Consider the following 72,089-nt stretch of genomic DNA (forward strand, 5'->3'; position numbering starts at 1 on the left):
CTTTAATAGTGGCAACTACTTATTTACAGCTCGTACAAAATAGATACATGTTTCAAAGTTTTACTGACCTACAAAGTAGTCACCAGCATTGTGTATAAACCGTTGCCAGCTATGTGCAAGTCGTAGGATACTCTTAGCAGTGCCATTGTGTTGACAGTTCGAGCGGCGCGGTCTATTGCCCGACGAATTTGCAGCAGTTTTGAAGCGAATGCCATGGAGTGTTTCTTTCAGTTTAAATCGAGTTGAACTCACGAGGGCTTAAGTCAGGGCAGTGCAGTAGGTGGTATAGCACATAACAGCCCCATCAGTCAAAGAAATCAGTAACAGCTTGCACTGTACGTGCTAGAGCATTGTCCTCCGAAATGATGGTCAGGTCCTGCAGAAAGTGTCAACACTTCTACGCTGGTCGTAGGTTGTGTTCCAATAGTTGCCACTATTAAAGTTCCAACCCTAGTATACAACGAAGAAATAAAACAAAATGTTGAAAATATAATGAAGAAAAAATCAAAGGAATAGAATTAGATTTTTAAGTGACCAACTTTCAGCTTAAATTACTATAGTTTTTACTGACAGCCTAATAACAGTGAGAAGTATGCAGACTAACTGTAGCAAAACCTGAATATAGACCTATTATTATTATACTACTCTACATTGCCCCCACATTCCACTCTATGCAGATGTTTGTAAGTCTGTGTCGAGAATACTGAGGTGAAAATATGATGTACATCCGCATTGCTGCGCTTCTCGTTTCCCAATCATACTGTCACTTCCATCCCCATCGCCTGTGAAGGCGTCTTTTCTTAGACATACAGGCAGATCCGTTAAACCTGGATTGCTACGCTGGGTCGTGTAAAATTGGAATGGACATAATACATATTTTTTGAGGTAATGTGAACAACTCCAAAAGGTTTTCTTAATTTTTTTTCTTATTTTCGTCTTCATAACTGCCTTGTAAGTATTATACAGATTGAATAGTTACAGTGGCGATGAACTTTTTTCGCGTATGGACGCTAACCACAAAATCATTTTTCTTATTACTCTCATTTGTCTTCTTTTGAAACGGGGGCGGAGGTTCAGAAATAAATTCTTCAGTTGAAACCTCGTGCGTCTGCTTATGCTTTTGATGGGTACTTAGTACCCCATGTTGCTGAGAACAGACATTACGTCTATTACTGGGGCGAAGGCCATACCTAACATCAATTTACAATCCTGAAATGATTCAACAGCTAATAACATCGACATTTCTCTGTTGATTTGACCCTTGTAAGCTGAACGAATGAACATTTATGTACCCGCGTATGATGTACGTTCATCTACATCTACATGGATAATCTGCAAATCACATTTAAGTGCCTGGCAGAGGGTTCATCGAACCACCTTCACAGCTCTCTATTATTCAAATCTCCTATAACGCGCGGTAAGCTTTCCGTACTAGCTCTGATTTCCCCTATTTTATCGTGGTGATCGTTTCTTCCTATGTAGGTCGGTGTCAACAAAATATTTTTAACATTCGCAGGAGAAAGTTTGTGATTCGAATTTTGGAAGAAGATACCGTCGCAACGAAAAACGCCTTAGTTCTAATGATGTCCATTCCAAATCCTGTATTATTTCTGTGACACTCTCTCCCCTACTTCGTGATAATACAAAACGTGGTGCCTTACTTTGAACTTTTTCAATGTACTCCGTCAACCCTACCTGCTGAGGATTCCAGCAGTATTCTAAAAGAGGACGGACAAGCCTAGGGTAGGCCGTCTCCTCAGTAGATCTGTTACATTTTCTAATTGTTCTACCAACAAACCGCAGTCTGGTTAGCTTTCCCCACAACATTTTCTATGTGTTCCTTCCAATTTAACTAGTTCGTAATAGTAATTCTTAGGTATTTAGTTGAATTTACTGCCTTTAGATTTGACTGATTTATCGTGTAACAGAAATTTAACGGAATCCTTTTAGCACTCACGTGGATGAGTTCACGCTTTTCGTTATTTAGGGTCAACGCCCAATTTCGCACCATTCACATTTCTTTTCTAAATCGTTTAGCCATTTGTTTTGCTCTTCTGATGAATTTATTAGTCAATAAACGACAGCGTCATCTAGAAACAACCTAAGACGGCTGCTCGGATGGTCTCCCAAACCGTTTATATAGATTAAGAACAGCAAAAGGCTTATAACACTATCTTGGGGAACGCCAGAAATCACATTTGTTTTACTCGATGACTTTCCGTTAATTACTACGAACTGTGGCATCTCTGACAGGAAATAACAAATCCAGTCCCTTAACTGAGGTGATACTCCATAAGCACGCAATTTCACTATAAGCCGCTTCTCTGGTACAGCGTCAAAAGCCTTCTGGAAATCTAGAAATACGGTATGAATTCGAAATACCTTGTCAATAGCACTCAACACCTCATGTGAGTAAAGAACTAGTGTTTCACGAGAACGATGTTTTCTACAACCTTTTGTCTGTGTGTCAATAGACCGTTCCCTTCGAGGTAATTCATAATATTGGAGCACAATATATGTTCCAAAATGCTGCTGCATATAGACATTATTGATATAGACTTGTAATTTAGTGGATTACTCCTACTACCTTTCTTGAATATTGGTGTGACCTGTGCAACTTTCCAGTCTTTGGGTACGGATCTTTCGTCGAGCGAACGGTTGTATATGATTGTTAAGTATGGAGCTAATGCATCAGCATACTCCGAAAGGAACCTAACTGGTATACAGTCTGGACCAGAATACTTGCTTTTATTAAGTGATTTGAGTTGCTTCACGACTCCGAGGATATTTACATCTACGTTACTCATGTTGGCAGCTGTTCTCGATTCGAATTCTGGAATATTTACTTCGTCTTCTTTTGTGAAGGCATTTCGGAAGGCTGTGTTTAGTAACTCTGCTTTAGCAGCACTGTCTTCGATAGTATCTCCATTGCTATCGTGCAGAGAAGGCATTGATTGTTTCTTGCCGCTAAGATACTTCACATATGACCAGAATCTCTTTGGATTTTCTGCCAGGTTTCGAGACGAAGTTTCGTTTTGGAAATTATTATAAGCATCTCGCATTGAAGTCCGCGCTAAATTTCGAGCTTCTGTAGAAGATCGCTAATCTTGGTTATTTTGCGTCTGTTTGAATTTGGCATGTTTGTTTCGTTGTTTCTGCAACATTGTTCTGACCCGTTTTGTGTACCAAGGAGGATGAGCTCCATCGTTTGTTAATCTATTTGGTATAAATCTCTTAGTTACTGCCGATACTATTTCTCTGAATTCGTCACATCTTTTCAACACTTACATTATTAATTTCGAAGGAATGGAGGTTGTCTCTCCGGAAGGCGTCAAGTTAATTTTTTAATGCTTTTTTGAGTAGGTATATTTTTCATTTATTTTTGAGGAGTTTTGGGGTTGTAATATCTATCTTGCTACGACAACCCTGTGTTCACTGATCCCTGTACCCGTTTTGATGCTCGTTATTAACTCAGAATTATTTGTTGCTAAGAGGTCAAGTGTGTTTTCACAACCGTTTACTATTCGCGTGGGCTCATGAACTAACTGCTCGAAATAATTTTCAGTGAATGCGTTTAGTACAATTTCGGATGATATTTTATGCATACCTCCGGAATTAAACATGTATTTTCGCCAACTTATCGAGGGTAAATTAGTGTCACCACCAACTATTATCGTATGAGTCGGGTACGTGTTTGAAATCAAACTCAAGTTTTCTTTAAACCTTTCAACAGCTGTATCATCTGAATTGGAAGGTTGGTAAAAGGATCCTATTATTATTTTATTCCGGTTGCCAACAATGACCTCTGCCGATACTAACTCACAGGAAGTATCTACTTCAAGTTAAACTACTTCTAACAGCAACAAACACGCCACCGTCAACCGAGTTTAGCATATCCTTTCGGAACACCGTTAGGTTCTTCGCAAAAAAAATTTGTTTAATATCCGGATTTAGCCAGCTTTCTGTGCCTATAACGATTTGAGCATCAGTGCTTTCTATTAGTGCTTGGAGCTCTGGTACTTTCCCAACACAGCTACGGCAATTTACAACTGTTATACCAATGGTTCCTGTATCTACGTTCTTCCTGTGTTCGGCCGGCACCCTTTGTGACTGAAGCCCTTCTTGTGTTTTCCCGAGACCCTCTAACCTAAAAAACCGCCCAGTTCACAACCACACAACCACACAACCACTGCTCCGCGTGTAGCCGCTCCTGCGTATAGTGAACACCTGACCTATTCAACGGAACCCGAAACCCAACCACCTTTTGGCGCAAGTCGAGGAATCTGCAGACAACACGGTCGCAGAACCATCTGAGCCTCTGATTCAGACCCTCCACTCGGCTCTCTACCAGCGGTTCGCAATCTGTCCTGTCGAGTATGCTTCAAATGTTCAGCTCTGTTTTCATCTTGCAAGCAAGACTGGCAGCCTTTACCACTTCTGTTAGCCGTTCGAAACCGAAGAGAATCTCTTCTGATCCAAAGGGACACACATAATTGGTACCGACGTGAGGCAACACCTGCATTTGGCTGCACCCTGCGCTCTTCATGGCATCCAGGAGGACCAATTCCAAGTCTGGAATGACTCAACCCGGTATGCACACACAGTGCATAATGGTTTTCTTTCCCTTCTCGATAGACATGACACTAAGCGGCCTCATAACGCGCCCAACGTTGGAACTCCCAACTATCAATGATACCACCCTCTGTGGTTTTCCGTATCTTGCAAGATGAGGGGTTTCCTCTGAAACAGGACAGGCGATGGCATCTGGCTCAGCGACAGTGTCAGCCACAGACAGCACCTGGAAACTGTGAGACAAACTGGGGTGGCCTTACATGCGGCCGCCAGGGAAATCTTTCGCCGCCTGCTGCGCCCTGGGGCGACCTCCCACTCGACCACAGGTGAGTGGTGAACCTTAGTGCAAACAGTAACTAAAATCGTTCAAATGGCTCTGAGCACTGTGGGACTTAACATCTGAGGTCATCAGTCCCCTAGAACATAGAATTAGTTAAACCTAACTAACCTGAGGACATCACGTACATCCATGCACGAGGCAGAATTCGAACCGGGGCCACCGCGGCCGGCCAAACAGTAACTGGGCTGGCCACCGGTGAGGATCGGAGGAGTCGGACGTGCTGGTCGTCTACATCTACATCTACATCTACATTTATACTCCGCAAGCCACCCAACGGTGTTTGGCGGAGGGCACTTTACGTGCCACTGTCATTACCTCCCTTTCCTGTTCCAGTCGCGTATGGTTCGCGAGAAGAACGACTGTCTGAAAGCCTCCGTGCGCGCTCTAATCTCTCTAATTTTACATTCGTGATCTCCTCGGGAGGTATAAGTAGGGGGAAGCAATATATTCGATACCTCATCCAGAAACGCACCCTCTCGAAACCTGGCGAGCAAGCTACACCGCGATGCAGAGCGCCTCTCTTGCAGAGTCTGCCACTTGAGTTTGTTAAACATCTCCGTAACGCTATCACGGTTACCAAATAACCCTGTGACGAAACGCGCCGCTCTTCTTTGGATCTTCTCTATCTCCTCCGTCAACCCGATCTGGTACGGATCCCACACTGATGAGCAATACTCAAGTATAGGTCGAACGAGTGTTTTGTAAGCCACCTCCTTTGTTGATGGACTACATTTTCTAAGGACTCTCCCAATGAATCTCAATCTGGTACCCGCCTTACAAACAATTAATTTTATATGATCATTTCACTTCAAATCGTTCCGCTCGCATACTCCCAGATATTTTACAGAAGTAACTGCTACCAGTGTTTGTTCCGCTATCATATAATCATACAATAAAGGATCCTTCTTTCTATGTATTCGCAATACATTACATTTGTCTATGTTAAGGTTCAGTTGCCACTCCCTGCACCAAGTGCCTATCCGCTGCAGATCTTCCTGCATTTCGCTACAATTTTCTAATGCTGCAACTTCTCTGTATACTACAGCATCATCCGCGAAAAGCCGCATGGGACTTCCGACACTATCTACTAGGTCACCGTTGGATATCCACAACAGAGGTGCCCGTCCACTGCAGCCTCAAGCTCTATAATGGAAGCCATCACAGCCTCGAGCTAAGAGCGAAATATCACCAACTTGGATCGTATCTGCACAAGACAACTGCGGTCCCTGCCCATACTAAAGACCATGGAAAACAACTATGCAGATCAACGGACTATCGGCACATGCTGCACACAGACCAAAAGGCAAGAGCTGTGTCTCATACATTAGATCAATACGCAGAGTTTCAAAAACCTAACTGCGCCCTGATTAGGAACTTCTAACATGTCACAAAATCGGTTTACTTTCCGATGCAAACAAAAACGCGAGAACGGTGGCTATTAGATATTAAATTAAGACGCTTAAACTCAAGAAACTAAATTAGTAAATCACACAGATGATATTACGAAATTCGCTCCTGGTTAGGAACTCGTAAAAGTAACAAAATCGGTTAGTTCCCTGTTGTTGCGTGTGTCTCGGCCGGCTGCTGCTGCCTGACGAAGGTGAATTTGTTACGAAAAGGTTATTTTGTCACCATGAGAAAAATAGGTAAAGGGTTGCTGAAGGTTATGCAGAAGGTGTATGAAATCAATAATAATTTCGAATAAACCTATATTGAGACAAATGAGGATTCAAATCAGAGTAAGATCGAATACTAAAGGCACGCAATGTACGACTGTGTGTTGCCCAAAATGCAAGTCTTATGAACTCTTACAATGGTAAAATGATCATTGAAAAACACTTTTAGAGTAGGTATACCAGAGTAAAAGAGCACGAATAGCGGAAGGAAGAACGTCCATGTAAGCCAGAACGCGTATCGAATTATCTTTTGGTCATTAGACATGGTAAAATTCGCAAAACGAAACTAATCTAAATTCTGTTACTACGATGCTGAGTCAAGTCAAAACCTTAATTTGTAATAACAAATGGAAATTTCGCGCCGTTATCCTGTAAGTTGGTAAGCGTGCTACAAACAGTGTGCAGAATTGCCTGTAGGTGGCTGCATAGTGCAGATGCACACATACCGTCGCATTATCAGTATAAAGATGGCCGCCCCACTTACGACTTGCACCAGAGAAGAACAGCGTTCTGTTATTCGGTTTTTGCGTAGTGAAGGTATGAAACCTATTGAAATTCATCGACGAATGAAGGTTCAGTACGGTGATGCAAGTTTGTCACAGTAGCAATTCTATGAATGGAGTAGGAAGTACGCAAATGGCGTGAATTCAGTGGAAGATGTTCCTCGTCCAGGTCAGGCACAACGAGTTGTGACTCCACTGAACATTGCAGCAGTTGAAGCCATAGTGAAGGAAAACCGCCGAGTGACGCTGAATGACATTGCAGCATGTTTACAGATTAGTCATGGGTCAGCACATCACATTGTGCGTGATGTGCTCCAGCTTCACAAAGTGTCTGCAAGATGGGTGCCACGGCAGCTGACTCCTGAAATGAGATAACGACGTGCTGATGCTTGTGAAGAACGTCTTCGGCGCTTTGAACGAGAAGGTGATGACTTCCTTGCTAGAATCGTTACTGGGTACTAAATCTGGGTTCACTTCCACCAACCGGAAACGAATAGAGCGAGCAAGGAATGGCATCTTTGCTCATCATCAAAACCAAAGAAGTTTCGAACAGAACCATCAGCAGGGAAGGTTATGCTGACTCTCTTTTGGGACGAAAAAGGCGTCAATTTGGAGCATTACATGCCTAGAGGGACCACTGTCACCAGTGCATCATACACATCTGCGGCACGCCATCAAATCAAAGCAACGTGGATTGCTGTCAGCAGGTGTCCTTTTGCAACATGACAATGCCAGGCCCCACACTGCCCGTACAACAGTTGCAACAATCACAGACCTGCATTTTGAGTGTCTTCCTCATCCAGCATACTCACCAGACCTTGCCTCAAGTGATTTCCATATGTTTGGACCTCTCAAACACGCAGTGGGAGGAAAGAAGTTCCGTTTTGATGAAGAGGTACGCTACGCGGTACACGAGTGGTTGCGCGGACTACGAAAAGAATTTTTTTCTAAAGGAATTTATGCGCTTTGTAAGCGCTGGAGGACTTGCATTGAGCATGGGGGATATTATGTTGAAAGATGATTCAGCTTTGTACCACTCTTGCAAAATAAATATTAAAAATAATATTTAAGGTTTTCATTTGACCCACCGTCGTATAATACGTGTAGGAAGTCTCCTCAATGTTAACGGAGAAAAAAAATAACGCAATTGACAAAAAGCCTCTTGCGAACCATGTATAAGAATAATTGGAGTTTATCACCCTCAGACTGCAGTGCAGCTGATCACGGGTAGGGTTTCCCTGTCCCGCTGTCACTCGGAAAGTAGGGATGGGCAAGAAATTATGTATCTGTTATAAATCACAGTCACTGAGAAGGCGCATTTTCTCAATAACAACGTTACTGCATTACAGTATCTTGCTGCGATTTCACCGATTATTAGGTCACAAGCATCAAGCAGCAACTAAAAGTAGCATTTCATAGTCAACGCCGTGTGTCGTCTGCTGGCTGCAGCTCGACTTTTGTGTAAGAACTTCGTGTCTTCCTGTCGAGTCTGGCTGCAATTTAGTCTGAACAGGAAGTCACAAGTAGCAATTAGCAGCTGAAAGTACCACTTAACACTCAACGCCCTATGGCATTTGTTGACCAACGTCCATACTGCGGTCTGACAACGTTGTGTCTCACGCTATGGATGAATAACCTACCTATGGTGGAAGAAATGAAACAATAATCTAATTTGCTATGAGAAGCATTCTACACTTGTTGTTGTACCTGGTAGCTGCACTGATATGGTATGTTTGGCTACAATGTGAAAGTGGAGCCACCCCTCACTCCCTGAAATCTGGGTTGTATAGCGAAGCCCGAGGTTTAGGTGAGGTTGAAACGTGATAATTTAGTTAAGAGTTTCTGGAGCCAACGAATCTGAATGCCAGATAAAGGTTGTGGTAAAAGACTGACAGGGTAGCTAGAAGTTTACAATAATATCTAAACACACTTAACGCTATTTTCATTATAAAACCTAAAACTGCAAGGTAAATTCAGAAAACGTATATTACATCGTGTGAAAAGCATCGACTAGTATGTTGATGCGTATTACACATATACAGGAAGTACACAAACACAGACAACACATGACTATGCCTAATACGGTGTAGGAAAACCGTTGGCTTTCAAAACCGCTTCCAGCCGTTTCGGAATGGATACATAATGGTCCTGTATGGTTTTCAAAGGAATCGGACGCCATTCGTCCTGCAAAACAGTGACATATTCAGAAAATCATCATGAGGTAGGTAGCTATCACACTCCCTTCTCTCCAAAGTAGACCGCAAAGGTTGAATAATATGGAGAATTTGTGAGTGTGGCGGCCAGGGGAGATGCTCGTTTTCACAGAACCCGCCCTGCACTATGCGAGCTGTGTGAACAGTGCCGGCCGGGGTGACCGAACGGTTCTAGGCGCTACACTCTCGAACCGTGCGACCGTTACGGTCGCAGGTTCGAATCCTGCCTCGGGCATGGATGTGTATGATGTCCTTAGGTCAGTTAGGTTTAACTAGTTCTAAGTTCTAGGGGACTGATGACCTTAGAAGGTAAGTCCCATAGCCCTCAGAGCCATTTTTTTGTGTGAACAGTGGTTCTGTTGTCTTGAAACGCAGCATCACAACTTAGGAACAAATATTATAGCATGGGATGGCCCTTATCCCCAAAATGGTGACATCACCTTTGGCAGGTATATCACCTTGCAAAGTAATTATGGAGCCTACGAAATACCACGATATGGTTACCCGCATCGTCTCCGAATCCCCGCCATGTATCACTCTTAGGAGCAAGCAGCGTGCGTCGTAGACTAGGGATGGTGTAAGCCAGACGTTGACTTGCCCATAAGTTGGAAACTGTGTGAAACAAGCAGACTCCCAAGGTTGCCACAATCCCTCCCACTCCCTCCACCAGTCTCACACACACACACACACACACACACACACACACACACACACACACACAAACACACACACACACACACCACACACAGAGAGAGAGAGAGAGAGAGAGAGAGAGAGAGAGAGAGAGAGAGAGGAGTTACATTTCTGCAATTTTTTCTACATGGATTATAAATTTAGGACATTTCGGGTATGACAGGAATCATACAGCTAACTAGTTGCTCGCCAAAAGTTTATTCTAACCTTCACCCAGGTTTCGACAGCTGCTAACCTGCTATGGCATAGCCATAAGGCTTAGTCAACAGTAAAATTATCCATGTTAAAACTAAGGTACATGGATCATTTTACTATTGACTAAGCCTTATGGGTTCGTTTTTCCTTTCACACAATATGAAAGACGTATTATTCATTCTTCTCAGAAAGACAGATTTATATCTGTCGAAACCTAGGTCAAGGTTTTGAATAAACTTTAGGCTTGCAGCTGGTTGACTGTATGATTTCTATTGTATTCATAATTCTACAGCCGTTGACTGCTGCCATGTTCAAGCTTTTTAGGAATTTTAATTTGTAATGTAGGTTTTATAAAATTGCAGTGGTACTGAAAAAATTATGTAAATGAGCTATTCTGTGTAACCATACCATAGGTGCAACCACGCAGGAGTATCTGAGAAGAGGTCAGATTAACCCATGGCTCCCGGAGAGAGGCAGCAGCCTTTTCAGTAGGTGCAGGGGCAACAGTCTGTAGTACTGACTCCACTTGTTGTAGAACATTAGCCGAAATGGACTTGCTGGAAATTTCATGAAGGCATGCTGCTCTACTGTGTGGCATCCTCTCGGTTAAAATATTCCTGAGGCGAAACAGTCACGCATTCGGATTTCTAGATGGGGACTGCTCAAGAGGATATCATTATCAGAAATAACTGTTATTCTACGAGTCTGAGTGTGGAATGTTTGATTCCGTAATAGCATACGTAGGTTACAGAATTTTCAAAGGTAGATATAATGGGAATTAGCAAGAAGAATAGGACTTTTGGTCAGATTAGTACAGGGATATAAACACAAAATCAGATAGATGTAATACAGAAATAGGGCTAATAATGAAAGGAACGCTGGTACCCTACTGTGAGCAGCAAACTGCACGCATTATCATAGCTAAGCCAGCTACAAAGCGAACAGGTACCACAGTAGAGCAAACTTACATCGATCAGCCATAACATTATGACCGCCGACCTACTACTGACATAAAACTGTCCAGTCGATAGCAGCGTCAGCTGGCGAGGAATGACTGCTAGTCAGGCACTGCGTGTAGTGTCAGTGAGCGTGCTGTCCGTGAGTAGAATGGGGAAGACGCGCGATGTATCTGAGTCTGACCGAGAGTAGGTTGTAATGGCCCAGAGGATTGGCAAGAGCATTTCGGAAACTGCATAACTTTTCGGGTGTTCGAGGAGTACTGTGTTGCGTGTCTTCAACAAGTGGCGAAACCAAGGTGAAACCACGTCCAGATGTCGTGGGAGTGGGCGACCATCCCTCATTACAGGTGTCGGATGTCGTAGCCTGGGTACACTGTTAAGACAGAACAGTCGGTGAACTGTGACGAAAGTGACGTCAGCCTTCAATGTTGGGTGGAGCACAGATGTGTCTGAACACGCAGTACACTGAAAACTCCGACGATGAGCCTCCGAAACCGACAGTCCGTGCCTGTGCCAATGTTAAGACCACGACGTCGGCAACTGCGACTGAAATGGGCAAGTGACCTTCGGCACTGGACGTTGGCGCAGTGGCAGAGCGTTTCATGGTCTGGTTAATTCCAGTATCTACTTCATCATCCCGATGGGATGGCTCGAATCGGTCGTCTTCCAGGGGAACACCTCCTTGACACCTGTACTGCGGGACGGAGACAAGCTAGCGGCGACTCCATTATGTTCTCGGGAACATTCATGTCCTCATCCGTGGGTCCGGTAAAGCTCGTTCAAGGTACCATGACGGCCAAGAAGTATCGTACACCAGCATCAGACCACGTACAATCCTGCATGTTGACAGCAACTGGTTTGGAACGGATTGTGGATTATATGGCCAAGCTATGATTATGTCCAAGGGGATAGGCAATGCCGCCGAGAATGCTAAGCATTTCTCATATCGTAGATTGGTATTGGTTGTTGTGTTATAGTAAAACACTTATAGTGCTTGTCGTGCTTCCAGTGAAGCGGCCTTGTGGACGACTGTGGAAATGACCACTTTTCAACATTGTCCCTGCATGATATTAACTCGAATTTGATACAGGTGGCATTTTATTGAACTGTGTTGTTCCGCATGCACTAAATCAAATGTGTATGAAAGATTGGCGTCGCATGGAAGTATTTGACTCCGCAACGACACACTGGTAGAAGGGAATACACATTGCTTTATTTCTAAATGCTATTGTGTCTTTTGAGTAGTGATGGTATCATTGAACGGACATACAGAGAGGGTGGCTCAAGCGTAGGGAAGCTGTTCCTCCGTCACGTTTTGTACTATTCTTACGTTTTATTATACAGAAGTCGCCAAGTTATTTCAGGGAGGACTTCGTGTAAATTTTCTTATTACCAGCTGGTGTTCTTTCATGAAATACCAGTTTATCCTTAATAGTTGGAATATTTTCTTTTTATTTAACATTTGCAAATGTTGAGGAGCGTTAGGGCTCCAAGTCTGTTGTTTAATAGAGATGTATTTACTGTTTTTCTAAAATTGTGGGTAATTTTTTATTAATGAATGATTTTAGACACTATTGCGAGTTGAATTTTATTAATTCCTGGAGTGACATTGTGTTTTCTTAATAAATGTATATGAAAAGAAAAGGTCCCCTAATGCTCAATCAATCGCTCCAACCCTTGACTTTCGGCGCCCCGTTACAAAGGTAAATGGTCGGTTTCTGTGTATTGCAATAATTTTAGGAAAGTGTGGTTCATCTGTAAAGAAGACCGCATATAGGAAGGTGGTGCAACTTGTTCTTGAATACTACTCGAGTGTTTGGTATCCCTACCACGTCGGATTAAACGAAGACATCAAAACAATTCAGAGTCTGGCTCCTGGATTTGTTACTGATAGGTTATAGTAACATGCAAATACTACGGTGATCTTTCGTGAACGCGAACAGGAATACCTGCGCTTAAGGCGAGGTTCTTTTCGAGGAACGTTATTGAGAAAATCTAGAGAATCGGCATTTGAAGCTGACTGCCAAAGATTCTACTGCCGTCAACATACACTGCGTGTAAGGACCACTAAAGACGCATACAGACAGTCGTTTCTCCCTCGCACTGTTTGCTAGTGGAAGGTAAATGACTAGTAATTGTGCAGGGTACCCTCCGACACGCGCCGTTCGCTGGCTTGCGGAGTGTCTGAGTAGATGCAGATTCCTGATGAGTGGCATCGTATTAAGTTTAGCATTGAATTGCGGTTCTGCGCTACGTACCCCAATGACCACTATCGGCGAATATAGCGGCGACTTTGAGAGACGTCATTCTTCGAGTGTTTTGGAGAGACACAGCGGTGTTACTGCTGGAATCATGATGAGTGGAACCATCAGGTATGGCCTCAGGTCACGGCTGGTAGTCCCTGAGAGAACTCCTGACGGGACAGCCGTACGTCAAGGATATCCTGCGTCCTCATATTACCTCACATGTGATCGCCACTTTTCAACAGTACAATGCTCGTCTACATATGTGCACGTGTCTCTTACGAACTATCTGTGTGACGTTGACCTAGTCCTGTGGCCAGTAAGGTTAGCAGTGTGATCCTTAGATCAGTTCCCGGTAGAACATGTTAGGGAGTAGCATGAATGTCAACTCTATCCAAGTGACAATATGCAGGATATACACTGATCAGCCCGACCAATATGACCACCGAAAGACAATCGATATCAACCTGCCCAGATGGTAGCAGCGTGACCTGGGGAGGAGTGATTGCTGGTCAGACACAGACACGGCGCATGTAATATCAGTGAGTGTGCTGTCCGTATGTTCAATAGAGAAGGCGCGCGATTTATCTGAGTTTGACCGAGGGCAAACTGTTATGGCCTTGAAGTTCGGTACGGTGGTGGTGCTGGTTGGGATGTTTAAGGGGGACTAAACAGCTGTCATCAGTCCCCCATTCGGTACGAGGATTTCCGATACAGCAAGACTTGTCGGGTGTTCTAAGGGTGTCTTCAACACGTGGCGAAACCATGGTGAATCCACGTCCAGGTACAATGTGATTGTGCTGCCATCTCTCATTACGGATTCGGACGTCGTAGGCTTGGCAGACTGGTAAAACAGGACAGGCTGCAAACTGTGGTGGTAATAACATCAGACTTTAGAGGTGGGCAGAGTACAAGTGAGTCTGATCACACAGTGCAGCCAACATTCCTAACGATGGGCCTCCGCAGCCAACGACCCCTTCATTTGCCAACGTTAACACCACTACATTGGCAACTTCGCCTGCTATGGGCATGTGACCATCGGCACTGGGCGTTGATGCGGTGGCAGAGCTTTGCGTGGTCGGATGACTCCCGATTCGTTCTTCATCATGCCTATGGAAGGGTGCGAATCCGTCCTCTTCCAAATGAACAACTCCGTGACACCTGTGCTGTGGGACGGAGACGTGCTGGCAGCGGCCCCATTATGCTCTAGGGAACATTCACGTGGGCATCCGTTGGTCCAGTGGAGTACGTGGAGGCACCTTGACGACCAAGAAGCATCGTACACCGATTACAGACCACGTACACCCCTGCATGACGATCATGTTTCCTGACGGCAGCGGCTTTTTTCAACAAGCTAATGCGCCATATCACAACGCCAGGAGTGCGATGGAGTGGTCCGAAGAACACAGTGGCGAGTTCCATTTGATATGATGGCTTTCAACTCTCCAGATATGAACCCGCTCGAACACATCTCCCTCCAGCGACCTACCAAGGCCTGACTGCTTCCATGCCGAGACGCGTTGCCGCTGTTGTCCGTACCAAAGGTGGACATACCGGCTATTAGTTAGGTGGTCTCAATGTTTACACCAGCTAGCTCCGCAGATGATGAAGGGATTTACATAATATAAGGTGAGACGAAGGAAATTACTTTGATAGTTCAAGGACGTGAAAGTATAATTGTGATGGGTGACTGGAATTCTATAGTAGGCAAGGGACGAAAGGGAAAAATAGTGGGAGTACACCGACTGAGGGAAAGGAACGAAAGAGGAAGTCGTGCAGTGAAATTTGCATAGAGCCCAAAGTAATCACTGCTAGCGCTTGGACTAAGAATCTTGTAAGAAGGATGTGTAAGTGGAAGAGATCTGGCCACATCTTATTGGCTATGGACTGCAGAGTCAAAATGAAGAAATTGCCAAAAGTCAGGAAATTAAAGACACGGGGCCTGGATAAATTGAAGCAACCAGGCGCTGTTGAGAGTTTATAGGTGGGTTTAGGTGACAGAAGACTGAGAAAGGGGAAAAGAATGCAATAGAAAATGAATGACTAGCTTTTATAGATGAAATAGTGAAGGCGGCGGAAGATCATTTAGGTAAAAAGGCAAGACCTAGTAGATATACTTGGGTAACTCAAAAAATACTGAATTTAACTAATGAATGGTAAGAAATATAAAAATGTAGCCACTAAAGCAGACTAAAGGGCATACAAACGTCAAATTAAATTGACAGACAGAAAGAATAAGCAGGAATAGGTAGAGGCCAAATAACCACACATAACTAGAGGAAAGATAGGTGGTGGCTATAGTAATATAAGTGAGACCTTTGTAGCCTAGAGAACCAACTGTATGAATATTAAGAGCTCAGGTAGCCAGCCAATGCTAAGCAAAAAGAGTGAAAGCCAAAAGGTGGAATACATACAGGGTATAAGGGGAACGAAAGGCAACACTATAGAATGGGAAGAGGAAGCACATGAAGTTGAGATGAGAGATATGATACTACAAGAAGAAACTGGCAGGGCACTGAAATACCTAAGCAGCAACAAGGCCCCTCGAATTTGAGATTCATGGGAATTTCAGCCATGACAAAATGAATGTGGCTGTTGTGTAAGACATACGACACAGAGGAAATAGCATTATACTTCAGGAAGAATATAATATTTCGAATTTCAAAGAAGGCAGGTACTGATATGAGTGAATTACAGCAAAATATTGGCGGGAGTTGTTTACAGAAGAATGGAAAAACTGGTAGATGCTTACCTTAGGATGATTAGTGTAGGTTTCGGAGAAATTTAGAAACGCCAAGGATAATGGCCCTACAAATTATCCTAGAAGGTAGGTTGGAGAAAGGAAACCCACATTTATTGCATTTGTAGATTTTGAGAAGTCTTTTGACAGTGTGGACTGGACCACACTCTCTGATAGTTTAGAGGTAGCAGGGGTAAAATACAGGGATCGAAAGATTACTTGTACTTTGTATAGAAACCAGACTGCAGTTTTACGTGTTGAAGGAAATGAAAAGAAGCAGTAGTTGAGAAGGGAGCGAGTGACTGTTGTCGCCTGTCCTCGGTGTTATTTTAAGTAGCCTATGGGTGTTGTTACTTGGGCTGCAAAATAACAGATACATTTATGAAAAAGAGAAATTTGTCAACATCTTTTATAAACTTAAGTGTTTGGAAGTTTTTTCTGAAGGTATTTGTCTGAAGAGTAGTCTTATGGACGTGAAACGTTGACGATAAGCAATTGAGACAAGAAGGAAGTGGAAACATTTGGAATTTTGTGCTTTAGAGGAATGCTGAAGAATCGATGGCTGTCTCGAATAACAAATGAGGAGGTACTGAATCTAATTGTGGAAAATATAAATTTCGGCACAACTTGACTAAAAGAAGGCATCAGTGATGTGGCATTTCCTGAGGCATTGGGAAATTGTCATTTTGGTAATGGGTAAGTGTGTGTATGGACGACAAAAACAACAACAACAACAACAACAACAAATGGAAAATATTGCTCACAACCAATTAAATGTATCACTGAAGCAAATAAATAATACATTGTCTAAACTTTCAAACAAAATTAAAACAAAATTTATGTCTTATTCTTTACGTCAGTCATTGCACAATGATTTTAGTGTGATGTATAACAGAGAACAGATTTTATTTGCTTCTAATGCTGCAAAAATTAGTAATTAGAAACAAGGGGAAAATTTTCTGTAAATAAGTACTGAAACACATCTCTTAACGAGAATTATTTTTTTTATTAAACTTGAGTTTGCCGGTCGGGGTGGCCGAGCGGTTCTAGGCGCTACAGTTGAATCCTGCCTCGGGCATGGATGTGTGTGATGCCCTTAAGTTAGTTAGATTTAAGTAGTTCTAAGTTCTAGGGGACTGATGACCTCAGAAGTTAAGTCCCATAGAGCTCAGAGCCATTTTTGAAACTTGAGTTTCCATTTCCTTACTTTGAGCGAAGCACCTTGATTTATGTCACTGAAGACAAATTTGACAGCTGTTGCGTATTCTGTCGACAAGGCGGCTGAGTTTAATAGTCCATTTCACCTATGGATGGCCGTAAGTAGCTTTTTATCATTTTTAATGTAGTCGAACTAAGTTGACAAAATGCTGCAGTCACTGAAATTGTCATAAATATAATCGCAGCTATTTCGACGCGTGGTTAAAAATCTCGTAAGCGATATTTTGACTTCAAAATATCCAAATAGGAAACTGTGTCAGTATTTTTCATCAGGTCTTTCTACTGGAATGTGAAAGCCGCTATTTCGTTAAATAGCTCATCTGTATCGATATTTATGCTATATTTCGTACCAAAATCTGCTGCATATTTTTCAAAATAAGATTCAGTCTTCATTTAAGGCGTTTTGTAACACCATAGCTAGACATTACATACTTTTGGTTGACTTATTTAGCTTTTTATTTTGTTCAACATCCCTTCTTTGAACTTCTGTAATTAGTGTACGATTAATTCGATACTGCAGTGAAGTATAATCTCTGTAATGATCTTTTGTCTTCCTCATACAATCTCTTTGGTTGTCTTTAAAATTAAATAATTTTATTTAAATAATTTTGTGTAGGACTACCAATATATGCAAATGTTCTGTTTTATTCAAAATGATTGTTTGCTGTTATGTAAACCGCTGGCCTTCACTTAGGATTATTAGTTATGTTGTGTGTAAGAGTAGTGTGGTTCCCCTCGGGAACGGAACTTAGTAATGCGCGCAAATTGTGGTTGGCCTAGGTAGAAAAGGTGGAACAAGAGTCAGTCGGGGACTAGCTACCAAACTGTGCACTGCCCATGTAAAAGTTGTATATTATGCTGGCTCCGAGAGAGGCTTTTCCTGCCGTTTACCAATGCCTCGGATGGATGGATAAATAGCTGGAACTATTCTGGAATTGGTATCTATCATCGCCACCAAGAAGGGACAGAGTCCAGCAATTCTGCCTGCAAATCCACCAACCAACATGCAGTTGCCACCACATTGCGCTATCACAGTAACGGAATACTATAATAATGTACAGAGAAGGATCAGCTTATTGGATGTTGTAGTGTGCACAAATATAAGGTAACTCGTAACTGAATTTATGTACCTACCATGATTTTTTCCCTATCACAGCACCCCTCAAGTTCCTCTCCATTGGAACTATGATTACCGAGTGTCCTAGTTTGTGGAAAAACTGAAAGCCTCAAGGCCAAATAGTTGATTAAATAATGTTGTTTGATCTTTGGTAAGAAGGGAATATTCAGATTTACTGTGGATCTAGTAAAATTGCGGGAGGTAGTAAATGTAGTTTTGTGATGTTTCAAAGTTACCTATTTAATCATTTACTTGAAAGTAGAAGACTGTGGTAATAAAGACAATTTGCTGTTTCTTTTAAAGATTATAAGTTCTTAAAACTGAGGCTTATAAAGTGTTGCTTAGTTAATGATCATAGTGCTGCCTGTAGTAAATTTTTAAAGGTGATTCAATTTCTTGTAAATTTGTCAACATTGTTTCACTGTAGTAAAAGTGGAAAACTGCAATAGTGGAAAGTTATATATTCATGTTTGCTAAGTGTTTGTCTCTCTTGTGTATTGGAAGTGCATATTAATAGTATAATAGGATCCACAGTTTGTCTATTGTGCTAATGCTAGGTAACAAGTAACGGGAAGACCACTGTTTATGAAAACAATAATTTCTTTATTCAAAAGACAGTGAGAAGTAACCTGTTAGTGAATTCCAATTAACTTTCATTTTAAATAGTAAAGTATTTAACTGAGAGTGACTTAATCTGTGACCAGCTCATAATTTTGCTGTGAACTACATTTATAATTTTATGTCAACTAGGAAAGTGCTTGAAAAATAATACTTAACCTATGTACAGTTTATGATTCTGTAGTGAATATTAATAGTAATGATATAAAACTTATTCGGTTTGAATAAGCCCTGAAAGTAATAGGGTGTTTCGTCATCTGTTATATTTATGCAAATAGTCTGTCCTGTTCTGTCAGCTTCCAATCTTAACCGTGAACATATGCAGGTGTCAGATTTCATTGCACTCACGTGTGGCAAAATATAGGTTGTGTTTGTCCGTTAAAGTTACTCATACTTAATTTCTTGAACAAGAATGTCAATCATTCTCTTGCCTAATTAGGCTGGAGACCATTTTCCTTGTTCTTTGAACAGTGTAGATAGGTAAAATATTGTTTGTACTGTTCAAATATTTACGTAATTCTGACTTTCATTTCTGATAAGCCACCTCTGTTAGTTACAACACGGTCAACATAACAAAATTCCTCTCAGAGGGCAACACTGCTCCGTTGCTTTATACCATAATTGCTTTAACAAGATAGTTTTATTTCACGACCTGCCTCCAACTTTAAGGTTATGGTATAGCATTAGTAGTGTTATAGTTTCTGACAGAAAAATTAAAGTGAGATGAAATGATATGTTACACGAGAGATACGTTTTCCATTTCACTTACTATTCTATAAAATAATTTGAAGCACTCTAGCTTAAACAGTTTCATTCCGGGCTTCAATTGGCAGAAATCGATAAAATTTGGAACCCACCTGCCAAATAGCCAGTCTCTGAGATCCTACAATATCCTAGCGAAGTTGTAGCAAAAAATCTATTGTTGAACATGGGCTAGCTGTGTAGGCGACAGTTGTACGAAGCAAGCCACTGCTGACTCAAAACGCACGCGACACCGGGTCGGTAGTGGCAATTTCTTTATGATGCTGCTTGGACGAAAGGAGGGCTAGGCTTCTCCTCGCGGTTAGTTCTTAAATTGTCTTCCTTGTGGTTTTTTTCTTTTTTTTATAGTTTTTATTTTTTTGGACTGTGACTTCGCCCTTGGTGGGGAGCTACTCGCCACGGTCTTGGTACGGCCCTGGACACGAGATTCATCCAAAACCATTATTTTTTTCCATTGCTCCACAGTCCAGGTTTAATGGCTTTGGCATCTCGTTTTCCTGTTACGGGCATTTGCATAACTGATGTGTGGCTTTGAAATTCCTGTTCACCCTGCAGTCCTCAGCTTCTGGAGCTCCCGTCGTGTTGTTCTTGTGCTGACAGAGCTCGTAATCACGGCGTTCAGCTCTGCAGTGACTTTTGCACCTGTTGTCCTCTTATTTTTCGTCACAGTCCTCTTCAGTGACCGTCTGACACGATCACTCAACACACACTTTCGTCCGCGTTGTGACTTAACCGAGTCTTAATCAATAACGACATGGCAGAAAATTTAGGCGTGTGGAACGCCTTTAACAGGGAGAGAATGGTATTTTCGTAATTCACGTACAGTGTGTGTTCCATTTATTTATCATCCCTTACAGACCTAATAATGACTTCAGTGACACATTGTTGAAATACTCAGTTCGCACACTGTACGTGCGTGCGCATATCACTTGGCTGCATCGTTATGGGTCATCCGACCAGAAATACCAGTTGGCAGATATACCGGGTGATCAAAAAGTCAGTATAAATTTGAAAACTTAATAAACCACGGAATAATGTAGATAAAGAGGTAAAAATTGACGCACATGCTTGGAATGACATAGGGTTATATTAGAGCCACCCCATATTGCTAGACGCGTGAAAGATATCTTGCGCACGTCGTTTGGTGACGATCGTGTGCTCAGACACCACTTTCGTCATGCTTGGCCTCCCAGGTCCCCAGACCTCAGTCCGTGCGATTATTGGCTTTGGGGTTACCTGAAGTCGCAAGTGTAACGTGATCGACCGACATCTTTAGGGATGCTGAAAGACAACATCCGATGCCAATACCTCACCATAACTACGGACATGCTTTACAGTGCATTATTCCTCGACTACAGCTATTGTTGAGGAACGATGGTGGACATATTAAGCATTTCCTGTAAAGAACATCATTTTTGCTTTGTCTCACTTTGTTATGCTTATTATTGCTATTCTGATCAGCGCCATCTGTCGGATATTTTTGAACTTTTGTAATTTTTTTGGTTCTAATAGAACCCCATGTCATTCCAAGCATGTGTGTCAATTTGTACCTCTCTATCTACATTATTCCGTGATTTGTTCAGTTTTCAAATTTATACTGACTTTTTGATCACCCAGTACTTGCCCGTGCCTGTTAACTGCTACTTCTGACTAATATTTACGATGATAAATCATATAAATAGCATTTTAACGTTGCGGGAGGATACAAGGATTCGTAAACTGCGGTTTTATACTGTCACAAATCGCAACGAAAAATCGCAGTTATCAAAATTCAGCGTTCAGAGAAATCACTGATATCGGAAATCCACAGTTTATTCCCTGTCTGTGGACAAGTGTTCCTTTACACCAAAGCCTTAACCAATTTTCAGCGCACCCGGATGTCATCGTTATATTGTTTGTCCAACCCAGCGGTGACACTTATGTTTCTGGAGTCTAATGGGTTCATGCTTCGAGAATACCTGTACTGAGACGGTATCCGCTATAGCAGGTACGTCTTCTGCTGAAGCCTGACGAATTACTTGAACTGTGCTTAAAATTAGTGTGATTAGCGTTTGCTGTCGCACAAACCGGCAATAGATCCAACTTTCAATGTAACCTCCCAATCGATAGCGAGATATATAAAGAACACAAAATGTAATCGTTACTTTATACCACTAAACTGGCTGCTGGGGAGGTGTAGTATGACGAGGTACACCGAAAGCTGATGTGCAAGCACACGGCAGCATTGTGCGAGGCCGCTGTGTCTGGAAATGACCGATTTTGCTGCAAAGACCGTAAGCTGACTGTTGCGTATTATGAAGGCATGCGTTTCTAGTATTTACATTACTATGGGGGCTATCCCAGGATGCTTATGTACGAGTTACCTTCCTCTCAGAGTCGTATCTAGACGTGTCAGGGGTCCCATATCACTCAATTTGCACACTCTCCACACAGTTACAGAGCCTCCACCAACTTGGACAGTCCCCTGCTGGTGTGCAGGCTCCTTGGAGTCATGAGGTTATCTCCATATCCGTACACGTCCATCCACTCGATACAATTTGAAACGAGACTCGTCCGAATAGGCAACATGTTTCCAGTCATCAACAGACCAATGTCGGTGTTGACGGGCCCAGACGAGACGTCAACCTTTTTGTCGTGCAGTCATCAACGGTACACGAGTGGGCCTTCGGTTCCGAAAGCCCGTATCGATGGTGTTTCGTTGAATGTTTCGCACGATGACACTTGTTGGGGGTCCGGCATTGAAATTGCAGCAATTTGCACTTCTGTGACGTTTAACAATTCTCTTTAGTCGTTCTTGCAGGTCCTTTTTCCGGCCGCAGCGATGTCGGAGATTTGATGTTTTTCCGGATTCCTGATATTCACGGTACACTCGTGAAATGGTCGTACGGGAAAATCCCCACTTCATCACTACATGGGAGATCCTGTGTTCTATCGCTCGTGCGCCGACTATAACACAACGTGCAAACCCACTTAAATCTGGATAACCTGCCATTGTAGCAGCAGTAACCGATCTAACAACTCCGCCAGACACCTGTTTTATACAGGCGTTGCTGACCGCAGCGCCTGTTTACACACCTCTGTATTCGAATACGCATACCTATACCAGTTTCTTTGGCGCTTCAGTGTATTTTTCCTGTGTTTCAGAGTGAGAAGTCTGAGTGACTTGCAACAAACTTTAAAAATAATTTGAAAGCTTTAAAAACCTTTTTCTCGCTGATGCCCCTACAAAATAATGAAAGGAAAAGAATTTTGTGCAATGATGGGATTTCCCCACCCCTATCCCTTTTCGGCATGTGGCAGTGATCAGTTTCACTGTATATAAAATGGTGGAAAACTGCACTTTTGAGTGGAAATTTAAAAAAAATGCTCGAGATTAAAGAAATAGCCCAGTTGTGCTAATGTGCTTTTCCACTTCTGCAGAAGTGGGGACGTTGTCCTAAGTATAAACTGATAGAAAATTCTAGATGGCGCATTGTCACACGTTCTGACCTGAAGTACTCCCGACAGGCTCTTTGATGTCAGAATCCAAGACTTGGAATGCCGGCATTGGTTCTATGACGTGAAAATATAAGACGGAATACTGCCGCTGGTGGCTATATGACGTGAGACTCCAAGTTCTCCACTTGCATCTTTAACGCAAGGGGACGAAAAGCCTCCTCCCCACCCCCCACCACTCCAACTTATACTTACTGTATACTGTGTAACAGGAACAATTACATCTCTATTTAAACAAATACCGGTTGAGAAGTCTGCCACCTCATCTGCAGTAGCTTGCTCAGAGCTGAGTCACCACCCAACACTGCCGGTCCGGCGCTGATATGTACTATCTTACGTTGAAAGTTTGACACAACAAGACCAGTCATTATATTGGAAACCGAGCATATGTTTTGAAGGAAGGTATCGCACAGTGCACAAATTATCCAGAGTGTGATGATCCTACAACTTTTATACATAATTTCAAATCTCGCTGAAACTGTTTCTGCCTGACATGTCGACAAAATAAGAAACGATTACCGTTATCGGTCATTACATTTTCGCTGTTCATAGAGCAAAACTTCAGCATCAGGCATGACTTTTCCAGGGTGTATCAAGATGGGCGTTAGAAGATGTCCACTATGGTTTCGTTGTATGTTGTAAATGAATTCTCCAATTGATTTTGTTGTATTGTAGCTCTGATAATTCTATAGCTCACTCAAGGATGTCTCAATTCACTGTTCTGAATGCAGGTTCTAGCAGTGGGTCAGCGTTTGTTAATCGTAAATACATTTTAGGCAGATTCTGGACATATCGTTGTGGTGCGACGCGCATTCAACAGCGCATGTGATCCAACAACAGCTTCACCAGGAATGGTCATTTCTCGGCTACAGCACAGAATTGATATCAAATTGTGATCACAAAATTTAAGCATCTGTCATACTGATTCTGTGTAATTTCTCCCCGGCTTTTTTAACACGTTAATGAAATGTTGTGGAAAGAACAGATCTAAACGTCACTGCAGGGAGGGCGAATCCTAGAGAATATGGAACGACTGCGAGCCTTATTCAGCGAGGAATCCAACTCAGGACGTCACAACGGTCTCTCCAGAGGATAATCAAAGCGAAACTTAACCTTTACCCTCACAGAATTTGATGGTGTCAACCTTTGAAGGACGAAAGTGTGGAGTGGCGATGATCTTTTAGGAAATGAAATGAGTGAGCCATTTTAAAATGGAGGTGTTGATAACGGATCAGATTTGGTCTAATGATGAGGCACGTTTCAATTTCCAAGGGTACGTCGGTAAACACAATCCACATGTTCAAGCTGCTGCTCTACCTCACCAACGTCACTGTTCGGTGCGCGTTCCGTGCTCAGTGCATTATTGAGCCCATTTTTGAAGGACCTGTCGGAGCAGACCGATACAGACAGGTACCGGAACGGATTTGTACCGGCTGCAGGACGCGACCGAATGCTCCGAAATGGACGTCTACATCGTACTGCGGACCGCAGAAGGAAAGTACTTCGAAAACATTCTGTATTAAATTTCATGTTGCCTGCTACAGCATAAATATGTTAACAAGAATCTATAGCCCCATATTATGTCGAAGTAGGCAGCAACTTAGTAACACCTATTTCGCGCCACCCTGTAATTAATTATATACTTCTTTACTATCAGTTGTATTCGCAACACTTTTTACAGACAGTATCCACGTATGAGGGTTACCCAAAGAAAAAAGTAGAATAACAGTGCCGTGGGCGGAGCTTGTGTAGTACACATCTCTGCCGCTAGGCGTGTATAGCTCAACTCATTACCAGTTCAGTGCTGCCTGTGTTGCCGACCTGGCTTGTTCTGTTCGTCTGCAGTGATTATGTTAGCGCTGTTTTGTTCTTGTTTCGTTTTTTATGACTGCAATTTTAAGTGAATGACGTGCAGCGGTGAAATTTAGTTTTCTACTCAGTAAAACGCTGCTGAGACTGTTTTAATGTTGATAACAGCTCATCAAGATGACGCTATGGGAAAACTTCAAGTGTACGGGTGGTTTGCTGTATTTAAAAACGGCGACATGTCGACTGATGACCAAACTCATTCTGGACGTCCATCAACTGCCAGAATGGGTGAAAATATTAAAAAATTCTAGAGCTTGTGCTCACAGACCGTCGATACACAATTGATCAACTGTCACAGATTAGTGGGTTACCTTGGAGCTCGGTTCAGAGAATTTTAATGGAATGTTTGGAATGAAAAGGGTTGGTGCCAAGTTTGTTCCTTGGGTTCTGACTGATAATCAAAAGGAACGTCGAGTTGAAACATGTCGTGCTTTGAGAGAACACCTTCAAACTGATCCAGATTTTCTGACAAAGGTCATTACTGGCGATGAGTCATGGTGCTGTGGCTACGACCCAGAAACAAAGCAACAGTCAAGCCAATGGAAGACGTCATCGTCACCGCCTCCAAAAATGTCGTCACTTCAAATCAAAGGATGTCAAGGACATAGTTCATTCAGAGTTTGTTCCCCCAGATCAGACGATCAATCAAACCTTTCATTTGGAAGTTTTAAGAAGATTGCACAACAGTTCGTTGAAAAAGACCCGACTGTGGCAGACAGGAGACTGGATCTTCCACCACACAACGCACCTGCACACACAGCCAGCTCTGTTAGACAGTTTTAGGCTAAAGCGGCATGGTTCCGCTGCTTAACGCACGGTACTCGCCTGATCTGGCTCCGTACGTCTTTTATTTATTTTCATGCATGAAAAGGAACAGGAAAGTACACCGAATTGTCAACACTAAAGAAGTCAAGAATGAAACGAGAGAGGAGTTGCTAGCCATAAAGACGAGTACAAAAAATCTTTAACAGTAAAAGCATCGGTGCGACAAATGTATTATTTGTAACACAAAGTTTTGTGAAGGGGTTAAGGTTGTTTTGTACACAATTTGAAAATATGTAGCTTTTAAAAAATAATTCCGGTGTTTTGGGGTACCCCCTCATATACCATCGAATGCCTTGCAGATTACGGTATTGTATGGTTTAAACTTCGTCTGTCTGCATAGCTGAGTAGTCAGCCTGCTGACTGCCATACAGACAATCTGGGTTCGGTTCCCGATATTGCCAGGGATTTTTCCTTGATGGAAGGACTAGTACTGGGTGCACCCAACCTCATGAGGCCAACCGAGAAGGTACTTGACCAAGTAGGAGCGGTTCCAAGGTAAAGGAACCCGATAACGACCGGGAGTGCGGTGTGATGATGACCGTCGCTCCACATCGCATCCATTGACGGCATTGGTATAGGACGACATGGCGGTCGGTTGGGCGCGATTGTCTTGTCTAGGGCCAGAACCGAATGTGAAGATAACTTAATGGCACACAATTCAAGACATGTCATGTCAAAACTTAGGATAAGTGAAAAATTATATACCATAAGCTATCTCCCTCTTAAAAAAAAAAAAAAAGCGCATTTACCCAGCCTGCTGCGCGTCCAGAACTGTTTTTGACTGTTTCATTAGTCTATGGATAAATAACCGGAAAGAACTAAAACCAACATAATTAGGGTTTTGCATCTTCAACCATAAAGGTGTTACAAGCTTAACGTTAAATTTTTTACACATTAATTCATTTTTAAAGTAATTAAACGTTGGAAGCCGTTTAACACTCTTTAAGAAGTCGGAGAGGTGATTACAGGATGAAAAGTAAAGGAAACATCATCACCGTATCGGCAACAAAAAGAATGGTTCAAAAATGGTTCAAATGGCTCTGAGTACTATGGGAGTTAACATCTGAGGTCATCAGTCCCCTAAAACTTAGAACTACTTAAACCTAACTATCCTAAGGACATCAGACACGTCCATGCCCGAAGCAAGATTCGAATTTGCGACCGTAGCGGTCGCGCGGTTCCAGACTGAAGCGCCTAGAACCGCTCGATAACACAGGCCTGCAAAAAGAATTTGCGCGAAGGTTCTCACAAGTTAGACTGGAATAGTGTATGTCAGCTCATACTGCGTAAAAATAACAAATTGCAGAAAGGCAATTTCAAACAAAATGGAGGATGAGATCCCTCAGTAGGACTCGACAAAGTATATGCGTACATTAATTACCTCCGCAACGGAGGTTATTGCTGAAACAACCGGTTTTCTGTCATCTCTTTTTTTTCCTGCCACTTATATCTGAATGTTAAAACCGATCAAAATAACTAGTTTCAGAAATACCGATTTTCGGTTTTTATTCCTATTATTTCCAGTAGTAAACGTAGGAATCGAAAAAACTTTGACTCTCTCAGCTTCAAGAATCACAGAATCAAAATATTAAATTAAATAGGGACATAAGATGTAACGCAGTCCTTTCACATTTCGCTACTTTTCACGAAAAGTGATGAATGGTTGAATACAACAAAAGAAACACCAGAATTATCCTAGTGATATTGGTTTTTTGAAACTCAGCTCAAAAGTAATGTTGAATTCGAGAATCATATCACTGTTTGCGCGTTACGAGTAGTCAGGGCTAAAGGGTGAACTCTATTTTCCGTGTTAACTCGTCTGTCTCAACGGCTACAACGGATGTCTGCCGACGACAGCGAGAAACTACCATGTTGTTAAGTGGGGGCAAGTCTTGCACCCTGCACATGACACATGGCAACAGGGACATTATGGCCCAAGCAATGCTGTACCAATTCTTGGTTCATTTGTTTGTTGTGCACTGATCGCTTTTCCCATTTTCCATAATAACGCAATATTTCAAGTTAATAAATTTTAGGAATAAAAATTACTCGTCTTTAAAAAAGGTTTATTTAGAAATGAAAAACTTAGGCAATGATGCTACAGCTGATTTTGGTTTTTCTTTACTCGGTTATAAGATAAAATAAAAACACCTGCTATAGCCGAAACCAAACAAGTACCGAAGAAAACGGTTATTCAGAACTAAAATACCGGTATCGGTTTTGACCGGTCTGTTTTTCCTATCCCTAACGGAGGCGGCTACGGAGAGATTACCAGGTGGCCGTGGCGGGTACGGGTGGCTGTTCTCCGGGCCTCCTTCGGTTCCTTCGCTCTCCGTGGCGCCGGCGTGATGTACTGCCTCACGACATCGCGACAGATCGGGAATTTTTCACTGCCATAAATAACCTCCCCACGTTATTAAACGCGAACCATCGGCCCGCGGACGTATAGAAAATGAAAGAGTGAGACCGAGAACGTCAGGCACCGACGGCAGCCTTTCAAGGGACGGTTCCGGAACATTTGCGCAGACCCAGACCGCGCCAGGGGCGCCCAAAGTGTGCTCACGAGAGAGGAGAGGAGAAATCGAGGTACGGTTGTACTCTGTTCTCTTCCGTCCATCAAACTAAAGTGTCTCCTAGTCATTTTTTCTGTTTTCCGTCGTTCCTTAGCTGCTCAAAATTCATGGATTTATACAACTAATTAGAGATATTTTGTTTGTTGCCATACGCGTTTCACCTCTTTTATTTATGTATCATCTTCAGGGGCCTGCATTACATGTTTCTTTTTAAACATGTAATAAATGTATTATATAGTAGTTACAATATGTTACGGTTACATTTTGTAATTTTTTTCTGTTGTTTTTCAGGTTAGTGCTACAAAAGTTGATTCTAATCTGAAAAACAAGAGAGTAACATGAAAAAATGAAACATACTGTAACTACCACATAATACGTTTATTATGTGTATTAAAAGAAACGTGTATTACAGGCGACTGAAGATGCTTCACAAATAAAAGAAACGAAACGCGCATAGAAATAGACTAACTGCCGTCAGTTAGTTGCATAGACGGAACATGCCTCCATGAAGCATAAAGTCATTAGTGTTGATGACTGTGAGGGCAGCAATTGTACGGCCTATCAAAAAAAAATCCAGATAAATGAGGGTAATACTCGCGACCGAGGGTTCGCACAAATTTAGTTATATGTACACATAGGTCTCCATCCCAGGAACCGAATATATCGACAACTTTCGCCCGTCATTTATATCGATACATGCAAGATATATGTCTACCCAGTCCTGCGAAAAAGGGTTCTTAGCATAAAGACCGACAGACAGTCGGATAACAAATGACAAAAAAGGAATATCTTTTTGTGTTATAAAATTACAAATTAAAAATTCTCGAATTTCTATCCTTTAGTTCTACTGCGAAATCTTGCTTAATGCCAAATTTAATGATTCTATGTCAATGGGAAGTATCTTATATGCTCTGATTAGTGACTTTACGAGTATCAAAGTATGTGACGTAAACGACCGTATCTTTTCATTGCATATTATACAGCCAAGGGAACGTAGATATTACTATGTGGCATAAATTTCAACTTGAGATTCTTTTTTTTCTTTTTTTCTCTTTTTTTTTTTGGGAAATCTCTGTGTATACAGTTCTGTACAGTAAATGCCAAGACACCATTGATAAATATAGACTTTGAATAGAAGTTCGTTGCTAAGGCAGAAAATTCAAAATTTCTAGGTGTGTGCATTGACGACAAATTGAATTGAAAGAAACACATTGATGATCTACTGAAATGTTGGAAGTCAGCTACTTATGCTGTTAGGGTTATTGCATATTTTGGTGAAAAATATATCAGTAAAATAGCCAACTATGCCTATTTTCATTCACTGCTTTCACGTGGCATCATATTTTGGGGTAATTCATCATTAAGAGAAAAATTGTTCATTGAAAAAAGCATCTGCAGTGATCAGAATAATATCTGGAGCCCACCCAAGATCACCTTGCAGCCATTGATTTAAGGGACAAGGGATATCCACAGTACCTTCACAATATGTCTATTCGCTTATAAAATTTGTGATTATAACATAAAGCAATTCAAAATCAATAGCAAAGCGCAGACGAAAAGATGATATTCACTATTCTGGATTAAATCTAATTTTGTCACAGAACGAAGTGATTTATGGTGGTCATTAATCAAGTAGCGTTAAAAGTCTGACAGACAGCAACCCAGCTATTAAAACCAAATTACAAGAATTTCTGAATGAGAACTCCTTCTATTCAATAGATGAATTTTTAGATACAAAGTAGTAACTGTTCAAAAAACAGAATTATGATTAATTATATCGTGTAAGAAAACCTTATGTTCCACATCATTACGAAGTGTAGTAGCCATGATCTATGGAACAAGTATTAATGTAATATTAATGTAATGCAATCGCTCCTGAGAAAAACTGTTTTTAACAGTCGACAAGAAAGGCAGACAGACAGACACACACACACACACACACACACACACACACACACACACACACACACACACCCGCGCGCGCGCCAACAACAAAGTTATTTTGTAAGTGATCCGGTTTTACCATTGAGGTACGGAACTCAAAGAATGGTATTCGTTTTATAATGAGTTCATCAAATACTTTCCAGTTTTATTCGTATTTTGCAGTTGTGGGCGTGTCTGTATTCAATGCATACAAGGTAAAAGGAATGTTTAACGAGTTATACCAATATTTATTTGAACACTGTGAGAAATCACATTACGAAATACCTGAGGAATGTATCATAAAATCGTGGAGAACTAGTGTTAATGGGAAATATGTTCCAAATGGCTACCATTTTGCCGCCGTAGAAGACAAACATTCATGTTCCGCACTACTTTGCGGCACAGACCTTCAGGATTGTGTTGCGCACTTCCATACACCGAGCTGTGAGTTTCACTTGATTTAGTGGAGGCTGAGAGAGGAATTCTTTCTTTAAATATACCCACAGAAAGTAATCGGAGGGAACGATCTTGGTGCTTTCAGGTGGCCAACTTTGACCACATTGAAGACGCTGAGGAAAGCGATGAGACAACAGTCTGTCACCAAACGTTTCATGCAGAACGTGTAGAGAAACATTGGATGTGAGTGGGTGGGCTCCAAGACCACAGTGTGTAAATTGGAAATCGAGTAGGAAAAATTGCAAGAAGGAACTGGTTGGGCAACATGCCCATGTGCTGTTCCGAATTAACCATTTCGTCGAAAAAGAAAGGTCCAGTTAATCCATGGCGTGCTACAGCAGCCCAAACAGTCACTTTTTAATCGTAGTTGTCCCCTTCGTGAGAGTTTGCTAGACTTTCAATAGCCGAAAAACCTCACACTTTGCTAATTGAACTTGCCATTAACCTCAGGTCAGAGAATCAGACGTTGTGCAGGAATCCTTGCCCTACTGTCTCCATTACCCAAGCAGCAAACATACGCCTGTCTTCTTTCTGCTGGTCGAGAAGGGTGTGGAACAATGTCAAGCGCGAAAGTAAAGAAAGTCCTGAATAAAGAGAGCGCTGAATACAGCGACGCGACATTCCACATGCAGCCGCGGCTTCTTTGATGACTTACCGGGATTGCTTTTATATGACATTTTCACACTTCCACGTTGTCAGGTGATTGAATCTGAGACACACGTGACCAATTTGGTTCTAACATACCGCTATTTTCAAACTGTCGATGCAACCTGTAGATTATGTTTTTGGTGGGACCTCACCTTGTGTTAAAATGTTGACGGAAACCTCTTTGTGGGCGGCCGAAGTGGCCGTGCGGTTCTAGGCACTACAGTCTGGAACCGAGCGACCGCTACGGTCGCAGGTTCGAATCCTGCCTTGGGCATGGATGTGTGTGATATCCTTAGGTTAGTTAGGTTTAATTAGTTCTAAGTTCTAGGTGACTGATGACCTCAGAAGTTAAGTCGCATAGTGCTCAGAGCCATTTGAACCAACCAAACCTCTTTGTGTAATAATCACAGTCCTTGTTTCTGGATGTAAGATCGCTCTGTTGGGCAGTCAGCTGCCCCTTTTCCGCCATCTGAACCCTAGGGGACTCTCCAGGAACCATTGCATGTTCTAATATGGATAACAAATTTATCACTTTAATAGAATGATCATAAAATTAATATCAAATGGTTCATCATCTCCTGTGCCGCCCTGTATCGATAATAACGACTGAAGTCACAAAAATTTCGTCTTTTATTAAATTACACGTTACGTTTCAGACCCTGTGGGTCCATCGTCATGTACAAATCGCTTAATGATTATCTGCGTCTGCTCTGGATCGAGGTGATGCGATATGCTGTTAATGAAATTACTTCACTATAAGGCCAATAATGATTGAAATAGCGAATTAGCTTCATCTTTTGCAGTTTCTCGTTAAAAAATGACCAAGTGCGATATCTACTCCAGCTCTGAGCGTTCCATACCAAGATAATTAAGGGCTTAATGGATTTCGCCATTCACTGGATCGCTATGGCGTCGTTTTTGCAGAGGCGGTTGACTGCGAAGAATTAGTTCAGCCAATTTGCCAAGCAACATTTTTAAATTAGATAAGCAAGGTCTCCTGGTAAATCAGACTTCTATTAATAAAAAGCATATCTGAACTACCACAGCAGTTCGTGAGATTATCCCAGACATACATGAGACTTCAGTTTATATCTTTAAGGATAAAAGGTTTAATAAAATGTATGTAATTTCTCCTAAAACACGGATACAACTTGCATTTTATGTTTTCACGTAGTGTTATTTTTCTATAATGCTTCTGACTGATTATGAATGCCATGTGAGCTCTAAAGGAAAAAAATATATTTTTTGTCTGGTATAATTACCCATTAACAGTTTTCGGATTTTTTCCATTACTTTTACTGAGACAACTCCTTACTGCCAGATTCCATGATTCTACATCAACGGGAAATATTCTTCAGCTTTTGAATAGAGTGTTTACGAGTATCAAAATATGCGCCATGTATGGTCGTATCTTATGATGGCATTCAGTTAGAAGCTTAAATTTTTTTACACCGCCAAGAACCATTGACCTTTGTATCTAGCGCAAAGTTCAACTTGTTCCGTCTGCACGTCCCTCAGAAGAAGAGGCCCTAACGGACGGACAAACAGACCGACAAGCAGACAGACGGAGAAAATAGTTATTATATAAGGGTACCGTTGTTACTGGTTAAGGTACAGAATCCTAAAAACTACAGAACTGTCAAAAGTTCCATTATCACGATGGAAAGCATAAAATGAGAATTTCCTAGTTCCGTCAATGTTTTTTCGACTAGAGTTACTGTGTATAATTCAGTGAGATTGTGTGTGCGATCCTTAACGAATCTGCTAGCGCTCTCAGCGATTTTTATCTCTCCGTGAAGGGTGGTTTGGTGCGGCGGCCCTTAGAGCGAGGGGGTTGCGACCCGGTTTCCATTAGGACGGGCCACTAGAAGACGGCTAATATTTACCCATTTCCAAGAAGCGGGGGCTGCCAACACCCCAAACAAACAGCAGACGTCAAGCGGCCGCGTATTTACGAGGCGTGACAGCGTCGCAGATGCACGTGGACTCCTCGCCTTGAAAGCCAGAAAGCAAAAACGGAAATCTCAAGTAACCCTGGTTCTAATTATCTGCTCCCCTAGCAACGATTTAAGCTTACCCCTTGAGGATGAAGTTGAACACCGAGGCTTTATATTAAATGAATCATATATGCCAACAACCCACATATTAAGATACCAGGACTCTGCGGAAATAATGTCTGCTACATATTGGCATAGGCTTTCGCGGCCGGAGTCCATTTCTCTAAGGCTCTTCCGCGTGTGTGACCGTGTCATGATCTGATACAACTGCCGACGTTTCAGCCACTGTCCAGACAGCCTACGTCGGAGTGACTATGTGGTTTCTGATTCATATATACTGTTGCTTCCAAACTGAAACATTCCTTCTCTTCCGATCCTCTGAGCGTCCCTAGCGTCGGGCGAAGAACCACCTATGGCCATGGCAAGAATCCAGGGACTCTACGGCCATCCATACACGGGAAGATACAGCTGATGTTGACATGGACGTGTACCGGTAACCAACCACAAATGAAATAGGGATGTGCTGCTTAATGCCATATGCAACTGTAGCGCTCTCCAGGGACTGCTGTCGGTCGTATCTCGCTGGGAAACCGCACAGCTTCTTTATGACAGTGGAAAAATGTAAGATTCCTACATTAGCCTTATTAAAACGCACGTTTTCTCCCTTGCCCGTATGCTAGTCCTGCTGTTTTGTCTTTAGTATACATAAATAAAAATTTCAATATTCAAAAAGAAAACTTCCATATCCATCCAGTAAAGATATCAGCTTATAAAATTATATAAAACCGAACAAATTCACTCCTAAGAGAGCCTGCACTTTTATCTATGTAAAATCGAATAATACAGAAAAAATATTTCTGTTAAACTAATGAAAAAGCACTAAAACCTTTTTGCAAGACGTGCGGTTGAATAAAAAATGTAAAACGCAAACCAGTTACACAGTACTTCGTCACAAGATGCCTGTACCCACTACGTTACCTTGAACTCGTGTAGCAGACCACTTTGCATAATACATTAGGGTCTCTTCAAGGCTTTAAATCAAATGGCTCTGAGCGCTATGGGACTTAACATCTGAGGTCATCAGTCCCCTGAAACTTAGAAATACTTAAACCTAACTAATTTAAGGACATCACACACATCCATGCCCGAGGCAGGATTCGAACCTGTGACCGTAGTGGTCACTCGGTTCCAGACTGAAGCGCCTAGAACCGCTCGGCCACCCCTGCCGGCGATGACTTAAATAACCGATATGTTACTGACATTTGTCACTACTTCCACCAAAAACACGCGGATTTGATGAATCTTCCGTTTGCCATTGCCTTACAATGGAGTATTTTCGTAACACCCAAGCTATAACACGAAGACGATTAAAGAATAATTTCCTTTAACCACCAATGGGACTTTTCCCACCATTTTATTACAAAAAGAACAGTACCGGTAAGAAGTGTCTCAGAAAGATTCTCAATGTCCTGGTGCTTTGAACCGGCATATAATCAGAGGACGTTAGTTATAATGTAAAACCCATAAAACATGGCGTCAACTGAAAACTACAAAATCCAGTACCATGTCAACGAAGTTCTGCTTGTGCCATAGAGGTCATTTTTGGCTCTTAAGCCGACCTGAGCCTTAAGCCGATCTGAGGTTGATGTGAAGCTGTACAAGTGGGGTTTTGTGACGTCACTTCCTGGTATTTCGCGTTGAGTAGCCACTACCTTGCGCGAAACACAAAATATTTTCTGTGATATTTCGGCAACTTTCTACGTAAGGTTGAACAAATAAGAGGTAACATCGCTCTTTACGTCTGAGGGAGAACTTTCAAGATATCAGATTGTATTTGCGTTTTCAGTTGCATTGTAACTTCCAACCTATGAATATATGCTGTTTCGAAGCACCAGCAGACCGAGGATTACTCGAAAACTCGTCGTTATTGGCACGATTTTTTATAATAAAATGACAGGAAACGTAGTATTGGCGGTTAAAAATTTTCGTATTCAGTTATTGTCACATTATAAATGCTGTTATGAATGCACACCATTTTAAGATTCGCCATTGAAGATTAATCGAAAACACTTTGTTCTTGGTTGGATTTGATATAGCCTCAGTTAACAACACGTCGGCGATTTAAGCCTTCAGAAAATCGTAACATAAAATACAAGGTTTTATGTTGGAGAAATTCAGTATAGTGTATTTGATAGAGCCCCCGAACTATGAAACTGCGTAGCGGATTCGCGTCTTGCTGTATCTTTGCTTTACCACTTCCAGGTATTCTAAAATGTTGTGGGGCTTTCTAATTAAATTAATAGAAATATTTCCTGTATGCAAACATAAATGACTGTCTCTCTCATGAGTGAATTTGAGCGAATTAGTGAAATTTTCTCAGCTTACATCCTTCCTGCCTAAATATGAAACCTCCTGTTTGTCTTACAGCGTTTCCACGGATTCTGAAGGATTTATTTATATATACATCAGGCAGAACAATAAGTCTAGTAGGGAAGAATCGTTCGTTTTAATAGAGCTATCGTAGGAATTTAATGTGCGTCCATTTTCGTAAACGAACTCTGTGGCTTACGGGCCAGATGAAACCGTTGACCGCCGCTAATAGCGTGAGCTAAAACGTCCCATGTTAAGCGGGCGCTGTATCATGTGAGGTTTCACTTCCGTCCGCGTCCACGTTAATGTTAGCTGCCTCATCTCATGTGAGGACGGGTTTAGTGCCACGCGATCCACGAGACAAATCACTTTATGTGTTGCCCCGCAGATTTGCTCTAGTTTGTTGGCAGTCCTAGATGATCTCTCTGCACCGCTACAAACATACCATCAGTCCACGAAGCCTCACTGTGACTCGTGAGACAGGGTTAAACTGGGACTACTCCTGTACCATCAGAAAATGATCTGCAGTAATCAACTGCTTTCAAATGACTCTCCGATCCAAAACTTCCTCGGGAAGAAATGGAACTTGCTATCTTCTACACGGTCCTGTCACATTAATGTGACCACTACTTCAACTTCCACTAACCACTAAATGACGACAGGTGTAAGACTAGCAGTGGAGGGTATACAAAGCGTCCTGGCAGATGTGGAAAACTATGCAGTCGTTGTCATTACGCGGAAACGGAGCTATTTATCTGACATACAGAAGGGCGTGATGACTGGCTTTCGGGCCGTGGATGGAAGCATTTCCGAACGGTTAAATTGGTAAGCTGTATTAAAGAATACTGTGACTAAATGGCGCTATCACAAACTGGCGCTGAGACACTGTGATGCACCACCAGCTGTAGATGGCAGGGTGAAGGACGACTGTAGAGACGTGTATGGGCCAACAGACGTGCAACTCTTGAAAGCCTGACCGCCCAGATGTATCAAGGGACTACCAACAGTGTCTCCTCAGCGACCGTTCAACGAAAGCTGCTGCGTATGGACCTTTGCAGCAGACACCTGGTTCATGGACCCATGTGCACAGTGGTTTATCGGCGACGAAGGCTGGAATTTGCTCGACAGTAACGCAACTGGACGTGCACTCAATGGTGACAGATGGCTGTCTCAGGTGAATCACGTTTTATGCTCCGTCGGACAGATGTCCATTGACGTGCGCGGCTTGAAACGTCTAAAAACCGACACCATGCAACGATCATCGGAAAGGTCCAGGCTGGGGAATGCCTTCGTGACATTCCATGGGCGATCTCTTCATTCTGGAAGACACAATGGATCAACACAAGTATATATCTAGTTTTGGAGACCATGTCCACCCTACATGCAGCTTGTTTTTCCTCAGCTCGATGGCATTTACCAGCTGGGCAATGCAACGTGTCACACAGCTCACAGTGTACGTGCGTGGTTCGAAGAGCACCAGGAGAGCTTACCGTATTTTCGTGCCCACCAAACTCATCGGATTTAAAACCAATAGAGAATCTCGGGCTGTTTGGGCCATGGCTCCTAGACAGAGGAAACTAACGCAGCTGGCCACGGCATTGCAGACGGCATAGCTCCACATCGCGGTTGGTACCTTCCAGAACCTCACTGACTACCTGCACGTCCGCACCGCAAAAGGTGGTTATTCTGGCTTTTGTCACGTGTTCAATAAATATGACTGGACCGTGCATAAGACCATTGCAACTGCGTTTGATTATTAGCACACCCTACTTTCAACTACCTAATATCTCCACTTTATGATGTGAATCCTGTCCGCCTAGCCACTCCTTGCTCATTAAGCCATATCTTTTCTCACAAAAACCGGAAATCAGCGGAGCTCTTCACACCCACGCTGAGGAAACGCACTTGCCAACCCTTTAGGTCTTCCGTAGCACAAGAACTTAACCGATCACTGGGGATCGACTCACTCACGACTTCATATACGCAGTACTTCTGAAATTTCCGCTCCACCTCACAGAACTCACTACCGGCTTTTGCTACCGTGAGGGCTGCCATATGACTCAAGATTTCACGAGCATCAGATTTGCTGCACGAGATTATTTCAGTATTCAGTTACTTGGGACAAACAGCCTCAAGAAGAAAATTCAGATACGTAAGTTGGCAATTTCCTGCAAACGTGCGTTGTACTAACAGTAAGATGCTGCTTTGTACCAAAATTTTCAGAATTTTCTTTCCCAAGGGCGTTAAGAAACGCGCGCCATCCTGTAGATATCACTCGGTTTCGAAAACAACATGGCTGACCCAGACCATCACTCGTTTAGCCGGAGTAAGGATAGAGTGGCCAGGCCAGAGAATCTAAAAAATAGTCGCCGTCTCCCAGGAACCGGATAACCGGCGCTGGCTTCAACAATGGCGGCTAGCTCTAGACAACGAGAGAGGCCCATAAATTCTGCCCTACTCTCTCGCTCAAGTGTAGCAGGATAAAGGGGGAAAGGCAACGGATGACTTTGTAACTACACTTAGATCCACGTGATCACGAGTACAATGAAATTACTAGTAATACGTTGTTGATGGTGAGGTTGCGATAGAGCGCGGGATGGTCTTCGCGGCTTCTTTATGTGAAACCACTAGCGTGTGTGTGTGTGTGTGTGTGTGTGTGTGTGTGTGTTTTTGAGGTTTACGGGCGCTAAACAGCGGGGTCATCAGCGCCCAAACGCATGAAAACAGGAACACATGCAGTGAAGGGACTAAGACGAACAGCGAACAAGGGGAACAGCTAAAAGACACAGACCTGACGCAGTTCCAAATCCTCACATACAGAGGCAAAACAAGAGGAGAAGGAGTGCACTAAAAAAGGAAAGGAAACACAAGGAAGGGAGGACAGAAACCAAAGGGAAACAAGGAGGTATTCGTGACTGGCGGACCTCTTACCTAAAATCTGGGTGAGCCAGTCATCCAGCAGCACATTAAAACCCTCTCCCTAAAATCCGTGGCAACAAATTGGACAGGACACAAAACTGTAAAACCCTCACCACAGATGATGCGTCGTCTTTCAAAATAGAGGGCAAATCCGGTGGCAAGGAAACCACCGCCCTCTGGTCAGAGAATAAAAGACAGTCAAGTAAAATGTGGCGGACAGTAATCTGGACGTCACAAGCACTGCAGATTGGGGGATCCTCCCGCCGGAGTAAAAAACCATGTGTGAAGGGACTGTGCCCGATGCGGAGGCGAGTGAGGAGAACCTCATCCCGCCTGATGACTGGTAGGACGTACGCCATGGCCGCGTGGTGACCTTGACCAGACGCAGCTTATTTTCACCGACTGCCAGCCACTCCTCTTCCCACTGAAACACAACGCGAAAACGCAGGAGGGAGGTAACAGCATGGAGGGGGACGCCACATTCAACAACGTGAGGGAGGGAACATGCATCTTTGGCAGCCACATCCGCCAGTTCGTTTCCCCTAATACCCACGTGCCCCGGCACCCAGCAGAAGGAAACCTCCTTCCCCTGCCGTTGCAGGTGGAGTAGGGCATCATGGATGTTCTGGACGACCGTATCCGCTGGGTACAAGTGTTGCATGGTCTGAAGGGCACTCAGGGAGTCAGAACAGATGAGGAACTTACGACTGGGGACACATCTCATCTGCTCCAATGCCCGCAAGATCGCAAACAATTCGGCATCAAAGATGGTAAACGCCGCAGGAAGCCGTAACTTGACGACTCGATCAGGGAAAACAACAGCACAACCAACAGAGTCCCCCTGTTTAGAGCCATCCGTAAATACTGGTACATGGTCGGGATGCTGGTTTAAAATATCGTAAAATAAGGAGGTAAAAACAAACGCAGGAGTGCAGCTCCTCCGGTACTCCGACAAGTCTAAAAGGACGCTGGGCCTCTGGAGCAACCAGGGAGGCAGGCGAGTAAAACCTTGTCGTTGGGGGGCCACACGCTCCACACCAAGGGACTCAAGCAAATGCTTGGCACGAATCCCAAATGGTCTCGTTGCCCTGGGACGACTGGAAAAGAGACGTTCCATAGGCGGTCGGGCAACGGTAGGGTACGCAGGGGAGGTAGGACAGGCAAGGAATTGACACACCCGTCGCACCATGAGGAGTTTCCGCCGGATGGCAAGCGGCGGTTCCCCTGCCTCAGCACACAGGCTGGGGATGGGACTAGTACGGAAGGCACCAGTGGCCAGCCTGATACCCTCATGGTGTACTGCGTCAAGAATCTTCAGATACGAAGGCCTTGCTGACCCATACACGGTGCAACCATAGTCAAGACGCGATCGGACGAAAGCCCTATAAAACTGCAGCAGACGCACCCGATCTGCTCCCCAGGACCGATGGCTCAGACACTTCAAAATATTCAGTGCCTTCAGGGCCCGCACCTTGAGGTCTTTAAGGTGAGGCAACCACGACAACTTTGAATCAAAAGTGAGGCCCAGGAACCGCACAGTGTCGCTAAAAGGAAGAATGGTGTCCCTCAGACGCAATTCAGGGGAGGTAAAAAGACGTCGAGAACGATTAAAATGAACACACACACATTTGTCTGCAGAAAAGGTAAAACCCGTCTTCGCAGTCCATGGCTCTAATCGCTTTATCGTAAGCTGCAACTGCCGACTAGCAGTGACAAGACTGGAGGAAGAACAGAAAACGGCAAAATCGTCCACAAACAAGGAGCATTGGGCAGGACTCCGGATAATGGACGTGATACTGTTAATGGCGACGGCAAAGAAGGTGACACTTAAAACGCTTCCCTGAGGAACACCAGTCTCCTGCACATACAAATCAGATAGCTCATTACCAACCCTATAGCGAAAGAGGCGGTGGGAAATAAAGGACCGAATGAAGATGGGGAGGCGGCCACGAAAACCCCACTCATGGAGTTGATTGAGGATATGGCGGCGCCAAGTAGTGTCATACGCCTTATGAATGTCAAAGAAGACACCTAGACAATGCTGGTTACGCAGGAAGGCCTGCTGGATGGCCGCCTCAAGCAGGGTCAAGTTGTCTATAGTGCAACGACATCTCGGAAAGCCACACTGAGAGGGGCTAAGGAGCTGCCTGGTCTCGAGCAGCCAAACCAGGCGACGATTGACCATGCGTTCCAACGTCTTCCCGACACAGCTCGTCAAGGCGATACTTCGATAACTACTGGGATGCGTTCGGTCCTTCCCTGGTTTGAGGAGGGGTATCAAAATCGCCTCCCTCCACGAGTCAGGGTACGTGCCTGATAACCATATCGTATTAAAACAATTCAGGAGAACTTCCTTGGAAGGCAGTAACAAGTGCTGCAGCATGCTATACCGGATTTGATCATGACCAGGCGCAGTATCATGAGCCACAGACAGCGCCGAATCCAGTTCCCACATTGTGAAGGGGCAGTTGTAGGGTTCAGAATTAGGAGACCGGAAGTCCAAGTGACCCCTCTCGATGGCAGTGCGGTAGCGGTAGAAATCTGGATCACAGTTAATAGTGGCGGCAGATTCCGCAAAATGCATGGCCAGTGTCTGGGCAATGTCTCTCGGCGCCGTGAGGAGACTTCCCTGATGCAGCAATGCCGTGACAGGTAGCTGGCCGAGTTTCCCGGAAATCCTCCTGATGACTTCCCATACTTTCGTAGAACTAGTGGAGCGGGAGATGGAGTTCAAGAACAATTGGCATGACCGTCGTTTGCTCTCTTTAATCACTCGCCGCGCCTTGGCCCTTGCCACCCGAAAGGCCGCAAGATTGTCAGCTGAGGGACGGCACTTGAAGCGGCGCAGAGCTGCACGGCGGGCTCGGATAGCTGAGCGGCACTCAGTGGTCCACCAAGGGACAGGACGCCTCTTGGGATGACCGGATGACCGTGGGATTGACAATTCAGCAGCATGGGAGATCACGGCTGTGACATGGTCTACCCATTCGTGGACGCTGGCACGGTGTTCCAAAACAGCCAGTTGGCTGAAAAGTGTCCAGTCAGCCCTGCAGAGGTGCCACCGGGGCGGTACCGGAAATGCCATAGCCTCATCCAGGAGGCGAATCCAAAGGGGGAAGTGGTCACTAGAATGGAGGTCAGCAGCAACCTCCCACAGAGCAGAATCTGCGAGTGCTGGAGAGCAAAAGGAAAGGTCAATAGCGGATGACGACCCAGAAGCAGTACAGAAATGAGTGGGAGCACCAGAATTGAGGAGGCACAGTTCTTCAGACATCATGAGGCTTTCCAGAATGCGACCCCTGGGGCAAGTAGTCGAAGAGCCCCATAAGACATTATGAGCATTGAAGTCCCCCAGAAGAAGAAATGGGCGGGGAAGTTGGCTAATAAGGTCTGTGAGAGCCTCAGAGTCTATCGCATCCTGAGGGGGTAAGTAAAGTGAACAGACTGTAAGCCTCCGACCCACAAGAAGGTCAACTGCAACTGCTTGCAAGTCTGTAACGAGAGGGAGCTCAGATGAGGGGTGCATGTCACGGACAAAAACCGCAACACCACCCTTTGCCCTTTCCCCCGTCAGATCATCTTTCCGATAGACGGTATAGCCCCGTAAAGAAGAAGCATCAGTGGCCCGAAAATGTGTCTCTTGGAGACATAAGCACAAAGGGAACTCACGTACAAGGAGTTGTAATTCGGCCACATGCGTCCTGAACCCATTCAGGTTCCACTGTAATATGGGAGCCAGTGATCAGGGTGGCTGAACTGTCACCCTGCCTCTGTGTTTTGGAGGAGAGCTCGTACTGGCCGGAGATTTCTTCCTGGGGCGAGAAGATCGCCCCCGGTCGACATCAATGTCCATCAACTCCGATGACGACCCACGGGACATGTCAGACAGTACGATGGCCTCGTCATCGGACCGACCCTGACCAGTCTCCTCAGGTGGCAAAATCTTCACCTTCGGCGTTTTTGTCTTAGGGGGCTTAGAATGCAGAGCCTTGTAAGCAGTTGGAGCTTTACACGCCTGGGCAGAAGGCGCCATAGGGGAAGAGGCAGGAAGTACCCCAATGTCAGCAACCACGGCCTTGTCCGACGTTGCGGGGAGAGCCGCAGGTTGCAAAACAACCGCAGCAGCACAAGTGCACTGGCAAACGCAGGTATTAGTGCTAACACTAGCAACCTCCGTTTGCGTAGCAACAGTGGCCATTTGTACTGGTTTTTTCAGGGCGGAAGCGAAAGATGTCGTAAACACAGGAGGTTGCATGGCCTTAAAAAGCTTCTTGGCCTCACCATAGGGGATGCGCTTAGATGTTTTTATCTCCTGTATCTTCCGTTCCTCGAGACAGATGGGGCAGACCCGGCTCCAGACAGGGTGACTCCCAAAGCAATTCACGCACTTCACAGGCGATGAACAATCAGCTCCTTCATGGGCAGGCTGACCACATTTACCACAAGTGGCTATCCCATTGCACCCCAATGTAGTATGCCCAAAGCGCTGACATTTAAAACAGAGCATTGGGTTGGGGAAATATGGCCGTACTGGCAAACGTAAGAATCCCGCTTTAATATGCTCTGGAAGTCTCGGGCAACTGAACGTGAGAATAAACGAGTCGGATTTTACTAGGTCCCCATCGACTCGCTTCATAATATTCTGCACGTCAACAATACCTTCGTCAGCCCACTCAGATTTCAACTCGTCCGTGGAGATATCCACCAAGTCCCTACATGTCACAACACCCTTACTATAGTTGAGTGTGGAGTGGAGCTCGGTCTCGATAGCGTACTCTCCGAGACTGGGTGCTTTCCGAAGAGAAGCGACTTGGCGGGAACTAGAAGTCTCAACTAAGAGAGTACCATTGCGCAGTCGCTTAACAGATTTCAGTGTACCTGCAATTCCCTCAAGACCCTTGTGGATGTAAAAGGGAGAAACCCTCTCAAAGCTACCCTCCTTCCGTTTAATAACCAAAAACACATTCTGATTTTCAGCATGTGCTCTGTTACGACAGTCTGATAAATCTCGAGCAACACCTGAAGCTGGAGGACTCGCAGCACGAAGTCGCTTTTTCGATGGGGTGTGTTTTCCTACCAGTGGGCCACCCAATCCACTGGTAGGGGGAAATGTAGAGGTCGAAGGGTCCATGGCGGTCCCACGAGCAGCTAGGGTACTAAAGGTCCGCTCAGACAGAGCCCCGCGTGCCTGAGTAAGCCGTATACAACTGGGGTGCGGCAGGTGCCCCAGAGGTTGCCCGCTTGCGACTGTTCCACCCCAACAGCCATGCATCTTATAGGCGCGCAGCACACCGTAAGATTGAGGGTTTTTTATAGAGGTTTACCTTCCTCGCAATCCAGGCGATCAAGCCAAGATTACCATTCCCCGCAGCACACAACATTCCACCGCCGCACCATACGGTGGTCGCTGAAGCATGTCCGGGGGTTACGGTGACAGGAGACTGGCGGCGCTGACCAGTCCCCAGCTCAGGACCCCGGGGTCGCCAAGCCCGTACTCAGCAAATGAACGCTGAGCCCCTGGGGGCGAAACCACTAGTAAGCAAACGGCGGTTGATAGGTTGTTTTAAAAGTATTCAGAGAGGAAGAATGCTTTTATCATAGAACTTTGACAGTCCAGACGTTTTTCGTAAAATCTCCTATTTACAAAAAATTTATGAACACTAAATAAATTCTCAACTGCCAAAATCGCTAAAATCATTTACTCCTGTAGATGAGGAAATTCTCTGTTTTCATCTTCGGATCCTAAGACAGAGAACTGCCGAAACTGGTCATTTATATTAATAAATGATTTTATGGATCTTGAGAGTTGAGAATTTATTCAGCGTTCATAATACTACAGATCGCACCCACATTGACGATGTCAGTGTATTAAAAAATTAGTTTTCAGTAAGAATTATGGAATGATTTATGTGGTACAGTGGCGAAGGAAGGATAATTAGTGTTTAATGACCTGTTGACAACAAGATTATCAGAGGAGAAGCACAAGCTCGGAATGTTTCTCTTCTTTAGGAATGCGAAAGGAAAATGGCCGTCGTCTTTCGAAGGAACCGTACCAGCATTTTCTGCTTAGGGAAATCAGGGAAAGCCTAAATCTGAGTGGCCGGACGTAGATTTGAACCGTTTTTCTCCCGAATACGAGTCCAGTGTGCTAACCACTACGCCACCTCGCTTGATGGTACAGTTACGGGCATTAGTTGCCTTACTGTAATCTGTTTGGATTTAGAAGCGAAATGGACTGTGTCGTCTTTAATACCGTCTTTCCTGATGTTTAGAATATCATGGTATTACTTTACTTACGGACATACAGTGTTCTGCAGTGGTCACTTGTGTTAGTCTGTAACCTCCCCCTCACTTATCGACCTTAATGACAGTGAAAAATTAAACCGCGTGTACCTAATGGAAACTTGGGAAAAGCAATCGTCACCGAAGTTAATCTGTCGGCAAAGAGGGAGGAAAGGTTGGTTGGTTGGTTGGTGGTTAGTGTTTAACGTCCCGTCGACAACGAGGTCATTAGAGACGGAGCGTAAGCTCGGGTTAGGGAAGGATTGGGAAGGAAAGCGGCCGTACCCTTTCAAAGGAACCATCCCGGCATTTGCCTGAAACGATTTAGGGAAATCACAGGGAGGAAAGGGTTACATCTAAATGAAAGGAAAAATGCAAATGAAATTGGCGGAAATTAATTTTGAAGAAGGAGTAAAATTAATAAAGAAAGTAAATGTGCGGTCGTTACGTTAGCAATCAATTGGCGTTAATTAGATATTTGAGATTTGGGGAAATTACGGTCGCCAGTCCCATGGACAACTACTATAATAACTGAAAATGAAAGATTAACGCACATATATTTAGCACTAAAAGCGTGGCAACTGAAGGTTGACATGTGTTGTGTGAAAACTGAATGTTTGTCAGATGTAATAAATTCCGCTACAATCTGACTTAATTTAGCAAAAGAATTAATAAAACCGCAAAATTGAAAGTTAATTTAATGACTGAAATTAATAGTGAACTTTGTTTCCGAAGCACTACGAAATTCAATAAAATAAGGTCAGTCTTGGGCTACTTCAACAATCTTTTCAAAAGCTACTTGAATCTACGCAATTTAGAAATAAGAGATTTAACTTTGAACTTGAATTAAACGATTCTGAACAATTAACAATAGTAAAATTTAGTTCGTACCAACCTGAGCTGCAGTCACAGGTAAGCTAAAACATGGTAACAAAACTCGCATTCTTAATTTGTGCTTGTGTAAGCTAAATATTGTAGACAGCTATGAATACTTTAACTGAACTTTGAAATTAAAGCAGTGAAATTGAATGATATTACTTTAATGCTAGCGTTTGAATTTCAACGACAGTCGGGTTCATTCCGGAAAAGGAAGGGACCCTGCTTGGTAATGCAATTGGGACAATGAGCAACAAAGGTTCATGCTAAGTTGCTGTAATTTTGTGAGGCAAATGGGACAATTTTAAAAGCTGAGGTCTGCCATACAGTTCTAAAACTTTACGTGCTTCCAGTCTTCCTTGTTGGTTGATTGAAAGTTTGAAGTCGTCGGTCGAGGAGGTGGCGACAGTCACTCATTGTCGGCCGTCGCTGTTGCAGAAGCTGGATGTTGGTGCGCCTTCTTCTCGACACTGTCACCAGGTGAAACGGGCTCTTGATGTGCGCCAGCTAATGCTTCCCGTCCGCGACACCATGTCAGAAGCTATCATAGCAAGTCGAGCGCAATTACATGCTGCCAAACCCCGAAAGCGCGGCAACTCGCGGGAGCGTCACTCAACACACCTGCTCCACCGCCCTACTCCAGCTAGACTGTCTCTGCCCCGCTCCATGTGGCAGAGTTAACACTACCAAAGAACCTAAACACTTTGGTTCTCCACATGACCTATCGATGTAATCGTTCGATAGCATAGTTTTCCCTAGGCCAGACTCAGCATAAAAATACAAATAATATTTACAATAGTAGAACAATTACAATATATGTAGGCACAGAAATGTCATATCTTGAGGTAACAAAATAAGGAAAAAATTTATAGTACAATAGATGAAAATAGGATATGCATTTCCGGCGTTACAAGACCTTTTATACAGACAAACCACGGACCTGTAGGAAAGTTACGTTATGGGCCGTGTATGCAAATCAGATGGAACCCGGTTCAGCTCGTTCATATCAGGCGACGGACAAAAAATGGAAACACCACAAACGAAACATATAATATGCCTAATATGGTTTGGGAAAAACGTTGACCTTTAAAGCATATGGTTTCTGAGAGAATCTTATACCATTCTCCCTGCAAAATAGTGGGAAATTCAATGTTAATGGATTTTCAAGATGAATAGTAGTTCCACCCAGCACACCAGGGCGAAATTTGCGACCACGCTGCACTCCAATAAGATCGGATCACCTTCAGTGTGTCTGCAGGTCCACGACGTCCTTAGAGAGGGGCTGAATTGCCAAGAGCTGTCGTCTGTATTAAATGTTATCAAGAACATCGTCATGCTGCTAATTGCTGCGAACTCTCATTTTCATCCACGCAATGTGTGGGAACAAACGCCTGAAGAAAAGCGGTGGTTTCATTTACGCTCTTTATGACACACCCTGACGTCTTTTGTGTATGTTCAGAACGGCGGTGTTTCTGAAATGTTTGTCTCGGTAATACACAAGAAAACCGCGTGATTTCAATGCTTGGCTGACTTCCATCACAGAATCGTCAGTAGACGAAGGGAAATGGGAGAAAAGGGGATGTAAGGCCATCCCGTAGTGTAACAGGCCAATAGTGGCCTTGGGAAAATTGTTTGTGAAATTTGGTGCCAATGCCATATCGTTAACCCACCTTATAGCTCGCATGGACTTCTGAGCTGTGGCCATTTTTTCGCACTTCTCGACACCTTCTACATATGTACATATCTACATATATACTCCGCTACCCACCAGGCGGTGTTTGGCAGACTGCACAATTCGCGCCGAAGTCATATTTCCCCCCTCTGTCCCACTCGCGGATCGCGCGAGGGAAAAAACAACTGTCTGAACGCCTGAGTACGAGCCCTAATATCCCTTATCTTTGAATGGTGATCATTGCGTGATTTGAAAGTTGATGGTAAAAATATACGCTCTACATCCTCGGCGAAATCGGATTTCGGAATTTAGTGAGCAGCCCCTTCCGTTTAGTGCGTCGTCTATCTGCAAGTGTGTCCAACTTCTAACTCTCTATGAAATTTGTAACGCTCTCGTAATGTCTAAATGTACCAGTCAAGAATGTTGCGCTCTTCTTTGGACCTTCTCAATCTCTTGAATCAGATTCAACTGGTAAGTGTGCCATACAGACGATCAGTACTCTAAGACTGGACGAACTATCGTATTGTAGACAATTTCCTTTGTTGAAGGACTGCATCGCTTCAGGATTCTACCAATAATCCACAATCTAGAGTTGGTCTTGGCCGTTACTTGTGTAATCTGATCATTTCGAATAGTCACACCCATATAGTTGACGAATGTTACCGCTTCCAAAGACTGGGCATTTATTTTATACTCGTGCATCAATGAGGATTTTCACCTTGTTATACGCAGTAAGTTACACTTGATAATATTGAAAGATAACTGCCAGTCATTACACCACGCATTTATTTTCTGCAAATCCTCACTGATTTGCTCAAAACTTTCGTGTGATACTACATTCCTGTAGACTACAGCATCATCAACAAACAGTCTAATGTCGCTGTCAATACCATCAACCAGATCGTTTATGCAAATCATAAGAAGCAGCGGACCTATTACGCTGCCCTGGGACACACTCGAAGTTACGCTGTTTCTGGTGAACACCTTGGAGTTTGAAGCGTCGCTGAGCCCGAGGGAGACGCCTCAGGAGGCCACGACTTTGCATCATTACAGGCGCAGCTTTTGCGCACCTTTCAGGCGAATTTCAAATTTCATCATCGCAATGGGACACAATTATTGGGTTTCGAAAAGTCACCATTTTATTGGTTAATCGAACTCAAATTTACGTGTTAGCAAGTCTTTTCTGCAGGCGTCTGTCTGGAGCCTGCTATGGAAACAAACGTTGGACAACAAGAAGCCCAGGGAAACAGAGAATAGAAACTTTTGAAACGTGCTGCTGCAGGAGAACAGTGGTTACGCAGGTGGATCGAGTAATTAATGAATTGAACTTACGAAAAAAGAAATTCATAGTAAAATTTTGATTTCAGAAAGGGATCATTTGATAGGACAGAGCCACGGGGGAACCATCAATTTGCCAGTTGAATTGTAGTGGATAAAAATCCAAGTCCTGAAAACAATAAGCAGGTTCAAATGAATGTAGGTTGCAATAGTTATTAGGAACCTAACAAGCCTGCATGGAAGAGAATAGCTTGGAGAGCTGCAACAAACCAATTTTCGGACTGAAGACCACAACAACAAAAGTGTCCTTTTGATTATTAGGTAAGTCCTAGATAAATTCGAAAGTGCAAGAATTTGCTGTTAGTCAATGCGTTGAATGCAGACTCATGTAAAGCAAGATTTTGACATAGTTGAGCTTCAGCAACTAAGTACGCAAAAAAGTCAGTGCATTAGAAATAACAGCCAATCAGATGCAAAATACAGATTTCATAACCTTGACCAAGGTTCTAGGGTTTGAAAACCGTCTTCTTCAGAAGGGCGTAAATTCAAGTGATCTATATTCAATGTGGGAGTCGTTGACTCTGTCTAGTACATGTCATCCACTTAATCACCATTTAAATACATTGTGTAAAAACAGTATCGGTGTACTGTAGGACTGTCTGAGAAGTTCTAAGACAAAGCCCTACAATAGGCGGCTACTATTTTTACGTAATGCATTTAAATGGTGATTAAGTGCATGAAATCTACTAATCAACGACTCCCATATTGCTTATAGAAAATGAGGCTTTATGTCTTACATCTTCTAAAGAAAATGGTTTTAAAACGGTCGAAACCATAGTCATGGTTTAATAAACCTTTATTCTGCAACCGGTTGGCTGTTATCTCTAATGCATTGGAGCTCATTTAAAACAGTTTTCACCTGAAGATAAGATTTGTATATGATAGTCTAAGTCATTACCTCTAGATTATACAGATCTCCGAACTATTTTGGCCATTTTAAAGTAATCAGCATAGGATACTTTTCTATGCCGTGGAGAATAAATACAGGATATTAGGGATGTAAGTGGGTGTAAGTGCAGACATTGTGATCACTGGTAACTTATGATGTATCTATTTCAGTGTGGCAGTTTTTCTTTTTGTTCCCATCTGCATTTAACAGGCTCCCTGAAAACATGTCACATAATTTACTACCTGATGTTTTCTGCACAGTCGCAACTGTGAACTATGTCCGTTTAGCATCCATGCATCTACACTTCATCACCTTAGCTGCTGCCCAGGGTACAATAAACATTAATGGCTTGCTTTCTGCCACGTCTCCTTGGACATGCTAACCAACCTAAGAACATATTACTCCTAATAGCTACAATTCTTAGTCTGCAGATGAAGTAAATACTGATATAATGTTGTTCACTACACTGTCCTCAGTCACCAATAAGAGTAACTGCTGTTAGACCCCTAACACTTCATATGTACTATTAATAATTTAGGTCCAGAAAATAAACGAAGAGTAAACGCAGAAAGTAAAGGCGAAAGAATTTCGTCCCGAAAAATATTACAGTGTACGATAAATCGCCAATTTGCTTAACTCCAAATTCGAAGCTTTTCTTGGAGCGCATTCACTCTGACGTACCAGGAAGAAATTTCGCAATGGCACCGCTGCATAATTTGTTAAAACAGGCACTCGAAAAAAATGATAAAATGTTGTGAAACACTAAGAATAGCGGTGACTAGTTATAACAAAGAAAAAGTAGTGTCATCCAGGCTGTGACGCAAACAACAGAAATACCCTTGCATTTATCTCTTCACAACTTTTAGTCATGTTCATTCCAGATGTCAGATGCAAATTCTTAAGATGCCGATGAAACGTATGAACAAAATTTGCTGTAATTTGAACGGTATTTGTCTTTACTAACTATATAATGACAGTTTAGATCTGCAGGGCTCTAATAAGTAAATCTTAATCAGCACTGCAGTCTCGTGACTTTTGGAAGCAATGCGTGCTGGAGAAAAACTCTGCTCTGCGTTTCCGGGAGCGCGCTCCACAGATACTCCTACTCCGTGATTGTAAAAGTGTAAGTGGGCTGCTTCTGTGTTGGCAGCGCCGTGTAGCACTTTGCATTGGATCTCTGACTGCGCTTTCTTTGTAAGAGACTCTGTGGCTGGTTGGACTCGTTGGAAGTTAATCGCCAGTAGTGTTGGGCAGCTGGAAGTTAGTCGCCAGCAGTGATGGAAGTACTGTTCGGCAGCTGAAGGTGAACGGCCAGCAGTGATGGATGTCAGATGGGAGAAGTTAGCACTGATGGAGGGTACAGGTCCGAAGTTTAAGCGTAAGCTAACGATCTGTACATGTTAGACTTGGAGACTGGACATTGTTCATGATTATATACCTTTTTACTAGATGTCAAAGACGATTTATGTTCGTGTCGGAACTGGATGTCACATTATTGAGGCAAAACAATACATTTTTTGGTCTGCAACGAAATATTCCTTTGCTAACCACATGTCTATCAGTAGTTAGTGGCATTAGTAGTTACAATCTTTTATTTAGATGGCAGTATTGACTCTTGCTGTATTGCAGTAGTTCGCGTTATGTAGAATTTTGTGAGGTTAGTGCTTAATGAAATTTACAGGTTGTTGTTAAGATTTCTGTTTTTCAGTACACAAGAAACCAATTCCACAATTGTTGCTACATCTGAGCTGCAAACGGCAATCTTTAACACTTTCACTTATGAAGCAAAAGTAATTACATTTACAAAAATATTAGTGTGCTGGAAAGTCGAGTGAAGTGTAAGAATTTGCAGGTCATTAGACTCCATACAAAATTTTACATGTTTGGAGTGTGCCTATCATATTAAGAACAGGTACCAACAGAAATATAAGCTTCTCATACGTCAAATACATGTTTATATTTTCTTGCTTTCAGCCGAGTAAGGTGCAGTTATGCACATATCATAAATTATTTCTTGATGAATAAGATGTAACTTCAGTCACTGATTCAGCGATATTCGGAGGTTTTTTTACATTTATTTCACCGTCATTCATGACTGTTGACAATTAACTAACGCTTTGAATACGAAAATACAATAACTGTTTCGTTAGTTATGCAGAAAAATGATTAGAAGCAAATACTGATCTTACGGCTGAGTTTTAGGCGTGAGATGGTTACAACTTTCACAGTAGTTAGTGTCCCATCTGTGTATGTTAGACGGTGCTACTGTTACATCAGTCGCATCTGTGAGATTCCGTTACTTCCACATGGGTTTGCTCTCCTGACGACCACAATAGTGGACATGATCGAAAGCTCGGATGTTCACAGGAAACTTACGCCAAAAGCGCACCTAGAAAATTTGATCTAACTTGTTGTGCAACTTCATTCTTGGGTGGAAGTTGCTGTTTTGAGGTTAGTGTTTATGCCGTCTTTGTAAGTGTAAGCTCAGTCTAAAAGGGTTTCACGGTCACACGAGCTGTTTGTGTAGTAACTATCGTTGTTTTTATGTGTACAACTTATCGGTAAATGCACTCAGTTGGTATATTTAAATTGCCCGCTATTCAGAAAAGATCTTTACAGTGACCCCGATCTGGCGATCGTCCTTGCTGCCCAGTAGTTATGACTGGATTCACCCGTCAGCCGAAAACAACAGTCAGCAGTGAGAACGGACATTATCGCAGGGGCTCTGCTCTTCGCTCCCTCCCTCCCTCCCTCCCATCTGGCTGCACGATGCGGCGATACCGCCCATGAAATTAAATTAGGACGTTCCTGACCGGCACCGTATCATCGATAGACTCGCCAGAGAGATGCGAGATCAAATCACCGGTTTCCATTATCAGTTCGGGCGGATAGAATTTTTATCGTCTTTCCCATAAATTGTGTCCGTCACGTAACAGCACAGGCAAGGCAATAAAAGAGAAAAGCGAGAAAAAAAGGAAATGTAAGTACCGATGGAGAGCGTAATCTTGTATCGACCAATGTTGCTGCGTGAATAATCTCTTAAAGCTGCGATTTTTATTACCGCTGTCTGAGAGTGAGTGAGTGCTACGCACCTCAAAACCGGTACGTAATGATCTGAAAGTAACAGGTAACCACACAATGCACGTCAGAAGTGAAGATTACGGCACGGCAGGTGATGTGGTCAGGGAACTTTCTCTGTCCAGCAGTGCAACAGAAAACACGTTTTAATGTCCGTACAGTTTCAGGAAGGGCGTGAACTGTATCGACTACGTTCGTCAGAAGTATTTTGCTGTTTGGTCACATATAAGGAAATCTAGGTTTAAAGCTAACGACTAATTTAATATAGATGTGATTCGATAGCTCATACTTCTGAGAGAAAACATTAATAGCGTGTTGCTACACACTTGGAACGCCTTAAAGTAGCAATTGCGCGAGGCGTTGATTCGACAAGTCCTTCACAGGTTTCCGGAGGGTGCCTGTGCGCAGGTCACACCATTGCGGGACAGTGTTTTGTGGAAGTGGAGATGAAGGCCGGTAGCGTGTCAAATGCATTCCGTGAAATTCACGCCAGACGTCAGTGTGCATGCTCTTCAAGCCACTGTAGCACTATGGCACGGTTGTGGCGCTGTGATAACGGAAGTGCTGGAAGTAGCTATCCCGCCAGGGAAAGACATCACGTGTGAAGAGGTATTGGTTGTCCGCAATAAAGCTCACATGGTCCACGGCTGTAACTGTGCGTTGAAATGTGTCAGGCTGTAGCCAGCCTCGTCTTTCATTCTTTTTCTCTCAGCAAACTTAATTCCTCAATATGATAGGTCTCATGAATAGATAAATTACAGTGTATACGCCAACAGCGGTATTATGCATGGGACTGCTCTGTGATTGTAAAGGATTTCCTTTTATTTCTCTCAATTCTAAAATGCATGTTGAATTCGTTCAACTGTTAATTGTCTGGGAGTGAAAGCATGGCTCGTACAGTTTCCACTCGCCTCGGCCTGCCCTCAGCGAGCAAGGCAAGCGACCGAATGCATGCACTGGGGGTAGACATGGGCCGCCGCAGCCACTGTGAAAAGCCACCCACTGTCTCATTCACTGTGGCCGAGGGCAGCTTGCGTCTTTAACAAGATTAGCAACAGCCAAGAAAGAACGCATTTGCGGTTGAGTGCAGTGAACTCGTCCAGGTCTCGTCGTAGTGGTGAATATGAATACGGAATTTCTCTGAAGGATGGCGTGTAACATATAATAACATCGCACTTGTGTGCAGTAGCCTCAGGTCGCCTCCAAGGGCGTGTCTTTTGTGGCAACGGGCCACTGGCGTCGCGAGTGTATACAAGGGAAAATCACAGAAAGTTTTGGCAGGACACCCTTTGACAGGTCGGAGGTCGCAGTCCATAGGAGCTACCATTTGCCACAGGGCTTCACGCAAGTCTTTGGAATGAAGAGTCGGGATGGATCAGCATTTACAGTCTTCCGAAAATTGACGCTAGCCATCCGGAACAAAAATGTTCGGGGTTTTCGGATTGGATAAATAATGTATGCCATCTCAGGGTGGCCAAAATGGCAGTTTTGTGGACTCACACCTCAAAGGCCGGACGCTGTGGCCGAGCGGTTCTAGGCGCTTCAGTCCGGAACCGCGCGACTGCTACGGTCGCAGGTTCGAATCCTGCCTCGGGCATGGATGTGTGTGATGTCCTTAGGTTAGTTAGGTTTAAGTAGTTCTAAGTTCTACGGTAGGGTACTGATGACCTCAGATGTTAAGTCCCATAGTGCTCAGAGCCAATTGAACCATTTGAACACCGCAAAGGAATAGGGGAGCTACGTATCAAACACTTCTTTGCCGGAAACAGTAGAAAAGGCACTACTTCATCGTGTGGAGGAGAGAGCGAATTTCTTCGCCACCAGCAGCAGAGAAATGAGCGGACTTTTACAAGAGCAGTGGATCCACGAGTATATGAAGCGCGTCTTAGCAGCATCCGTCTCCGTCTGCGGCCTCGCCATTCCTCATCTCCCGCAATTGACGAAAGTTTCGCAGCTAAACGGCGTACAAATTCGTCCAGGTTGATAGGTGTGTGGTTTCGAATTAATTAATTAGTCACTATAATTAATTAGTCACAATATGATTTTACTCTTTGGGGTTCTGTTTCTCTTTACTCACTAACCTTGCAATGCAATCACCACCATCAATTGAATTCCTTGACAAGCAGTCACTTGTTACGGTTTCTTGTCTGCTCGGTTAATACTGTCAGAACTTCTCCGGTCCTTTCCTTCCGAACTACCGAATATCCACAGTTATCACGTTGTAAGTAGGCTGTTTAGGTTTTTATGTTGGTAACGTTACGTAGCGCCCTGTATGAAAATCACTGGCTGTGCTGTGTGCAGTCTGTGCCTGGTTGGCATTGCTGGAATATTCGCTGTTGTAGTGTTGGGCAGTTGGAGGTTAGCCGCCAGCAGTGGATGGCAGAGTTTTGAGAGCGGACAATCTGGACATGTGTCCGTCAGAAAAACGAAATTTGTAAGACTGGATGTCATGAACTGATATATATACAATGACTTTTGAACACTATTAAGGTATATACATTGTTTGTTCTTCGAGAAGACGAACTATACCAACATGATGAGCTTAAATAAGCCGCGCCCATCTTCGTTGAGGCCTCAGGTCGACGAAAGCACCGCGGACGCTTCTGAGCTCATGAAGCGTCCGAAACTGCAGTTGAACTACAGTTCTCTCCTACACAACGGCCTCCCAGTAGCTTGGATCACAGGAGCGCGCCAACACTCCCAGCAAATAAAGGATTCTAACTACTGAAGGCACTAACTTCTGACAGGCATAGTTAGCAGACGAAAAATTTTGATAGAGAAAAAACAATTATTTACCTTAATAATGTTCAAAAGTCATTATATATATCAGTTCATGACATGCAGTCTTACAAATTTCGTTTTTCTGACGGACACACGTCCAGATCGTCCGATCTCAAAACTCTGCCATCTCTCTTCCCACATCCACCACTTCTGGCGGCTCACCTCCAACTGCGCAACGCTACGCGCTGTTCACATCCAACTGTCCAACACTACAATAGCGAATATTCCAACAATTCCAACCAGCCACAGACTGCACACAGCACAGCCAGTGATTTTCATACAGAGCGCTACGTGACGTTACCAACATGAAAACCTAAACAGCCTACTTACAACGTGTTCACATGCGTATAGGCACTCATTCTCCTGCGAGGAGTATTTGATACTTTTTTTGCTCTAAGCAGTCACTGAATTAGGAACCTATACGTCTACGTGATTCGTAATCCTTGATTCATTACGGTAGGTGATAGTCCCAGTAACTACCAGTAATTACAAATGTTTAGTCAGAGCACACAACTACACGTGTAGAGCCAACTCTTTCCTTCCGTTTCCTTGTCCACAATTTCTTTACATACACATTGACTGGAGTGGGTAACTTGCACCTTGAGCGGTCCGTGGAGCGGTGCACGTCTTGAGCGTCAGGGTGACGGCATGTAAGGACACCATCGTCGATACAGCGATTCACGGTCTAATTTCGTGTCACTGCAATTTTGGTTGGCGATGTCGTTGGGTAAAAATGGGAAAACGTAGGGGTCGTCCGTTACTGAGCTCTATGATCAACAATATGCCCTGAACGATGCCCTAGCATCATAGTCGTAAGACCTGCCACAGTTAAGGCCGAGTGCACCAGCTTCTTTCAAAACGGAAGATCCTGTGATCACAGTTACTAGTAAACCGCTTTTATTGTGTCTCTGCGGCGCACCATCGTTAATCTCCGGTCAGCAAACTGTCGTCGGCAAAACGTGCATTTGACTGTGGGTAACTCCACCTACTGCAATGGAGGGCTCCCTGGAAATGCAAAGATGTTAAAAGAGATATGAATTTGCACGCGGCCACCTACACACGTTTCTAGACAATCGCGGATGAGTGATGACACTGTCATAAGTCCTCCCTTTTGTCAACAAGCAGAAGTGTGTTTACACCCTACTACTACTCCATTCGTCTGTGTTTGATGAAATGGAAAATAAGAACACCAAATTTTTAGACGTATAAGATAGATATACTTTGCGAATAGATCGGTGCGAATGTAAGAGTTCTTGAAAATAAAAACTGAAGAAGAAATGTACAGAGTCTCGCTTCCTTCATTATTTGTTTTCTTCATTTAAATACAAAATTCACCAATATATCGTAATTAACACATCTAATAGTCATTTTTATTAAAAATGCACGCCTTCTTATTTCTTACTATATACTACACACAAAAATTCAGTTTTCATTGCAAATTAAAAATCTTAATTACTGATCCTAAATTAAAGATTGTTAATCAAGATTTTATACTTAAAAAGGATACAAATTAATTTTTTTCCGTCTTTTTGTGTTTTACTCTTCATGTGAATGCTCATAGAGCAAGTACGTTTATTTAAAAATGTGAATCGTAATCGAAGCCAGGAGCCTCACGCAGCGATCAAGCACGCTACCACAGACCCACTACCTGTTTAAAAATAAAATCTACCATTTTTACCATATTGAACACAGCTGGAAAACTGGGAAGCTGATTTTCTCGAACAATTTTGAGAGTTCGTCGACTTGCTTTGGTAGCAGTATATTTGAGTTTTGAACTTGACCTACCATAAATATAGAAAAATTAAAAAAATCCGTTGGACGTGTTGTCCGCTTGTTAGAGAATAACAGGCAGTGCGATCACATGTGGAGATACAATTTAATTCCACTCCTGGTAAGTCTGATTCATAAATTAATAAATTTTCTGGGTTCATCTGAAGTAGGGGGTACGGCATCTGATGCCTTGAGCATGCCTCCCTACATCGAAAAGCACCGCCATCTCAATACGGTACGTTTACAAAACCCTGGTCACCTCGTGAAAACCGGGTCACGGTCAGATTAAAAACCCGTCAAACTTCTCGCTTGATTTTGATCGACGTCAGTGCACCAGATATTTGAGTTGAACACGGTTAAATGCCGAATTCACCACACTCAACTTTTAACAGAGGCTTGCGCACTCAGCCGTTAGCCAACTGTTCTGCTTTACAGTGCGGGAAGCCTCCGACCACCATGTTCTGCAGTGGGGCTCGGAAATCCTTACCCATGGCTTTGCCATCCTTTCATCACTTTCCATAGCTGTCCCCACAAGCAGAGCGCAAACAGCCGACCTGTTTCGGCGTTCTGGAAATAATCTTTTTCAGGCGGAGGCAATAAGAACCTGGTTTATGTCAGTGGATTCTCCCATTTGTGGCAGAGTCGTCGCTAGAATGATTCCCCATTCGTTTCTAGTCTGCTTATGTATTTTCCTTACTGCTCAACGTAGTCGCAGTGCTACCAGGCACCAATGAATCTCCCAGAGGGCAGCACCAATAATGTTTTGGGTTATCACCCCTGCGTAATGTGAAATTGACCACCACACGTCACGAGAGATGGACCCTCCAGCATAAAACGAGCCGATGAGTACTGTGCCATCAGTAGAGAAGTAGTAATAGCAGAATTGTCGGTCAGGACAAGTTACTGGATGTCACCTGAGTAACAAACCAATTAGGGTAATTTCAGCAGTCACAAAACTGTTCAGGTTGGCTGATGATGATTTGATTTTGAATTGCATACGCAAAGCATCAATCATACCTGACGCAAGATCGGCCAGACCTCATGTACTGACAGAGGAGGACCCAGGAGCATTTCGGACCGTGGTTGTAAAAAATCGCAAGACGAAAGCGGAAGGAATCACTCATCAGTTCCAATATGCTATCAGCACTCCAACTAGCACAGTGAAGTGGGCAGGGTGTTAAAAACAATAGGGTACAATGTCGCACAGCTCCTTATAAGCTGCGCATCCCTGTAGTCAGTGCTAAGCAACGCTTGAAGTGATAGGCCGACGCCATTGGACAGTGGATGACTGGAAACGAGTGATTTGGAGTGCTGAATCACGCTGTACTCTGTGGCAATCCTATGGAAGGATTTGGGTTTTGCGAATCCCTGGAGAACGTTACATGCCATTACGTGTAGTACCAATAGTGAAGTACGGAGGATGTGGTGTTACGATATGAGGGCGTTTTCGCGGTTAGGCTGTGGCCCGCTTATTGTGCTTAATAAAACGCTAAATGCGGAGGAATATCGACACATTTTTGCAGAAATGTGCACTTCGCTCAATAGAGGAACTGTTTGCAGACGACTATTTGTGACAGCATGGGAACGTACCCTGCTGTAAAGTAGCATCTGTGAGGGAATAGCTTCTCGACAACAACATTACTAAAATGGACGATCTGCACAGAGTCCCAGCCTGAACCGAATGAAAAACCTTTAGGTTGAGCTAAAACGCTGACTTCGTTCCAGACCCCAGCATCCAACATCACTGGTTTCGGCTCCTGAGGCAGACACTCAGAAGAGTTCAAGCCATGATAAAGTGAAAGGGTGGAAACAGCCAGTATTAGTCCACTAACAGCTGTCCGGATACTTTTGATTAGACAGTGCATCTTGGCAAAGGAAGATGGACAGGAGAAGCATGCATTATGACTTAGTAAAAACAATAAAATAATGTACAGGAAGTTTTAAGCATGATGCAAGTGTTGTGTTCGGCATTGTGCAAGATCGTTTAACTGAGAGTCTGGCCCTGATGGCTACATGTGCTCTGGCCCGTCCCTCGGATAGGCGGGTGACGCCTCTGTGTTTCATAGTTGAGCTAGTCGAGTCGAGTCAAGAGCGTCCTTGGAAAGAAGCCTTAGAATCTCGTTGCGGCATTCAGTACTTCAGACCGGTGCAGTAGAAGCATTCACTGACACATATGTACACAAACTCTGACAGTAACCTTACGCAGTAGTGATAGTGCATCGACTGACCAACCAGATACTGTTGCTCGACAGCAGGACGCATAGTTTAGAGAGAAGGAGGGGGCGGAGGATGCGTAGTTATGTGAGGGGATTATTGACTGCGACACCTTAAAACAAACCTAACCAAAAATTGATGTTATATCAATTACATTTTATTTATATAGAAGACATACACTGAAGTGACAAAAGCCATGGGATAGAAGTATGCACATATACAGATGGCAGCTGTATCGCGTATGCAAGATATAAAAGTGCAGTGCATTGGTGGAGCCGTCATTTGTACTCAGATGATGCATGTGAAAAGGTTTCCGACGTCATTGTGGCCGCACGTCGGGAATCAACTAACTCTGGATGCGGAATAATAGTTGGAACTGGAGGCATGCGACATTCCGTATAGGAAATCGTTACGGAATTCAATATTCCGAGTTTCACAGTGCCGATAGTGTGCCGAGAATACCAAATTTCAGGCATTATCACTCACCTCGGTAACGGCCTTCACTAACGATCGAGAGCATCGGCGTTTGCGTACAGTGGTACACTAAGTGAAATAACAGCAGAAATCAATGTGCGACGTTTGACGGACGTATCCGTTTTTAAAGTGAGGCTATGGTAGAAGACGACCGACACGACTGACTTTGCTAATAGCAAAACATCGCCAGTAGCCCTTCTTCTGGGTTCGTGATTATATCGGTTGGACCCTAGACAAAAGGAAATCTGTGGCATGCTTAGATGTGTCCCAATTTCGATTGGTCTGAGGTGATGGTAGTGTTCGACTGTGGCGCAGGCCTCACGTAGCCACGGACCCTAGTTTTCAACAAGGCACTGTGCAAGCTGGTGGTGGCTCCATAATGGTTTGGACTATGTTGATGTGAACTGGTCATTGACTGGAAATGTTTATGTTCGGTTACTTAGAGACAATTTGCATTCATGAACTTCATGTTACCAAAAATCGATATTACCGGGCCACACTTGCTCGAGGTCTGTTTGAAGAACGTTCTGAACAGGTCGAATGAAGGATTTGGCCACCCATATCGTCCGACATGAATGTATCCCATCGGACATTTAAGGCACATAATCGAGAGATCAGTTCGTGCACAAACTCCTGCAGCGGCAACACTTTCGCAGTTATGGACGGCATCGCTCAATATTTCTGCAAGGCATTTCAACAACTTGTTGAGTGGATGCTACGTTGACATGATACACTACGCCGAGCAAAAGAACAACCTATACGGTAATAGGAGCTATCCCATGAATTGTCACCTCAGTATAAGCAATCATTCTTACCGAACACAAAGGATATATAAAGGCGATCAATGGTTTGTGGTTTAGCTCCTAGGGGAACAAACTGCTGAGGTCATGGGTCCCTAGGCTTACACACTACTTAGTCTAACTTACGCTAAGGACAACACACACACTCATGCCCAAGGGAGTACTTGAACCTCCGACGGGGCAGCCGCGCAAACCGGGGAAATGTGCCTTATATCACGTGGCTAACATATGCGGCAGCGATCAGTGTAAAAATAAAAGATGAATTCCCGTAAATAACCAAGAGAAGCAGTGCATGAAGTAAGTGAGGCTGGTTAGACTTCACCATACCGTCAACGACGCAGACGTTAATTATGAGACACAAGCTCAGACTGGATAAGGGCATTTGAGACAATTGGCTGTGGTCACTTCAAAGAATCAAACCACCCCACTGTGCGGCGGCGGGTGGAATTATTGTTTAATGTGCCCATTATTTATTTAATCCTGTCGTTTGCCGTTCTCAACACTGGCTCTCTAAGTACAATATTGGCAACCAGAAAGTGATTAGCAAAACGTGAAGCCTGTAATTATAATTCCTAGAGCCCACTTCATCTGAGAAATACATTTATAGCTACAGCTTACAGCTCTGAGGAATTAGGAGATTTTCTGGGATTCATAATCAAAAACCATTCTCTCTAAAATGTTCACTATATTCTGAAAGTCACAGACCAAAAAGAATCCACACAATCCAACTATCAGAGCAGTTCAGAGTCTAATGCACTGATGCAACTATAACTGTTCAAATAAAATATTTAACTGAATGCTCGCCCTAATTTGATGATAATGTTCATCAAACGCCACGCTAAATAATGGTAGAATGTCTGTCCTGCGGCGGCAAGTGAAAATACGACATACGCAAACTGAAGATAGATCATTAAAGTCATCCCAGAATTAACACTTCACTCGAAAACGATTTCATGGTTACGTGTATCCCGAGTAACTTATTACTGCATCCGAGGCTGTTTATATCAACGATACCGACGCGACGCGACGCGACGCGACGCGACGCGACGCGACGCGACTCCCAGCACAGGTGGTGCGCTAATCAGCGTCTGGAGAGAACTGGGGCCATTTTTCCTCACGCAGCGTTCTTATATATAAAGCGGCGGTGCGGACGGCTAAGGGAACGCCTGATCAAATCTGCTCTCCCAACTAGCCGCTGGGCTTGTAATGCACCACTTTAAGTTATCAAATAAATCATTACTTCCTCTGCTGATGGCTGGTGAAGCTTTCAATTTAATTATGCAATCAGCACACAAGTAAGTAATCATAATAAAAGACTGACGTGGCTAAGTCAAATATTTTGGGCGAGAGAATTAATTTAATTACACTACACGCAGTAGACGAGCTCTGAACTTGCTCTATGGAGATACGCTATAGCTATAGTTTTATAGTTATTTTGTTGAAACTTCTCACATTTTTAAGATTATAGCGGATCTCCCTCCTACTTAAATTTAAACATCCTAGCTTTATTTATTCACCTACTTAATCTATCTTGCTTCCTTAATTTATAAGACAAAAACCAGAAAATCATGAATTTCAACTAAAATTTTAATTTGTGAGATCCAGAATACTGTTTCTACTAAATTATTATGCAAAAGGAATCTAAATATAAACTTTTAAGTTTCTAGCTCTTTTCTGTTGCGCCAATGATTTTTACAGTAAAACATCCAAATTTCAAAAATGGTTAAAGTTATTGAACTGATGTCCAACACATATTGATTTAGTATTACTCGTTACATGCTAGAAACGTTTCAGGTTATTTACTTGATTTTTAAAGTATTGTGCAACATTTACGACGTCAGAGCTAGTTACAGCGGACTGGCTGGCACACAATGGAAAGACTGATGTGAATAGGCTGCTTGCCTACAACACGTGTATCCGTAGTTGTGTGGGGCAATAACAGGAAATCTAAATGTGAATGGCTGGACAGAGATTTGTACGGACTCATTATCTGTCACGACAGAGCAGGGGCGTCGGAGGGTGCAGAGGACTTCAGGGGTTTTCGGTGCGGGGAGGGAGCAGTAGTCTTATATTTATTCAGGGATTAATTGCGACATAATTTTGATATTCCATTATTTGTGTCTCTGGACAAACTTTCTGTTAGTCAATGATCATTACATGTTCTGGATTTCTTCTGCTTAATAGTGGATTGTGAACTGACCCATCTATCTGTTTGGCACGATATTATGCGATATCAATGTGATGACTTTTTTTTCGTAGGGGCAGAGGAAAGTTAGCTTGCCTGCTTCTCCTCTGGCCACCTCCGATGCACCCTTTTGCTCACGAGTTCGACTCCTGAGTCTCAATCATCACTCAGACACGCTAGACATCTGTGACCTAATCGAGAAGAAACTTTCTTACGAGTATATGGTGCAATGAAAATATCCCAGTGCTACGATTTTATTGTCAATTATGCGAGCGTATAGACGAGGCATATAAGCCATGCCACGCCAGATATATCTAGAAGGAATAAATACACTGAAGCGCCAAAGAAAGTGGTATAGACATGCGTATTCAAATACAGAGATATGTAAACAGGCAGAATACGGCCCTGACATGGCAGGTTCTCGAGACTTAAGTGAGTTTGAACTTGGTGTTATACTCGGCGCAAGAGCGATGGCACACAGCATCTCCGAGGTAGCAATGAAGTGGCGATTTTCCCGTTCAAGCATTTCACGAGTGTACCGTGAATGTCAGGAATCCGGTAAAACATGAAATCTCCGACAACGCAGCGCCCGGAAAAAGATCTTGCAAGAAGGGGACCAACGACGACTGAACTGAATCGTTCAGCGTGACAGAAGTGAGACCCTTCCGCAAATTTCTGCAGATTTCAATGCTGGGACATCAAAAAGTGTCAGTGTGCGAACCATTCAACATCTTCGATATGGGCTTTCGGAACCGAAGGCCCACTCGTGTATCCCTGATCACTGCACGACACATAGCTTTACGCCTCGCCCGGACAGTCGACACCGACATTGGACTGTTGATGACTGGAAACATGTTGCCTTGTCGGACGATTCTCGTTTCAAATTGTATTGCATTGTGCATTACGACGGACTTCGGCAATTCCAGCGTAACAGTGCGACACCCCACACGTCCACAATTGCTACAGAGTGGCTCCAGGAACATTCTTCTGAGTTTTGGCACTTCCGCTGGCCACCTGACTCCCCAGACATGAACATTATTGACAATATCTGGGATGCCTTGGAATGTGCTGTTCAGAAGGGATCTCCATCCCCTCGTATTCCGACGGAGTTATGGACAGCCTTGCAGAATTCATGGTGTCATTTCTCTCCAGCACTACGTGAGACATTAGTAGAGTCCATGCCACGTGGTGTTGCGGCACTTCTTCGTGCTCGCCGAGGTCCTACATATATTAGGCAGGTGTACCAGTTTCTTTGGCTCTTCAGTGTATATCTAGCAGCAGTTTCCGCTTAGTTGGCATTGCGGCCATCTACATCTATATCTGTATTCCGCATTCCCTCATGTAATGTGTGATGGCGGCCTGGAGGGTATTTTATGTACCTCGTCACTTGCCCCATTTCCTGTTGCAGTAGCGAATGGTTCGCGGGAAGAGCGATTGCTAGTAACTCTCTGCATGACCTCAAACCTCTATAATTGTAAATAATGGCCGTTCGCGAGAAATCTGTAGGAGGAAGTACCAGGCCTATGTCAGATGACTCTTCTAGGAACGTACGCTCTCGGAACATTAGCAGTAAACCACACCGCGCGCTGTACCTCTCTCGCAGCAGTTGCCACTAGAGTTGGTTGAACGTCTTCGTGACACTTTCGCGCTCTCTATTTTCTCTATTCGTCCCGTCTGGTACAAATATCAGGCTGATGAGTGATGCTCATTTCCTGAAGATCCTTCCAATGAATCTCAGTCTGACTTCTATGTTAGCTGTAAATTCGTTTTATGTGGTCATTACACGTTACACTCTAAACTACTAGGTACTCATGCACCTAAACGTGTTATGGGTGTTACTGCTTCCAGCGATAATTCTGAAATTGTTTAATCATAAATATAATGGGTATTTTTGCCTGTTTATGCGTACTACGTTACAATTGTTTATGTCGTTCACTAGCAGGTCTTCCTACACTTCGCTACAATTTTCTAGCGTTGTGACTTCTCTGTGTACAACAGCATCATCCACGAGCTTCTGACTATGTCATTTATATAATAGTCTGAAAAGTTATGGTACAATAATGGTCTCTTCAAAAACACCCAAAATTACGTTTATGTCTGAATGTCTCCGGTGTGAATAACATGTGATCCTTTTGCTACATCTCTTCAATTCAGTCACGCAGCTGGTCCGATGTTCCTTACGCTCATATTTTGTTCTTCAGCCGACAGAGTGGAACTGTATCGAACATCTCCATGAAGTCAACAAACGCATCACCGGGCCGCCGGTACCTACTGCTTTCTGGATCTCGTGCACGAACGGAGCGAGTTTGGTTCCACACGATCATTGTTTTCGGAACCCGTGCTGATCCATACACATGAGATTTTTCGGCCTCCGGAACTGTCATAATACCTGAGCATAAAACATGTTCCAAGATTCTACAACAGACAGACGTCAGAGATACAAGCCTATACATAGTTTTGTGCGTCTGTTCGACGATCCGTTTGCAAAACTGGAATGACTTGCGCTTTTTTCGTATCATTAGGAGAACTTCTAAGAACCTTCGAAGAGAAATTCAGCTACATAACGCATGTGAAACGCGATCAAATAGTAACGAAGTAATGGCGGCACAGACCGCTGTCCCACCTCAGGAGAACAGATTCCACCAATGTTTGCTCTATTGTACCAAATGTAAGGCAATACGTAACTCAGATACGGTCCGTGCTTTTACCTCTGCGCTTGAAGCTCATCAGTCCGTGCTCTGCTCTTGTGGCGATCACCCATCACGCTCGAGAAACTATTCAAGCTTCCATAGCGTATACGAAAAAGTGGAAACGGTTTTCATTCATGGTGAATGTTGCCAAAATGTTCGATCAGTAGTGTGGATATATGCTGACGGTGACAAGAATCCCGACTGGGCCAAACCGTCACGACCTGCCTTTGCAAAGAGAAACGGAGGTGTGGCGAATAAAATTCTCCAGTGAATCAAAACAGAACAGCATCTGATGACAGAAATGCAATTACGATTTTAGCAGTGTTAATGCACAATCGACGTTTCACTGCTGGGCAGTCTGTGTGCGCAAAAGGAGTGTTTTGCGACTTCTATGTACCACCACTTTTTCATCCTTTCCCTATTTCTTTCCCTCAACAGCAACATGATAGTGACTTTCAAAATCGGCTATAATCCTCCGAATGGTGTCTTCGAAAACTGCAACGCGTTGGGTCGCTTTCACTGCAACAGAACAAAAGTATATCCTTCCGTGCGTCCGAAAATTTGCTACGATGGTTGCCATAGCTTACCGAAAACAGCCTTGGTATATTCGGTTCATCAGGGTATATTCTAAGTGGGCTTTCTCTGATGCCTCACCCTGTAGATCTAGAGCTCTTTCTACGTTAAATTCTCTCCAAACAAGCTGCTGATCCGTCGGTAAAGAGACCCTAGCCGAAGGGACGTTATGCTATCATGCGTCTTCTTCGAAAGATTACACTACTTTACGGAGAAAAGAGCTCCCGACAAAGACTATCATCAACATCAGCGACATCACACGCTGCCGACAAACACTCATGACGAATGTGTTTTAAAACCAAAATAAACCCGCCCCGAAAAGCAGCATCATATTCACAGCCCCCCCTCTCCCGCTCTCTCTCTCTCTCTCTCTCTCTCTCTCTCTCTGTCTGTCTGTCCAGAGTCCTTTCCTTACTGAATTCCACTTCTTAAGCTTCCACACTCTTAAGAAGTAGCGATATTATGCTTATAATAAAGCTGCACACTTAAACAAGTAGAAAAAGGTGTCAAATTTAAATATTGATAGCAAAGCTGTGTTAGAAAATTAACGAATCTTTATAATTAATTTCTTAAGTTCACGAGATGATAGAGATGACTGAAAAGAAATTATGTTCCTTTAGGTGTAGTGTTTTCCTCCCGGTTGTTGCGCCTCAATGCTAATTGCCAACAATAAGTTATTTATTAGTACCAACATGTCTATTTCCGTTAAACCGAAACCTTTCAGTGAGAATGAGCCCGATATTTTGCTGTTCTGTTACTTATGCGCTACTGCGTTCCCATTCCTCGTCGCTATTGTAATCTACGTAGAACTGTTACGTGCAGTTTCGTAACATGATCTGTAGCAGTGGAGCATGACCATTATTTGTAATTTCTGACGCGCATATTGACACTAGGAAATGCGAGTACAGTTATTATTGCACCCCCCAGATGCAAATTTTCGGTGTTTTGCTAATGTACAGGGAATTTCAGATTGCTCTCCGCAGCAATTTTTGTAGGTAAGCACTTGAAACTGGTTGTATAAGAGGAAATTAGTTTTGTGGCTTCGAGTAACGGCAAAATCTTGCTAAGAAAGTTGCCAGTGAGTTAACATACGTTGCGCATTTTTATTCGAAAATGCCACATTGTTGTGGGGAACTCACCTATAAGAACGCAAGATTTCACTGCTCAAAAACGTGTTGTAACAATAATGCATGTTTCCCACACAACGATCATTGTAAGTCATTCACGCTGTGCTATTGATGTGCGATTTTCACCAAATGGATTGGTAGTCAGAGGCTCGTATTGTTAGCCAATAAACAGATTGTAATAATACTTAGAAAGTGCATTTTGTGCAAACAAACACTATTTTTAAATCGAACGAAGTCTGTTGACATCAACGAACTAAAAGTAGAGTAAATTAGAATGGCAGTGGACTTTGTTGCAGGATTCAAGCGCGAGTCGTTTATGAGATATAGTATTTTGAGAACTGCCCACATCGACACTTGTACAATACCTATCGTAGAGCACACACTAAACAACAACACCACGCCCGGGTTCCCGGGTTCGATTCCCGGCGGGGTCAGGGATTTTCTCTGCCTCGTGATGACTGGGTGTTGTGTGATGTCCTTAGATTAGTTAGGTTTAAGTAGTTCTAAGTTCTAGGGGACTCATGACCACAGATGTGAAGTCCCATAGTGCTCAGAGCCATTTGAACCATTTGAACAACAACACAACATATGTATGTTGTACGTGACACGCTACGGTTCAAAAGGAACAGTTGTGTAAACAATAAAATAATTATAAAAACAGAAGACAAATTTCGTTTATTATTCCACAGGAGGGTTGCTTAGTCCGAAGAAGTGTGCACAATTCTGCTACTAAATTTTTTGATCATCTAACCAATAACATTTTAACGTCGCAATCAATCTCAAGTGTTCGTAGAAATCTGAAAGCAGCGCCATTAGTGGAGTACAACATGTAGAACTGAAAACACGTTTATTACGAACACCTTCGTATAGCCAAAACATAATTGAGCTCTGGGACGGAGAGAGCAACTATTTACACTAAGATCGAGAGTCCCAGAATATTCTAATACTCGAAACGTGGGATGTTGCAGGTAATTTCGTTTGAACTGGCGACCTGCAACACGCCAGTCAGCGACGTCACACTACATGCACGAGAACTGGCGGCAATGACAGACAGCAAAATTAAATTTGATAACAGACTGGAAAGTTTCTTCTTGACAACTCCTCCTACCCTCCAGAAGAATTATTTACGTAATACTTAAAAGATGGGTAATATAAACCACTAAATTACATCTATATGAAAAAAAACTTTTAAGTGGTTAGCATGTAGCCATATATACACATGAATGTATTATGTAATATGACTGTAAAGTATCTCACTCCTCATTATTATGAATAATCGTCCAAATGATCCACGGAACATGGAACAAACTAAACTGAACCAGGAAGGCTTAATAAACACTACAGGCGCAGTGGAAAAATGTGCCTTCATTCAAAACAATTATGGCTATGCAGCCACTTAAAAAGTGATGTCGTTAATTGTGCCAAAAATTCAAATCTTCCTTAAAAACACGTGTTTTCCGTGAAAAAATAATTCGCGGCTTAAATTAGATACATAAACTTGAAACAGTCATATCTGAAGTCATGTAAAACAGATCTGCATTTTATGTAAGTATAGGAGACCTTGAGAACATGGCACATAGGCGTCTGAGTGACTAAATGAGAAAAAAATGTGTCTTGCAAAAAGATGAAGTTGCAAAAGCGAAGCAAATTTCGTAAATTTTTGTTAACACAAGAGCGTCATCATTTACCAAGGTAAAGTTGTTAGCATTTGCAATCATTCTTCCCGAGTTGCTACTTCAGAGCTGTTTATGATGTAATTATGGATAGGTATTAAACGTCTTTTGTAATTTGTTATTATTGTATTCAAACGATTATTTCATTATCATTGCCTACAGAGAAATAATTGGTTGATTAACAATAAATATTTTCTTTTGAAATGCGTAGTGTTCCGTAGATGAAAGCATAGACCAACCTACTATTCACATTACTTACAACTAAATGATGGAAGTTGTTCACTATCTTTGACTCCTGAATTGCCAACGTAATCTGCGATATTCTTCGAAACGTGTAGTGTCATCTTTGAAAACTTTCTATGAAGGCTTTGTATTTCAGTATTACATATGGAGTACATGAGGAAGAAACTTCTTGATTATGCCATATGCAACACAAATCAGCAGATTCACTGTAATAGTGTAAGTTGTAGCAAAAATCTTGTTATTCTACAGTAATTCTGTTCATTTATCAGCACTACTTCGTAAATTTCTGTGATGAATGCTCTACAACCAGCCTCATGAGTTTGTCTCGTGTTGACATATAGAAATAACGAAGGTGCTCCGACAACTACTGAAGAGCGAATAATGAAGCCGTGATTCGAAATATGCATTGGAAATGTAAAAATGCAATTGAAAAGAGAGCAGGTAAATTTTATTCTTACGTTCGCCATAAAAGATGTGGACCGAATGAGCACTCTCACTTTCATGTCTCTAATGATCTGTTCATGTCCCCTCGTCCTTGTATAATAACATCTAGACTCAGACATATTTGACAAAAGTTTTCGTTTAGCTGCATTTCACAACATTGCTGTTCACTAAGTCTGTTGTTGCTGCTAGCCTACGATTTAAGTGTGTATTTCATGGGAAAAAGAATAAGGTAATGAAATGCAACAGAAATGAGAATAGCGGAAAACTTGACATCAAAGTTAGTGATTACGAAGTAAAGGAATTGGAGCCAAAATAACCTATGGCGGACGAAGCAAGATGCGCATAAAAAGCGGACTAACACAGGTAAAGAGGGCATTCCTGGCCACGAGAACTGTACAGATATCAAATATAGGACTCAATTTGAGGAACAAATTCCTGAGAACGTTCGTTTGCAGCACAGCATTGTATGTTAGTGAGTCATAGACAGTGGGAAAACCGAAAAGGAAGAGAATCGGGGTGTTTGTGATGTGGTGCTACAGAAGAGTGTTGAACATTAGATGGACTGATGAAGTAAAGGATGAGGTGGTCCTCTGAAGGATCGGGGAAGAAAGGAATGCATGGACAACACTGACAAGAAGAAGGGATAGTATGTTAGGACATGTGTTACGACATTAGATATTAACCTCCATGGTATTAGAAGGAGATGCACGGGGTAAAAACTATAGGGGAAAACAGCCATTGGGATACATGCAGCAAATAATAGAGGCCGTTGGGTGGAAATGCTAATCAGAGTAATTCGTGACGGACCGTATCAAATCAGTCAGACTGGTGACTAAAAAAAAAAAAAAGGATAACAACACCTGAAATCTGATCGGAGGTTATAGGCAGTGCTACCACGAACCGTCAGGAACAAGTTACTGAAAAGTTGGGTTGAGGTCTTGAAGTGGACATGCTGTGTTTATCGCTGAATCGTACCATAAAAAATAGAGGTTTGCATGGCGCAGAACCAGAGCAAACTGGGACCCTGAGCGCCAGTTATGTCATGTTCAGCGATGAGTCTCACTGCTGTTTGCGTAACTCAGATCGTAGACGCTTTAGTAAGTTAGTAAGGTTGGTTGTAGGGAAGGCACATGGTCTTCTTCGGTTTACTGAAGGAATTCTAGGAACGTGTAGCCCACATATATAGGAGATCGTGCACAGATCATTTTTGTGTCTCATTTCCGAGTACGGCTCGACTGTTTGGGATTCCCAACAGTTCGGATTGAAGAAGAATTGTTACGGTAGAGTCGATCAGCACACCAGTATCACGGAAATGGTCTGTTAAATCAAACTGGGATGCCTGGAGGGAAGATGATATTATTTTCGGCAATGACTATTGAGAGAGAGTAGAGGGCTGGGATTCGTGACAGACTGGAGAACTATTCCATCGACACCAACGCACATCTCAAGTAAGGACTACGAAGAGAAAATAATTCAGGGCTTGTGTTCGCACCGTTTGTGAGTGGAACATGAAATGGAATGACTAGCAATGGTAAAAGGTACCCTCCTCCATGCGCCGTACGGTGATCTGCCTGTTATGTACGTGATGTGCATCTACGTAATAGTCAGTAAATATCGAACTGATGCTTCGTTGTGTAATATTACCTTGTTGCATAAGTTCGCAGCGTTTTTGTTTTGCGTGTTGGTATTCCGGTTGCTGTGGGTTTATTTACTGATTGTCATTTTTTATTTGAAGTTCACTGTTGCTACGTGAGTTTAAACATTGCCATTTTGTCTCTTGTAAATGGTGAATGGAGCTGTGGACGCTAGAAAATTGAGTACCAAGCGGAGAAATTTGAACAGTCTCAACATATTCTTCGTTTTGAGTTCAATAACAGGATAACAGCAGCGGAGGCAGCCAGAAACATTTGCGCCGTGTGTGGGGATAATGTCACTGGACAGAGCACGGCAAGAAAACTGGTTTTTCGTGATTAGCGATTCGCCATGTTCAGAAAGACCTTCGGGTTTGGTAAAGATTGTTTAAACGCATTAATCCACAATGATTCACGTCAGTGTA

The sequence above is a fragment of the Schistocerca americana genome, chromosome 6 (genome assembly GCF_021461395.2).
Source record: "Schistocerca americana isolate TAMUIC-IGC-003095 chromosome 6, iqSchAmer2.1, whole genome shotgun sequence".
NCBI classification, from domain to species: Eukaryota; Metazoa; Arthropoda; class Insecta; order Orthoptera; family Acrididae; genus Schistocerca; species Schistocerca americana.